Genomic DNA, 72,089 nt, shown 5'->3' with positions numbered 1-72,089 from the left:
AGCAAGATGGCTGCAATAATATTTTTTATACACCATCATACTATAAATAAAGTTAAAAATAATGCAAAACAAGCATTTCTGAAAACATGGCTAAATTGAACAAATGCTAAGCATGGGCAGGTTGACTATTCAATTTTATAATTCAATTTTTCTATTTTGGTATTGTTATATATTGCATTTTCTGATTTCAACTGCTACCCTGACCGATGAATCTTCTCAGATGCTTTTTACACAGCAAATCAGATTTTCATACTTTATTCTTTCATATTTCCATACATACTTTCATGCTTTAATCCAGTCCTTTTACAAACAAAGAAGTTGAGACTCAAAGAAAGCTCAGTTATTTAATGCAGAATCAAAAATTACTATATACAATGGTGATGTCAAAGCCCACCACTCCAAGCAGGGCCTGAGCCAGATGCATGTGTAACTAGGAAAATTTAACAAAGACAATCAAAATACAATAAAATGCAGATAACATTACACTTTAAAACTGTCAATATGCAAACTGCAGGGATGCTTTTGACACCTTACCCAATGCTCTTCCTCACTAAAAGACCATTATTATTAATTAAGCAAAAATTAAGAGACTCTATTTTTTTTCTTAGCTTTTTACTTAATTAGGGAGTGTGATTCCTAAGGTCAGACTGAGGAATTCTACTTCTCACTAATAGTCACACCATTGCTGCCCACCCCTCTTGGGTCAGGAGTCTCTGGTTCAGCCCTTTATCTCTACACATGACTAGTATTTGTCCTGGCTCAAGAAAGACATGCTGAACCTGAGTCAAATTTATCTTTAACTGTTTAATAGTTAATCTGGGTAGACACAGACAATGTCCTAAGAAAACTTGGTAGAATTAAGCAGGTAATGAGAGGATTTCATTCCAAGGTGCTTCAAAGGGCAGAAACAGCAAAATACCAAGTAGTAAGAGAAGCTAGAAATGGACCAGAAATCTAGAAGACCGTGGACGATAAGTAAATATTCAGTGTAAGCCCAAGGTTAGCTTCTACTTACCTTGGCAGGAAAAAATCAAGGTTGAATTAAATAAGGATTGAAAGCAGTTGAAATTTAGCCAAGCAGACACGATATTATACCCGGACATTCATAATTATTTTTAAAATCTCTAAATCACAATTTGAATGTGTTATACCTTATTAATCCTCAGAAATAGAATGATACAAATGCTATTCAAGAATTATGTTTATATAAATATTAAAGAGTATATCTATTAATACCTTTAAATAATTTTATGAAGAACATTATATCTATATTTAAAAGTAAAATTGTAATAAAGATATAAATGTTTAAAAGTCATAGTTGACAGGAATTGTGCTAAAAGCGCTGAAACTTATCCATATGAGTAAATAATCAATCCACAGTGTTTGCTTATTAAACAATGTGCTCAACAGTGGAGATAGGAAAACAATGAAACAGACCCTGCCCTCAAGAAGCTTGCATTCTATCGTGGAAAACAACATGCACACATCCAAGTAAATGGATAGATAAGAGATATATGCATATGGTCTGTGTATATATACATACACATATGTGAATTTGTTCAGAGGCATGAAGGTTGTCTGGGAAGAACAATTCAGGAGGCGAATAAGGCCAGGCCATAGAATGTGTGAAAGAGAAATAAATGACGTATAATAAGTCTGGAAGGATGGGGTGGCTCCTAATTGTGAAGGACTTTAAATGCTATACAGAAGTTGTTCTGGATCCTGGAGATGCTAGGAAGCGACTAGAGCTTCTTCAACAGGGCTGAGTTTGGTCCGAGCTGAGCCTTAGAAATATGGCCCCCCTGTCCCAGATGCATTAATGAGAGGAGACACTGACTTTAGGCAGGCAGACTAATGAGGAGGCTTTTGTCCTAGTCCAGATGAGAGACACGAGGGCCCTCACACATTAGGGAGAGCCTGCACTGTAAGAACCATTAAAGTAGTGTCTTAATTATCTTTGCATCTCCCCAGTACCTTGCCTGGTACCCCAAGGCGCTGTCGTTCCCTGGGTAACCGTTAACTCGAATTGTAGGCAAAAGAACCCAGGAGAAAATAACCACCACCTACAGAGCTGTCGTTGCAGACCTAAATTTTAAAATGATCATAAGCGTCATAGCAATGTGTACACTCAGAGAATCTTAGAATCTGGAGGTCATTCGAGCCAAACCCTTGCTTGACGCACACAGACGTCCACTTTGTAATGGAAAGGAACGGGGAATTGGGATTTGTTTAATGGTCCTATTACATCATCCATTTAGGAACCACCCCCCCCCCTTCCCCCCCCCCCTCCCCGAGGAGCTAATCTTTACCAATTCAGTTTAATATGGGCTCTAAAATTTATAAGTCTTAAAGAGTCGCCTAGTAGGGGAGAGAGACAATACATGATATTAGTCACATAATTAATAGTCAGAGGTGTCAAACTATATTATAAAAGAAGCATCAGACCCTCAGCCTTAATAGCCCACATGCTGCCCACAACACTACTCCCCAGTGCTACTGGAATTAGATTAAAATATAATTGGGAGATATTTAACCAAAATCTAAAATAATTTAATAATAATAATACTATATTATAATAATAAATTTAAAATACAATAAAATATAGATAATACTAATATGTGGGGCAGCTAATGGAGTAAAGTGAATAGAGCACTGGGCCTGGAGTCAGGAAAACTCATCTTCCTGAGTTTAGATCTGGCCTCAGACACTTATTAGCTATGTGATCCTATAGAGGTCACTTAACTCTGTTTGCCTCAGTTTCCTCATCTGTAAATTGAGCTGGAGAAGGAAATGGAAAGCCACTCCAGTATCTTTCCCAAGGAAACCCCAATTGAAATCCATCATCTATTCAAAATCACTATTCAAGAGCCTTATTTCCTGCTGATGTTCTTCAACCTTGACAGAATTATACATGTGACATCCAAGAAGGACATAAATATTTTTACTTAAATCAGACCATGTTCTCCCAGACTACTTCTTTCAAGTATAAAATTGTTTGTCTGTTATTCAAAGCCCTTAATAACCTAGTCCCCTCTTAATTTTCCAGTCTTCATACACATTAGTGCCCTCCAAATGCTCTTCAATCCAGGACACCAGCTTCCCTGCTACTCCTCAGTTAATACACAATCTTTTGGCTCTGGGAATTTTTACTCTACATTCTTCCACCTCATCTCACCCTACTAACTTCCCTGGATCTCTTAAGTCCCAATTAAAAATCCTGTCTTGTACAAGAAGTCTTTCCTAACTCCTCTGAATTCTAGTGTCTTATCTCTCTTAATTATTTTCCATTTATCCCATTTATTTGGACACATCTGTTTTCCCCTCACTAGACTGCGAGCTCCTCAAAGATGGGAACTCTTTTGCCTCTTTTTGTATCCCTAGTGTTTAGCAGTGTCTGACATTTAATAGGTGCTTAATAAATGTTTATTGACTGACTGACTGAATCTCCTTCCTCTTAGGGAGAAAGATGTGCTTTCCCTCACCATTCCCTTAGACACAGGGAGAGAGAAAGAACCTAGTAGAGAAAAAGTCAAGAGAAGCGAGAACATGATCCATAAGTATTCAGTAAACCAAGTCAAAGCAGAGATTCCAGTACAACCAAATCCAAGGTTTAAAAACATGGAGTTTGTAGCCCCATTCTAAAGGTGGAAAGTCATCATCCCAAAGTCCCAAGTATGCATTATGGAATGGAACAGCAGGCCCATGGACCTGGGATGGGTTTTCACCTCCCTTTGTACTGAACAATACAGTACCTAGCACAGAATTCTGAATCATTCTTGTTGACTTACAAGCATTCCCATTTCTGTTCCTTCTCAATTCTAAATCCCTTTCCCCAATCCTCTGTAATGCAGGCTACGTTCTTACCGGCCTATTCCAGGATTCTTTCACTCATCCATCCTAAACCAAGAGACTCTCCTGCCCTTCAGCTAATCCCAATCCTCTCTCCCAAGGTCCAAAGAAAAACTGTCTTTGTTAAAGAACCACCAGGAATAAGTTGCCAGTTCACAGTCATCAAAATCTGTCATTTATGCAAAACGTTGCAAAACTAAAAAGTCCAAGTTTCAGAAGCAGAAGTTTTCATCAACCAGCATTGTCCAGTTCTTATTTCTGAAAGCAATAAGCTGTCGAAAATCGTTTCCTTAGCTGAACTTTGTCTGGGATGAATAGACTTGGAAAGGTTTTACAGAGGAGAGAATTCCATTAATAATTAACAAGGGAGATGACCTGAGCATTCATCCATCAGAGACTGAATCTTGATGCAAAAAAGGAATTTATTTTAAATAACAGATAACTTTTAGTTACCATTTATAATGGTCTAACTTACAATTCTAAAATAAAAATAAATGCCGTAGCTCCCTAGAATCTATAGGCCAGAGTACTGTCTCTTTCTGCATTCCATCATCCCTAGAAAAATGTCTAGGAGTTTGCACAAAGATTTTTCTAAGCCCCTGATAATAGCAGAACCTAGGAGTAATTTTTGTTATTATGGATATTCCCCTCTTTCAGTCTCTCTCCAAAGCCCAGGGACAAATGAGACTAGCCGAGTTCTCCAGAATCTACTGTCTCACATCCCACTAGCCTTCAGAGAGCTACAAAACCCCACACAATAAAAATTAGGAGGCTAGAATCCCTTCTTCCTGTCCACCCCACTGGTCTCAGCTTCCTTCAGTCCATCAACAAGCATTTATTAAAGACCAGACCCTAAAGATACAAAGAAAACTTTCAAATAGTCTCAGTTCTCAGGGAGGTCACATTTTATCCAGAGAGACAACCCATGCATGTATACATATATACAAAATACATACAAAGTAGACACAAGTTAATTTTGAATGGGAAGGAATTAACGAATGATTCGACTAAGAAAAACTTCTTGAAGAACATAGGATTTGAGGTGAATCCTGAAAGAAGCTGAGAATTCCAAGAGGAGATGAGAGAGAGAATTTCAGGTATCAGGATACCTCTAAACAAAAGTCTAGAGGTGGGAAATGAAGCCCTGTAAGCGAGAAAGAGCAAATAGACTAGTATGATTAGATTAGAGAGTATATGAAGGGAAGTAATAGCTAGAGGGGTAGGAAGAACTCAAGTGATAAAGAACTTTAATTGCCAAACAGAGGAGTTTATATTTAATCTTAGAAATAATCAGGAAATCAGTGGAGTTTAATGAAGAAGAAAGCTGATCTTGTCAGATCTTCTCCTTAGAAAAACCCTTTTGGAAGCCATGTGGAAGATGGATCAGAATCAAAGGAAGCTTAAAACAGTGAGACCAATTCGATTATTGAAATGTCCATGTTACAGGTGATCAAGACATGAATGACAGTGATGGCCATGGTAGTAGATCCATGAAAGAGATATCATAGAAACAGAAATGACAAGGTAGTCAAAGACTGCTGGTTAGGTAAGGGACAGAGTATCAGGATCACAGATTTGGGTAACTGGAAGGACAGTAATGTCTTCAATAGGGAAATTTGAAAAAGAAGTAGGTTTGGAAGGGAGAAGATAATGATTCCTATTTTAGACATGTTGAGTTTGAGATGCCTACCAGTCTTCTCACTACCAAACTTCTTGCAAAAGAACATCAAGGTTGATATGCTTAAATTAGCATTTAACAAAATACAAAATCAAATTTGGTTGAAAATGTCCAAAAGGTAATTCAAGTAAGTCAGGAAAGAGACCAGACCTGGATATATAGAACTGATATATAGATATATAGCTATAATCTGCAACAAAATGATAATTGAACCCATGAAATTTAATGAAGTCATAAAATAAGAGAGCTCACAAAGAAAAAAAATAGCCATTGATAAGACTTGGGTACAGTGACTATGACATGAGCCAGCAATGGAGATTTAAAAAGGAATACTCAGATGAGTAGGGAAAAAACGAAGAGAGAAAACTGTCACAAAAACCCTGAGAGGAGAAAGCATTTCAGGGGTCAATTGTTTTAATGTAGCAGAGAGGATAAGAAAGATGAAAACTGAGATGAAACCATTAGAGTTGAGAATTAGAAGATTATTAGTTAATTCATTTTTGGGGAAATGTTCACATTTTTTCAATTACATGTAAAAATTATTTTTAACAATCGTTTTTTAAAATTTTTGAGTTCCAAATTCTTTCCATCTTTTCCCCACTCTCCTCTCTCTTTGAGAAAACAATTTGATGAGGATTTACATATACAATTATGCAAAATATATTCCCATATTAGCTATGGTGCAAAAGAAAATACAAATAAAAAACAAGAAAAATAAAGTGAAAACATATGCTTCAATATGTATTCAGAATCCACCACTTCTTTTACTAGAAGCAGATAGAATTTTTCATCATGAATCCTGTAGAACTATCTTGTGATCATTGTATATCAGGACTAGCTAAGTCATTCACAGCTGATCATCACACAATTGCTATTACTGGGTTCAATGTTCTCTGGTTCTGCTCACTTCACTTTGCATCGGTTCCTACATGTCTTCCTAGATTTTTCTGAAACCATCCTGTTCGTAATTTCTTATAACATGATATTATTTTATCACAATCATATAACAAAACTTGTTCATTTATTCTCCAAATTGGAAAGACGTTCCCACAATTTTCAATTCTTTGCCACCAAGAAGAGTTGCTCTAAATATTTATGTACATATAGATCCTTTCCCCCTTTTTAAAAATATCTCTTTGGAGTATTACTGGGTCATGGGGTTTGCACAGTTTGATAGTCCTTTGGGCATAGTTCCAAATTGCTCACCAGAAGTTAGATCAGTACATAACTTCACCAACAGTGAATTAGTTCCCCAATTTTTCCACATTTGCTACAATACCTGTATATTTTTTTTTGGTCATATTATCCTATCTGGTAAGTGAAAAATGATACCTCAGTGTTGTTTTAATTTATATTTGTCTACCCAATAGTGATTTAGAGCATTTCTTCCTATGGCTGGTTTTGATTTCTTGCTCTGAAAACTGCCTGTTCATATCCTTTAATCATTTATCAATTGAGGAAAGACTCATATTCTTATAAATTTGATGAGAACGAGGCCTTTGTCAAATAAATTTTACTACATTAATTTCAATTTCATTAATCTCTCCTGTGATTTTCAAGATTTCCATTTTGTTGTTTAATTGGGCATTTTTAGTTTTTGTTTTCCTAATTTTTTAGTTGCATGCCCAATTCATTGATCTGCTCTTTTTCTATTTTATGAAGGTCAGCACCGAATAACATAATTTTTTTGTATTCCATAAATTTTGGCATGTCTCATCAATCTTTTTAAAGTAATTATTTATTGTTTCTGTAATTTTTACCCACTTGTTCCTTGTGACTATTTAGTTGCCAATTAATTTTAACATATTTCCACAGTTCTTTATTGAATGTAATTTTTATTGCATTATTATCTGAAAAAGATGCTCTTTATATTTCTAATTTTCTGCATTTAATTTTTGACTGCTCTAGAGAGCAGATGAGTGGCTTTCAAGTGTGAAAAGAAAGGAAATAAAGACATTGAGAAATAAAAACACTTTGAACTGTGCCTGCACATCAAAGCTGATCCCATTCCCAGTGCTCATTATCACCCAGATCCCAAATGTCTCCACAGCACATCCATGACCAGCCTAATTACCTCCCACTTGCACAGTTGTTGTTGTTTTTATGTTGTCAGAATGTGCGCTCTTTGAAGGCAGACACTAAGTTTTTTTTTTTCTCTTTGTATCCCCAGCACTTGGCACATTGCCTGCCATGTAGTACTAAGCTCTTAATAAATGCTCATTGACTGAGGGAGTGGTCAATATCTTATTGCTGGAGACTGAGTGGGAGAGGAGGAGGGAGGGGCAGAGAGGAGGAGGAGGGAGGGGAGAGAGGGAGAGAGGAAAGGGGAGAGGGAGGCTGGGAAGGAGAAAGGGGGAGAAAAGAAAGGGGAGGGAAGAGGAGAGAGGGAGGGGGAGAGAAGGAGGAAGGGGAAGAAAGGAAGGGAGAGAGGGAAGAGGGAGGGAAAAAAAGAGAGAGACAGAGACAGACAGACAGTGTTAGAGAGAGAAGAGACAGAGACACACAAAGAGACAGAGACACACACAGACAGACAGAGAGACAGAGAGAGACACACACACAGACAGGCAGAGAGAGGTGAGAGACAGACAGACAGAAAGACCGACAGACGGACAGACAGATCGCCATCCCAGCGGGTCTGGGGTCTGAGCCCCAGACAGAACAAATCATCCACCCGGGACTCACCGAAGAGCATGTTTCCGAAGAGGAGACACAAGGTCACAATCATTACTATTTCTGGAAGGTGAAATCAGGTGAACATAAAATGTGACAAAAATATCGATCCTCGCGGAGCTCCGGGGAGTGCGCCCCGTGACAGCCGCAAGTAAGGGAGAAGCCGGGTGACCGGGAGCCCTCTGTCACGGAAGGCGTCAAAGCCCAGCAGCTCGTTCAACAGCCCTGACTCAGCCGGCGGCCTGCGGAAGGAAGCGGGGCCCGGGCTAAGCCGAGCCCGCCGACCCGGGGCAGGTGGGGCTGCACCCCCAAGTTCGCGCGTCTCATGGCTCCTGGGAGCTTTGTCCCAGCACAGGGGACTCAGGTGTCAAGGTCAAGGGACATGAACTCACCTGAATATAAGTCTAAGCCGAGTCAGCCGCTGCAGGATGCGGAGGGGGGAAGAGGCAGCCACACAGGGAAGATCAAAGAGAAGATGAGGGCCCAAAACACCAGAGGAGCATCTCGGAGAATCTGAAGGCCCCATTGATAATGAGCCTGAAGCTCATTATAGGAGAGTATGAGAGGAGAGGAAGTCTAGGCTCTGAGACAAGCTGTCCAAAAACTTATATAAAATAGATTTATTTGCTAAATAATAGATTAATTTTAAATAAATACATGTATTACATATAATATATATTGTTACCTATATTATCTATAAGACATCTCTTATAGATAATATAGGTAACAATATATATGTAACTATATATTATATACAATATAATGACACATTATATATAACTATATATCTTACATATAATATAGATAACAACATATATTATAGATAACTATATATATAAAACATAACTACATATATATAACTATACATATCATAGATAATATAGAAAATGACATATAGTATATATAACTACATATCTTACATATAATATAGATAACACATATTATAGATAACTATATATTATAGATAATATAGATAACTATATATAAAACATAACTACATATCTTATATATAACTATACATATTATAGATAATATAGAAAATGACATATATTACATATAACTACATATCTTACATATAATATAGATAACAACATATATATATAACTATATATTATAGATAATATAGATAACTATACATATTATAGATAATATAGAAAATGACATATATTGCATATAACTACATATCTTACATATAATATAGATAACAACATATATATAACTATATATTATAGATAATATAGATAACTATATAAAACATAACTACATATTTTATATATAACTATACATATTATAGATAATATAGAAAATGACATATTGCATATAACTACATATCTTACATATAATATAGATAACAACATATATATAACTATATATTATAGATAATATAGATAACTATATATATAAAACATAACTACATATCTTAAATATAACTATACATATTATAGATAATATAGAAAATGACATATATTACATATAACTACATATCTTACATATAATATAGATAACAACATATATATAACTATAGATATTATTGATTACTATCTTATATATAATATAGATAACTACATATATATAATAAAGATAACCATATATAACTTTTATATATTTATATAAATATACAATATATTTATAATTACTTATATAATTATATAAATGTTTAAGTATACATGCATGTATATGATCATTATTATAGTAGCTTACATTTGTAGAGCACTTTAAAGTTTACCAAACATTTCATAACTTCATAATACAAATTATTTCATTTGTTCCCCAGGCCAATGCTTGCATAGGTAAGGAAAATGAGGCTCCTTAAGTTGACTGACTGTCTTTCAGTGAACTCTTCTGCGCTCCTCCTGCCATGCTCACTAGTCCAACACTGGGATTTCCAGTGTCACATCAACGGATAGAAGCACTGGCAAGTCCCACAAAGCCTGGAAAGGTTTCGAGTATGGGACTGATAATTGATTAGATGTCTGTCATCAGAGAACTAATCGCTCCATAAGCACCAAGAATCCGAACATCAGAAAATTGGCTGCAAGGTGATAAACTGTGCCATATATGAAAGGTGTGTAACAATACCTCAAGTTGCTTTTTTCTCCAGGGGTGACTCCTGCAGGTTCAAGGTGATCTTCTCCTAAAATTACAGCTCACAAGCCTCCACCAGGATATTTGTTTACCTTTAAAAGAAAGCAAAAGAAAGCACCTCAATCCAAAGGCTTTACTGAAACGCCATTGTACTACAGTAACAAACAATCCCTCCATAAGTCTGGGGGACACTCTCCCACAAATAGGCCCAGGGTTGAAAGAAAAGCTGGCACACACACAGACAAGGCCTAAAAGGAGAGAATGTGAGTGATGGAGGCAATCCACATCACCCCAGTCTCTCCCTCACGCTGTTCTCAGCTTGCTGATCTTGTCTTCCCAGGTCTCTCCAAATCAGTACCTCAATTCCCAAATCCAGAACAGTCTCTCTTCTTGACTCAGAGCTGAGCTCTTTCCTTCCTTTTTTATTCTTTAAAAAAACGTATTTTTTTTTAATGTATTTCTTTTTAAAGGATCCCTCCAAGGATGTGGGGTCAACCAACAGCTAATTACTTTCAAATTTCATCAAGTTTGAAAAACCTCATTATCTGTTAGTAACCCTTACCTTCTATAATCAGTCAACTTGAGAGGAAAGCAATTGATTAGGAATACTAAGTATAATCTTGAGCCAGTAACTTCTCCTACATGGGCCTCAGTTTACTTCTCTGTAAAATGGGGATAGCCTCTAAGATTTCTTCCAAATCTAAATATATAAGCTTCTGAACTCAGAAAATTAAAATAACCCTTCTCTGCCCCCCAAATTGTTTGAGGGGTGTGTGTGTGTGTGTGTGTGTGTGGAATAGTCAGTGAATAAATTGGATAACATGTTAATTTGAGGTTGTAAATATTTCAATGAAACACAATTTGGAGACTGACCTAAGAGTCCAGGAAACCACCAAGCTCCATCTTATGTGAGTTTTCCATCCTTTCTGATTTTCTCGGGCTCTATACTGTCTCATAGTTGTTTATCTTCATTGAGAGAGGGAGTTTCCTTACCAAGATTTTGATACAGTGATAAAATCATAGATGGTTAGGTGGTACAGAGAATAGAGCATCGGGCTGGCAGTCAGACAAATTCATTTTCCCAAGTTCAAATGTGGCCCCAGACACTTAGTAGCTGTGTGATCCTGGGCAAGTCACTTAACCCTGATTGCCTCAGTTTTCTCATATGTAAAAATGAGCTGGAGAAGGAAATGGCAAACTACCTCACTTTGGCAAGAAATCCCCAAATGGGGTCGGAAAGAATTGGACATGACTGAAAAATGATTCAATAATATAGGTCCAGATCCCTTTGCCACCAAAAAGTAGTTGAATGCTCATAAAATAAGACAACAATTACAGAATCATAAAGTTAGAGCTAGATATCACTTCAGTATCTAACTGGTCCAACCCCTAATTTTATAGAGGAGAAAACTGAGGCTCAAAGAAATTGGGCTTCTTTGTGTAGTGGGCTTTCTTTTGTACAGCAATTTGGAACTATGGCCAAAGGGTTACCAAACTGTGCATACCTTTGACCTAGCATATGGTATATGGTATATGAATATAGAATATTATTGTTCCTGTAAGAAACAACCAGCAGGATGATTTCAGAGTCTCCTGGAGAGACTTATGTGAACTGATGCTGAGTGAAATGAGCAGAGATCATTATACACGGCAACAACAAGACTATAGATGATCAATTCTGATGGATGTGGCTCTCTTCAACAATGAGATAATTCAAACCAGTTCCAATGATCTTGTGCTGGAGAGAACCATCTACACCCATAGAGAGGACTGCAGGAACAACATAGCATTCTCACTCTTTTTGTTGTTGTATGCTTGCATTTTATTTTCTTTTTCATTTTTTCCTTTTTGATCTGATTTTTCTTGTGCAGCAAGATAATTGTATAAATATGTATGCATATGTTGGATTTAACACATATATTTAACATGTTTAACATACATTGGATTACTTGCCAACTGGGGGTGGGGGTGGGAAGAAGGAGGTGAAAATTTGGAACACAAGGTTTGCTAGGGTCAGTGTTGAAAAACTGTCCATGCATATGTTTTGAAAATAAAATGCTTCAAAAAATTAAAAAGAAAAAGAAAAAAAGAAAAGAAAAAGGAAAAAGAAAAGAAAACTCTTCAATAAAAAAAGAAAGTTGGGCTTGTCCAAGGTCACACAGGTAACACCTAAATGAAGATGCTCTTGCTTCAAATACAACCCACTTCCCACACTGATTTCTGCCTTTCCTTTGGGAACCCCCCCCCTCCCATGGGTGAGCTAGAGAGGAAGAGGAGGAAGGACACAGCGACTTCTGTAATGGGAAGGAAGACCTTAGGAAAAAGCTGACTCATGATGCCAGAATATAGAGATATATTTTAACCAAGGGGGAGACTGAGGAGCCCATAAGTAATATATTATGGGTTTAAAGTTGATTGAGGTTAGTGGGGAAGTAAGTAAAGTTATTTAAAGATTACTTGACTCAGACTGGAAGGGCTTTGGAAAAGTGACAGCCAAAAATCCTTTTAGAGAGCAAGCAGGAAGGGAAAAAAAGAATGAAAACAAGAACAGAGCTGGGAAAATAGAGCCCAAGTTGTGCCAAAAGAAATCAGAAATTGACTCCTTAATCCTCACAAGAAAACTGATAAGGTGTTGAACGTCCAGGAAGGGGGTGTGGAGGGAAGCTAGTCAGAGATTTTCCACAGATGTCAGGACAGCTGTTCTGGCTTCAAGCCAAAGGTAGGGATTGCACCTGGGACCCAAAGAGGAAAAGAACTTCTCCAGGGATCTACAAGGCTGAGAAAGTGAGCTTGGCCCAGGCGTGGGACTGGGAGGAGCACAATCCACAAAGAAAAAACAGTCTGCACCAGCAAAGGAAAAAGAGGGGCAATAATGAGAAATATCCAGTGCTTTCAACCCCAAACTCTTGGGGGAAAGAATACATATAATTTACACGAACTGTATGTTATTTGCACCAGAATTTGCACCTAACAATGAAAAGGGCTGCCTCATGATGATTTGGAGGTAGGAAGATATGAGTTCAAATTCTGTCCCTGACACTTAACAGCAAGGAAGTCATGCCATCTCCATAAGCCTTAGTTTCCTCATCTGTAAAATGAAGTTTATAATACCTCTAACATCTAGCTCACAGGATTTTGGCCACATAAACACATAGCAATATTAAACGGTAATATTTAAATGCCAGTTGTTATTGTCATGGTCATTATTTTAGTAAATTTCCTGATGGTCTTTTAGAGTAATGTTTTTTTATAGATGGTCATCTATCTAGAATGTTTCAGAGGGGAATTCTTGTATAGAGAAACAACTTAAACTAGATACCTTTAAGTCTCTGTAAGCTCTGACAACAAAGTTTCAATTCTATTTCATTTGTCCATCCTTATATAACTAGTGTTAAATATATATATATATATATATATGAATCCAAATTCAAAAGGGATATAGATTAGGGAACAATTATTCCTTAAGATTATTTTAAATAGCTTTCTCTCCAGCTGCCTTTTAAATAGAATTAGATTTTTAAAATATAGAGAAATATAATTTAACTACAACTTTTTTAAAACTACAACTTTTGTTTTTTTACAAACAACAAACCTGAGAATAAATTACTCTAATTCATATTTGGTCTGTAAAATCTTCATAAGGGACTATATTCATGTATTCATTCATTCAACTTTTCAGTGATCTAAGATTTCATCAACAACCAACAGTTATATAGTTGCCTTAAGATTTGCAAAGCACTTTAAATAGATTATCTTGTTACATTTCTGTTATTACTTCCATTTTATGGATGAGGAAACTGGATGTAAGAGAGGCTAAGTCATTTGTCCAGAATCATATAGCTAGTAAATATGGGAGTAGAAGTAGAATGCATGTCTTCTGGATTCTAAAATCAGGCCTTAGTGTCAATGTGAGTATTCCCTCCAATGAGGAGGTTGTAACAGAGGTCACATTCCTATGTGATTTAGGAGATGATCTTGGAGAGGGATTATGGCTAAAAAGAAAAAATCTATTTTCCTGAGCACAATTTGATGAAATGTGATCTGTTCTCAGACAAAAGATATTCAGCCCATGGCCAGGATTTTATTCAAAGTCTTTTCAATTGGGTAGGACCTCCAAGAATAGCCTTAGAGCAAATAGGGTCATCCCTATAGCCCAATAAGGTATCAAGGGAGGATTTTAGTGGAGGAATTAGTTTAGTAATGATTAAAATAGCAAATATCATTATGACCTAAAGCAATCAAATCTGAACTACAACGTGACAATTTTATATGTTCAAACCTCTAGAATGTGTATATTTGTGGGCCAGAAGTCAAAATCTTTGTTATGCCTTTCTCCCTCTACTCTCTTGGTGCTGAGAAAAGTGATTAAACTCATTTTATGGAAGAAAGGAAATGCCTTTTGGAGGAAAAAAAAAAAGGCTTACTCAACTTGGGAATTTCTAATGTGTTCTGAAAAGAAAACAAGAAAAGAAATCAGTTGATGACTGTATTGGTCAGAGGTGAGAAACAAGGATTCAGAGGCTCAGGGCAAGCAACAGTAACTGTGCCCGGGGGAAGAAGCATGAAAGCAGTTTGTTAAGATAAATTTAGTTGGAGGGAAGGAAAGACCTCGGAACACAAAAGCTACATTGGAGGGAAACAGACTCTGTAGCTTTTTCATATTTAAAAGTTTCTCTTGGTTTATTTGCTGGGGTGGGGTGATGGGGAAGTGGTACCCTGAATCCTATGGATTCTGTGGAGCTGCCACAGAGAAGATTTCTGTCACAGAAAGTAATGGGTTAAAACCAGACCAAGGAAAAGCTCATCCTGGAAAGATTGACAGAATAAGGCTTCTCCAACTGGTGAATTTTTTTTAAATAAAATTTTATTACAATCAACTGTTTTTACATCACCTACATTTGTCAGTGTACCCCCCTCCCCTCTCCCCTTCCTTTCCAGAGAGCCACCCACTATAATAAAAAAGGTATTCAGCAAAATGAACAAATATATTTAAAAAGTATGATATTAAATGCAGGATTCCATCCCCATAGACTGCTTTTTCTGTAAGGAAGATGACATCTAATATCTCTTCTTTATAATTATAATTAGAATGAAGGCTCCAACTCCAGTTGTCTTCCCGTTATACCTCACTGTCTTAGGGAATAGTATTGTAAATTCAAATCCAAAGAAGGGGGAGGAGATGGAGACCTGACTGGGAAAATCTGCCTTCAAGGCTCTGTCACTAGTGATGTCACCCAGGCTGAAGGATCTTTTGTAACATATATAAAAATTCCTGGGAACCCATGAATAAGTCATTTGATTTCCCTTGGCTGAGATCCCCACTTGTTAATCAATGTGCTCTGTCTCATGCTGAGCTGACAGTTCAGGTGAATAATTCAGGTTAAAAATTTAAGTCAGAAATTCTAAAGGAGGACAAATTTTCCATTCAATTTTCACTGATTTGATGAAACTGACAAAAGAAATGACAGAGTAATAAACTGGTACAATAAGTCAGCCAGAAATAGAAAGATCTCAAGCAGGACTAGAGTCTCAGCTCTGCTACATTTTTTTAAACTTGTGTCAACCTAAGATTTTTTAAAAAAAATTTTTCCTTTTTATTGATAACATTTGTTTTTTATATTGCCTGTATTTCTAAAGATAACTCTCCCTTTTCTTTTTCCTAAGGAGCTATCTCTTGAAAAGGAAGGGAGGAGGGAAGGAAGGAGGGAAAGAGGGAGGGGAGGAGGGAAGGAAGGAGGGAAGGAAGGAAGGAAGGAAGGAAGGAAGGAAGGAAGGAAGGAAGGAAGGAAGGAAGGAAGGAAGGAAGGAAGGAAGGAAGGAAGGAAAGAAAAGAGCAAAAAGAAAAATAAGGAGGGGAGGGAGTCTGAGAGTAAAGAAGGAAACAAGTATTTATATAATATCTATCATAACAGAGATGCTGTTAAGCACTTTACAATTATTATCCCACTTGATCCTTGTAATAGAGGCAGTTATTATTATCCCCATCTCAGTGACCTGCCCATTATCAGACATCTATTAAGAATATGAGACACACTTGATCCCAGTTCTTCCTGATTCCATACTTACCTCTGTGCTCCATGGCACCCTTAGCTTCCTGTATGCAAAGTTCCACAGTCATAGTCCCTCATCTCTGCCAAGAAAGAAGAGACATTTTCTTGTTTCTTCACATACAAACTTGATTATTATAATTCTCCAACATTCAGTTTATTATTTTGCTAGGGTTTTTTTTTTTTTTATTTTCCCGTCTCCATCGCCTACACCGTATTCCTAATTCTACTCTCTTTACTCCACATCAGGTCATATAAGCTTCCCAGCTTTTCTGAATTCTTCCCCTTCATTGTTTCCTACAACAATATCACATTATGTAGCCCATGGTCTGAGGCAACTATTCCAATCTCCTCTCATAACAACAGGTTGAATCTCCAGGGCAAGGCTGCTATATGCCCCTCGGGATTCTAGGAGCATCCCTGAGGACTTGGAGAGGGTGATTAAGGTTAGAGCTCACAATACCTAGCTTGTGTCCTTCCCTCATTGATAATGGAGCTCCAGATTTGAAATCAGGAAGATCTGAGTTCATTCCTATACTTGCATGGGCAAATCACATAGCCTTTCTGCCTGTTGCCTCATCTGTAAAATGGGGATAATTATAGGATCCCCTTCCCAGGATTATTGTAAGAATATGAAATAATACTTGTGAGGCACAAAAGTTAAAGCATTAATGCATTAATTCTAGCACCACATACATATTATATGTGTATATATGTATATATATACATATATATGTCAGCCAGATTTAATTAACTTTGAGAAATATAATATGTACATATATACACATACATATGTGTAGATGTATATACATACAAATAAGTTTGTGTGTATGGGATAGGGGGATTTGAGGGATTGACTCAAACTCCTCCCTTATAATGAGATCTGTATACAACGATTTGTTTAGTGGTTCCCTAATCAAATGATATTTGCTCTGTTGACAGTTTTTGGCTATCACAAGAAGCTCAGCTCTGCTGCTTCCAAATTGTATGGCTATAGGCCAAGGAGTTATTTAATGTCTCTGAGCCTCAATGTCCTTATCTATAAAATGGGGATTAAATGCTTACTGCTATCTTATGCAGTTGTTGGGAATATCCGATGAAAATAATATGTGTAATACATAACATGAATGTGAAATTCATTATCGATGGAAGTTATTAGACCATTCACTTCAGAAGCAAAACTATCTGAACATTTCAGATATGGCTATATGATTCAGGATTAAGGAATTAATCTCTATACCAAAGGCTTATGGACTAATCAGAAACCTCACAACTAGATATTGTGAACAGGATTGATTTTTTTTAAGAGAATCAGAAGGTATTAAACTAGGCAAACACTGAACAGCAGGACAAAAGAAAAAAATTATTTTTACTTCATATATATATATATATTTCTTGATATGAGTTGCCTGTGCACAATCATCGGCTGGTTGGGACAAAGGTCAAAACTAATACTGAAAAGTGAAAGGAAAGATAGCAGGAAGAAATTGTGACAGCCTCAACCCAATTTATTTAGGCAAGCTAAAAGAGAGGAAATGGCTAAAGATAAAACATTGGCAATATGACCCGTATATCATATTGCCCCAGTATGACCTCACAAAACAATGAAAACCAGGGTATGTGGAAACAAGCCAATAGAGAGCTGGGCAGTTCCAATAGACTTGGGATGGAAAATGTCAATCACAGCCAGAAAGAGAACTATGGAGACTGAATGTGAATTGAAGCATAATGTTTTCATCTTTTGGGTTTTTTCTTTAAGTTTGATTTTTTCTTACTCAACATGATAAATTGTTAATATGTTTAAAAGGATAGTACATATTTAACTATATCAGATTGTTTGCTCTCTTAGGGAGGAGGGAGGTGAGGGAGGGAGAGAGAAAATTTTGGAATACAAAGTGTTACAAAAATATATGTTGAAAACTATCTTTAAATGAATTTAGAAAAATAAAATACTATTGAGAAAAAGGAAGGAAGGAAGGAAGGAAGGAAGGAAGGAAGGAAGGAAGGAAGGAAGGAAGGAAGGAAGGAAGGAAGGAAGGAAGGAAGGAAGGAAGGAAGGAAGGCCCTGCCTTCTAGTCACTGCAGCACTTGGCTGCTTTCTAAGATCAAGTCAGAGAAAGCAGCAAGACCTAGTCAAATTGAGTCACAGGGGAGGAGAAAATCCGCTTTGTAGCCAACACAACTTTTAAGGCTAGATTTTCTTTTTCTACTTACATTTTTCAATAAATAAGCATTTATTTTCTCTCCCTCCTATCTGCTTTTATCACAAAAAACAAAAGAAAATGAAAAGCTAAAACAAATTTGCATAGCCCAGAAAACCCAATCATGACACTGACCAGGACCAAAAACATGCATCTTATCCTACATGTTAATCCATTACCTCTCTAGCAGAAGGTGGATAACAGGCTGCATCACTGGTCCTCTGAAATCATGGGGGTCATTTTACTCATTAGACTAATAAAGTTGTTTATTTACAAAGTTATTGTTATAAAAACTCTTTTGGTTCTGCTCATTTCACTCTGTAACAATTCCTACAAATCTTTCTGATTTTCTCCACAGTCATTCCTTTCATTTGTTATATAAAATAATAGTATTCCAAAGTATTATCTGTCCCCAAAATTTTAGCATTATTTTCATTTGCCATTATTTGATCACTCAGTCCCCAATTGATGGACATCCCCTTAAGTTTCCAGTTCTTTCCTACCACAAAAAAGCTACTAAATAAATATTTTTGCATTTATGATTCCTTTTCCTACTTCTTTGATTTCTTTGGGCCTAGAAGAGGTTTCTCTGGTTCAAGAGGGTTGGCAGTATAGTAACTTTAGGAACATAATTCCAATCTGCTTTCCATAATGACTGGACCAACACATACTTCCACCAGGACTTGCACTTGTGTAATTATTAGTGATATAGACCATTTTTCCATACAATTATTGAGAGCTTAGTTATTATTTTCTTCTCTTTGAGAATTATTTTTTCATATCCTTTGAACATTTACTAATTGGTGAATTGTTCATAGTCTTATAAATTTAAATAACCAACTTATGTACTGTAGAAACAAAACCTTTACCTCATTTCTCAAATATATTTAGGGAGAAGTGTTAAAATTTTAAAAATATGAATTATTCCCCAGTTGATAAATGGTCAAAGAATATGAACAGACAGTTTTCAGAAGAAGAAATCAAAGCTATTAATAGTCATATGAAAAATTCTCTAAATCACTATTGATTAGAAAAATGCAAATTAAAACAACTCTGTGGTACCAACTCACATCTATCAGATAATAAATGTGGGAGTGGATGTGGGAAAATAGAAATACTAATGCACTATTTGTGGAGTTGTGAACTGAACCAATGATTCTGAAGAACAATTTGTAATTATGTCCCAAAGGGTTATAAACTGTACATATCCTTTGGCCCAACAATAGCACTATTAAGTCTATATCCTAGTGAGTTCCAAAAAAAAGGGAAAAGGACTTATTTGTTGTAGAAATATTTATAGAAGTTCTTTTTTTAAAGAATTGGAATTTGAAAGGATTCCTGTCAATTGGAGAATAACTAAATAAGTTGTGGTATATTATTGTGATTGTAAATGAAAGAAAGAATTAAAAAATGATTTCAGAAAAACCTGAGAAGACATGCATGAACTGATGTAAATTGAAGTGAGGAAAACCAAGAGACCATTGTACACAGTAACAGCAATACTGTATGATGATCAGTTATGAATGATTTAGCTATTCTATGCAGTACAGTAATATAAAACAATTTCAAAGTATTCATGAAGAGAAATGCTACCCATCTCCAGATAAAAAATGATGGAGTATAAATGCAGATCAAAGCATAATACTTTTTTTCCTGAAGTCTTTTTTGTAGTCTGTTTTCTTTCACAATATGACTAATATGGAAATATATTTTGCATGATTGCATATGTATAACCTATATCAATTGTTTATCATCTCAAGGAGGAACAGTGAGAGGAAAAAAGTTTGAAACTCGATTTTTTAAAAACAAAATATTAAAAATCATTTAACATGCAATTGAAAAAATTATTTAAATTTTTAAAAAAATAAATAAGGCCTTTTTCGGATAAACTTGATGCAAAAAAACTTTCTACCAGTTAATTGTTTTCTTTATGATTTTAGATATGTTAGTTTTATTTGTGAAAAAAAATTTTTTTAATTTATGTGATCAAATATATTTTATCTTCTGTGATCCTCTCTTTTTCCTTGTTTGGATGTGAACTATTCTTTCCCTATCCAGAGATTTGAAAGGTTATTTTTGCCCCATTTTTCTAATTTGTTTATGATGTGACTTTTATCTATTTGGATATTATTTGGGGGGATGTGATTTATTTGCAAAATACTTCAAACAGAAAATTCTGAAAAAATGAAAAAGCTGAAGAAAATTATTAGCCCCCCCCCCCCCAAAAAAAAAGACAACCAAGAAAATATCAGTAACCATTGATCCATATGCCTACCTTCCCATCTCTTTAATAACTTTATGAAGTCTGAACACCACTGGGAAAAAAAACAGCTAATGCCAACCTCCAATATGCCTCCTTATAATTTTATTATAGCTATACCCTTGGAACTAAGCAAAATAAGTGTAATTCTTCTTCTTCTGACAGCCCATCAAAAACTTGAAGACAATTAGAGAGAGGGGGAAAGAGGAAGGAAAAGAGGGAGGGAAGGAGAGAGAGAGACAGAGAGGAAGAGAGGGAGGGAAAAGGAGAAAGAGAGGGAGGGAAGAAAGAGAAAGAGAAACAGAGACAGAGACAGAAAGAGACAGACAGAGAGACAGAGAAAGACAGACAGTGACAGCAAGAGAGGAGAGACAGAGACACAGAGACAGAGAGATAATGAGAGGAGAGACAGACACAGAAACAGAGACAGAAAGAGAGACAGAGACAGAGAGAGACAGAGAGACAGAGACAGAGACAAAGAGACAGAGACTGAGAGACAGCGAGAGAGAGACAGAAACAAAGACAGAGACAGAGACACAGAGACAGAGACAGACAAAGACAGAGAGACAGAGAGAGGAGAGACAGACAGAGAGACAGAGACAGAAAGACAGACAGAGACAGAGAGACAGCGAGAAAGAGAGAGGAGAGAGAGAGACAGAGAGAGAGAATTTAGGGCAATAGCAATCGCTTTTAAAGGCTGGAAAATTTCCGTAAACATGTGTTTGGCCCATCCAAGAGACCCTAGTGGAGTGAGCGCCATTATCAGCCCTATCTCGGGAGTCTCTCCAGAACGAGGGGAGAGAAGGCTCCCTGACATATGAATTGCAGTCATTGTACAAAGCAGCGCGCTGCCCAGGCGTCTACTTGAGCCTGGACCGCGTGTGGCCTCAGATAACCCCCGAGACCCAAACCTGGGCCGGGCCAGCTCTGCCTGCAGGGCCGGGAGCCCGGCTGCCCTTGCTCGCCGGAAGCCGCGGGTCGTTCCTCTGCTGACTCCTGAGCCTGGGAGCAGCTCGGGTTTTCTCCGGAGGGCGCTGGTCTCCGAGCCTGGGGGATCGGGTTCCCTGTCACTAAAAAAATGTATGAGCACACCGCCAGCAAAATGGGCATTTTTATTTTACTTGTATTCATAAATTATATTCAAATACAATTGAACAACTTATAATTGTGTGTATTATAAAACTTACACAGAAATAGTTTAAAAGGAACAGAGAAAAATAAAATATTATTTGATAAGGAGACCCTGGGGTATACTATGAGAGCTTAAGCAAAGTCACTTGGGTGCAGCTATGTGGAAGACTGATGAGAGTGGGGGCAGGGCAAGGAGAAAATAAGCATTTATTAAGCACCTACTATGTACCGTTCAAGGTGCTAAGCCTTCCACAAATATTATCTTATTTGATCGTCACAGCACCTCCAGGAGGTGGGTGCTATTGTTATTCTCATTTTACAGTTGAAGAAACCGAGGTCTAGGGACTTGCTCAGGATCACACAGCTTATAAATGTCTGAGACAACATTTGAACTCAGGTCTTTCTGACTTTCACTATGCTAGTTAAGTGCCTCGAAGGGCAAGATTTCAGCCAGGCAGCAGGAGGCCATGAGGGGCTAAACTGGGGTGGTGGCCTGGGAGGAAAAGCATCAGATGTAATGGGTATGGGAACTAGGAGAACTCTTATTTGTTTCTGGCGGCATTGCTAGGGACCAGTATTCGGAGGATTTAACTTCCTTGTAGATCCTGCTCAAGTAAACTCCCATATTCATAAAATGCAAAGTAATTCCTTGGTATCAGCACTTAATCATCCAAGCATGCAAAAGTTATCTCAACAAAACTGATCCGACTTGTAAAGGAAACATACCAGAAAATTGGCTGTCTAGTGACAGTCTAAATAAAACAGGAGGGAAAAAAATCACTAGTTTATCTTCACTGGATCCCTGCCCTATTAGGACACCCAAGAAGAATTCCAGATGGAGAATCTCTAAGTCATTCCCTAAAAATATAGAGGACATCCACATATACCCCAAATGGAACCTTGTGGCTGTTCTCTGGGCTTCCACCACCACCTCCTCCTCAAAAACCTAATCAGTAAATATTTATGAAGCACCTACTACATGACAAGCAATATATAAGTTCTGGGATTACAAAAAGGAGAATCCCTTCCAATTGCACATGTTTAACATATATCGGATTACTTGTTGTCTAAGGGAGGAGGGAAGTGAGAAGGAAGGGAGGGGAAAATATTTGGAATGCAAGGTTTTGCAAGGAGTGAATGTTGAGAACTGTCTTTGCGTGTATTTTGAAAAATAAAAAGATATTATTTTAAATTTTTAACAGAGAGAGACAGAGAGACAGAGACAGAGAGAGAGAAAGAAACAGAGAGAAAGAGAAAGAGAGACAGAGACAGAGAGACAGAGACAGAGAAAGAGACAGAGAGAGAGAGAGAAACAGAGAGAGAGACAGAGACAGAGACAGAGAGAAAGAAAGAGACAGAGAGAGAGAGAGAGAGAGAGAGAAAGAGAGGCAGAGAGAGAGACAGAGACAGAGAGAGAGAAACAGAGAGAAAGAGAGAGACAGAGACAGAGAACAGAGACAGAGAGACAGAGGCAGAGAGAGAGAGAGAGAGAGAGAGAGAGAGAGAGAGAAAGAACCGCTTCCCTCAAGAAACTTGAAATCTACAAGTGGAATTCCCAATGGGGCACCCTGTCTCTGATTTCAATGGTTTCAATATTACCTTGTAGACTCCCCCAAATTATAGCACAGAAGCCTGTGCTGGTAGGCTGACCTTTCCTAGTAAGCCAATAAATGCAACTGCCTTAAAGCAAAGGTATTTACTAAGATGACATAGTAAGAAAAAAGCTCAGGAAATCCCATTTTCTTCTCCCATAAACCTGGGACACATTCTCCTACAAATACATATAGGCTCCATGAACAGAAATTCGGAATACACTAATAATGAAATACAATTAATAATATCATAAAACACGCACACATATGTATTGCATGCATGTGTATGTGTATGTAGATAAATAGTATATTGTGAATCTGTGTATAATGTGTGTACACTGGCAGGAGGGCCAGGTCCCTTCTCTGATGGAGTTCTTGCACTGCTCCCCTTGGGCACAGCCTGTCTGGCTCTGCTCCCCTCTGCAGCTCGGCTGCCGGGCTCCCCCTACACAGAGCTGCTCCCCGACTCCCTCCCTGCCTCTCAAACTGTTTGTCAGCTATCTCTGGGGCCTGGCAGGCTTAGATTTCCAAAGGAGACTCGGGATTGCGCCAACGTGAATTCTAATTAAATCAATCTGTTCCCATTTTGCAAAGGAATGCAGATTGCATACGCTCCTTTAAACTAAGATGGTGCAGAGGACCGAAGGCAAGGCCTGGAGTCAGGAAGAACAGAGTCTAAATATGGCTTCAGACACTAAGTAGCTGTGCAGGTCAGTTAATCCTGCCTGCCTCAGTTTCCCCATATGTAAAAAGAGCTGGAGAAGGAAATGACAACATCGTTGCCAAGAAATCCCGAATGGAGTCATGAAGAATCGAATATGACTGAAAACTATCGAACAACAACATTAGTTTAACAGTTCCTTACCCAGCTGTTATCTCTTTAATTATATTCTAGGTTGGAAGGGGACAGTGGTCAAGCCCCCGCTTCCCCACACAAACACCTAAATTTGTATATGCTGTCTCCCTTGATAAGCTCTTTGAAGGCAGAGACTATTTCACTTTGTATGTGTATCTCAAAGGCTAGCACAGTGGTAGATATTTTTTAATAAATGTTTGTTAATGGACTGACTAATGTGTATTTTACTTACCTAACAGAGGTCTTAAAACAGCCAATGAAGAATGAAAAAGTATTCATTAAGCACCTATTATGCACCTAGCTCCAAGCTAAATGTCAGAGATAGATTAGAAAACTGAACTAACTTCTGCCCTCAAGGAGTTTACATTCTCTGGGGAGAAATAATATATTCTAGAGGGAGGTGCTCACAAAATAAGTTTTGTGGTAGCCACAAAGGAAGTTTGTTGAGTCACAGAGTGGAGATTGTCTTACTCTTTATAAAGAGTATAATATATAGTAAATAAATAGGAGTGTTAATTTGATGGAGCAATTAGGTGACAGAGTGCCATGTCTGGAGTCAGAAAGGCTCATCTTCCTGAGTTCAAATCTAGCTTCAGATACTTATTAGCTGTGTGACCCTAGGCAAGCCACTTAAACCTGTTTGCCTTCTTTCCCCCATATGTAAAATAAGCTGGAAAAGGAAATGGCAAACTGTACTTATATCTTGGCCAATTATTGTTATTGTTGAGTTGGAATTTGCCAAGAAAATCCCAAATGAGGTTACAAAGAGTCCAACACAACTGAAAAATCACTAAACAAATGATTTGATTGCTAGTTCCAGCACAAGAAGTTAAAAGTGAGAAGAAGGACGGGAGAAGGTTTCATGCACTTATCAATCAGGATTGCCCAACTTTAAGCCAGATATAGTAAACCAATAGGGAAAGTTGTATAAATATAAGGTGTTTTATTTATAAACAAGTGACTTATTATAATAATAGTAATTTATTATTATAACTGATTTCATTAGCCAACTGATAGTCTAGAGAAATATTCTGGGATAAGGTGGATGGCCCATTTTGACACTTTATTTGGAAAGAATTTCAAACCTTACAAAACACCTGGCTCAGGGCCATAGAGAACTCCACCCTAAAGAATTCTGGAAGTGGGTGGATGCCTGTGGAAGAAGGTGAGGGGTCGGATGAGAGTCAAAACAGCCCAGTGGTCCTTATGTTCCAACTATCCCCTCACCCTCTCCCCTAGATGGCAAGTAATCCAATGTATGTTAAACATGTTAAAATATATATTAAATCCAATATATGTATACATATTTATGCAATTATCTTGATGCACAAGAAAAATCAGATTAAAAAAAAAAAAAGAAAGAAAAAATGCAAGCAGCCAACAACAAAAAGAGTGAAAATGCTATGTTGTGATCCACGCTCAGTCCCCTCAGTCCTTTCTCTGGATGCAGATGACTCTCTCCATCACAAGACCATTGGAATTGGCCTGAGTCATCTCATTGTTGAGAAGAGCCTTCCAGCCACAATAACTTTGGAAAAGAGAATGAGGCTGACAACTTGATACCATGCTGTCTCACTCAAATCCAGTTCACAGGATAAGTCAAGCTATCATTGAACCAAGTGTACTTAGGAAATCCTTGTTGATTGATTGGGAAGTTGATTAAGTTCCAAGGTATTGCTGATTGGTGGCTGGTCCTGGTGTCCATAAGATAAGGCCTCAGATATTTACTAGATATGTGACTCCCTGCAGGTCAGTAAACCTTGGTTTGCCACCTTTTTCTGATCTGTAAAATGAGTTTGATAACAGTATCTCCTTCTCTTCTGAGAATCAAATGAGATAATAATTTTAAAATGCTTAGCACAGTGCCTGGCACATAGTAAGCACTATGTAAATTTTAGCTATTAATACTGATTGATCAAATGAAATAAAAAAGTGTTTTTCAAACTATAGTTATACAAATGTCAATGACTATTTTAATAATGTTTTGTTTTTCAAACTATAAAGTCCTATATAAATGTCAATTATTATTTTAATAATGTTTTATTTTTTTCCAATTGCATGGGAAAATGATTTTTAACATTTTTTTAACTTTGAGTTATAAATTCTTTGCCTCCTTTCCATCTTGAAACAATAATTTGATATAGGGTATACATGCGCAATCATGCAAATTTTATTTTCAGATTAGTCTAAATGTCAGTTACTATTATCACCATTAGGAAGAAATGTGATAAGGCATTTTGAGGTAGTGGGTCTTGGATTCAGAAAGTCCCAGGGGGGTTCCTGCCCTGCCTTTGTCACAATCGATTTCCAATTCAATTCAATAAACATTTATTAAGTATTTAGTTAGTATGTGTCAGACACTGTGCTAAAAACAGATACAAAAAAGGCAAAAATTAATCCCTGTCCTCAAGAAGTTTACAATCTAAAGAGAGAGATAACAAGGGAACAAATCTATACAAAGCAAGGAATATACAGGATAAAAGGGAAATAATAGCAGGAAGGTCCTGGAATGAAGAAGGGTTGAGGAAGGCTTCCTGTAGGAGGTGGGATTTTAAATGGGATTTAAAGGATGCCAGGGAAGTCACCAGTCAGTCAGAGTACAAGAGGGAGAGTGTTCCAAGTTTAGGAAAGTCGGTGAAAATGCCTGGAACCAAGAGATACAAAGTCTTGTTTGTGGAGCAGCCAGCAGACCAGAGCTCCTGGAATGTCCCAACGCCCCAAGCAACTTTCTAAAGAGATTGTAAATTGCAGACCAGAAGCTAATCTGATAAAATCACAGGTTTAGACTCACACCAAGCATTTATTAATCACCTTCTATTTGCCTGCCACAATGGTAGGCCTTGGGGATACAACAGACAAAAATGGAACAATCTCTGCCAGTAAGAAGCTTATACTTTCTATTCTTTCTAGATCAGAGGTTCCTAACCTGGGATATGAGAACTTTCTAAAAAATATTTTGATAACTTTATTTCAAAATGGTTGATGACTTTTATGTTTTACTTTACACATTTAAAAACATTACTCTGAAAAAGCTGCACCAGACTCTAAAGAGTTGCAGAGACAGTTCCAGGATGCAATAAGGGTCCACAAGACACAGAAAGCTTAAGGACCTTTTCTCTAGAAAGTCTCCCTAATTAATACTCATTGGAGTTATCAAGACTAAATGGCCCACACTATAGGTCAGCCATATTAACCAATATTGTTTTAGACTATTTAAAAATTTAAAAATAAAAATGTTGAGTTGGTGAAACTAGAAAAAAATATGGAAATACTTAGACTTATAAAGGATGAAGTTCTTCAGAGAACTTCAGAGAAGCAGGACAAGCAAGCATAGCACAGTTCTTTTATAGATCTATATGTGTATGCGTGTATGATTATAGAGATCTATATATGTGTGTGTATGTGTGCATATGTTTTGTGTATATCTACACTTTGTGGTTTGTGTCTATACTTAATCATAGACTTCTTGGGGGAGGTGGAAGCAAAAGAGGAAAAAAGAAGCAAGTAAAAAAGCACAAAGAACAAAAGAAAACTTACAAGGAAGCAAAGAAAAGACAGACACAAGGTGAACTATTTATTATATAGGCTTTCTTGAAATGGAAATTTATTGCTTCATATTTTGAATCTTATGTTCTGCTATGCACATGGCAATAAAAAAGGGAATTACCAAAGAAAAACAAAAAATTAAGTGGCCAACATTCTGGTAAAGCCCAATTATTGGGCATGTTCCAGCAGAGATTAAATCTGCATTAGCTGATTTGACTAATCCATTGAACCTCACAAAGCAAAAGTTGCAGTTGACCAACAGTTTTGGCTATGAATAGTATATCATGAATCAGGAAGAGGTTTGTCCTAGACAAAAATAAGAACTAACATTGATATACCATTTTAAGGCTTGCAGGGAATGGTATGTATTATCATCTCATTGGATCTAGCTAACCTTTATGACCCTCTCCAACTCTGAAACTCTGTGATTCTATGAAATTCCAAAGATTGTAGCCCCCTAACTGAGAGGGCTTTCATGTATTTAGAGAACTTTGCCTTCTCCAAAGTCCATGGGAAAACTATTAAAAAAGTCACAACAGAATAAGAATGACAATAATATTAATTATGTTAAAAAAAAAAAAAAAAGAGTCAGCTAGGATGCTCATAAGAGTAGTCATTAGAGAAATTAATTATGCAGTGTTTTAGTGATCACAAACTTCTCCCTGAAACAAAAATCCAAGTTTTTAACACCGTTATTTTCCCAGTAATGCTATATGTCTACAATTCATGGAATGTCACTTAATCTTTGAAGAATTCCAACTGCCAGTCACCTAACGAGCAATGGAGAAATGCATGCTAGGTATGAATGGAATGTCACATATTAGTGCTCTCAAATTCATCAAAGTGAGTAGAAAAGGGGATGACTCAGTAATGTAGAGAGCAGCAGGACATGGAAGGCTCTATGTAAGGATGCTGACATCTTAGAGGTCTCCAAAAATACCATACGAGACCATATTTCCCCCATGCTGGCAGCTTCCCCTTAAATGAGATCTGACTTTTGGAGTCTCCCTTGGTGTGTTGTCCTGAGATTTATGTCCTTCCCCCTCTGGACATAACCTTGGTGAGTTCCTTATGCCTAACCCCAAAGCATAAAATTCCTATATGTGTGTTAAAAGTAGCATTTTTGTGGTAGCAAAAAAATGGGAAACAAAGTAGATGCCTGACAAATGAAGATTGACTAAATAAACTATGCTACATAGATGCAATGGAATATCTCTGTACTTTAAGAAATAAGGGATACTGCGAATGCAGAGAAAACGGAAAAATTTACATGAACTGATGCAAAATAAAATCAAAAGGGCCAAGAAAGCAACATACACAGAGACTACAACAAAATAAATGGAAAGACCAACAGCCAGAAATGTAAAGTAAAGTCAAAAGGGACAAGAAAGCAACACACACAGTGACTACAACAAAATAAATGGAAAGACCATCAGCCAGAAATGCAAAGTGAAGTCAGAAGGGCCAAGAAAGCAACATACGCAGTGACTACAACAAAATAAATGGAAAGATTATCATCCAGAAATGCAAAGTAATGTCAAAAGGGCCAAGACAGCAACACACACAGTGACTACAATAAAGTAAATGGAAAGACCATCAATTGAAAATGAATATTATGAAATTATAAAAAATAAGACTTGTGAAGATTGAGTTAGCACCCTGGATACCTTAGAATCAGCCGGAGTCAGGATAAACAAAAGTCCTTGGTCTTTATTCTTGGTCTTTAGGGGTAGAAGTGAATTGGATGGACGCAGGATCTCCATGACCTCCTTATTCCTTATCTACCACCAAAGTGACTTTGGTTTGTCTTACTCCACCCCCTAATCCTTCCCACAATTTTCTGTATATACCAAAAGATTGAACCAGCACAGAATAGTGAGAAGGGCCATTTTCCAAGCATGTGCTAATAGAGTATTGTCCAATCAGTAATTAGCCCTAAGTGCTCGGTTGTCCGACCTCAATGCATCAACTCAGAGTTTCAGCCCTTTACAAAAACTGGCTTCAAAAAAGAGATGAGAAGATGTAAATGTATTACACATGCACTAGTTTGCAGAGGCGGAGGGTCCACAAGTGTGGGGCAGAGCACATATTATCAAATGTTTTCAATGTATTGAGATCAGTTTGGCTGATTTTTTTCACTTCTTTCTCTTTATTAAAGAACATTCTTTTGTTAGAAGAGATAGCTTTCTGAAAAAACTAAGAGGAAGGAATAGAGAGTCGCATCTAGGTGATAAAAAAAAGTAACAATCAAGTCTAAAAAAATTTTTTTTTAGTTTTAGCTGCAAGCTAGAGGGAGGGACTTTAAAAAGTCAAGTTGCTATAATGAGATGAGATAATAATAGCTATAGCTATAGATGTAGGTATAGCTATTAGTAGATATGTAAATGTAGATATAGATGTAGGTATAGATATAAATATAGATTGTAGATGTAGGTATAGCGATAGATAAGATTGAGTATAGATAGAGATAGATGTAGAAGTAGATATAGATAGATATAAGTGGTTATAGATATAGTTATAGATGGAGGAGTTATATCCATTTGATATCAAAAAGAAGCCCATTAGCTAGACTCTAACGCACTGGCTAGGTCCTCTATGAAGGGCTAATGAATGGGAGGACACTAACAAGATCCACAATGGAGCAGGATAAGAAGATAAAAATAGGTGGTCATTTCCATGAATCTACAGATCCATCAAAGTTAATCAAGTGAAGCAGAAAAGAGAACTGAGTACATAGATCCACAGCCACCAGCAGGGATTCATTATATTCAATTTAGCTGCTCTTAGAAATTAGACCATTAGAAACAGTGCAGCTTCCTGCCGGTAAACATGGTAACTTTTTCTGAATCAGAGTGAGTTACAGACTTCGAGCCAGGTGCCAAAATCAATGAAGATATGTTTGGATTAAGTCAAGAGTCTTTATCTGCTGCCAAGCCAATCTAGCGCCCCTTGCCCATGAGGTGCCCGGCTTGTGGGACACTTCTGCCCATGACAAGACCCCTGCAGTGGGCACAGCCAAAGTCAGCAAGGGGGTGAACTGTACAGCTCCTTGGTGAATTCAGTCCCTCATTCTGGTGATGGGAAAAGCCTGTCTGAATTTGTATAAAATCTAAATCAAAGATTAAAGAGAAGGGTGCAGTGTGATTACTTTCAAGTACATCGTGTAATTTCCATTAAATTGTTATAAAATACCGCCTAATGGAGATCCTTTGGGAGGTAATTAAATGAATGTACAGAGGTTTGGGGTTCCAGGTAAGAGGGGAGAGCTCATGTGACGCTTGAGGCAACACCCCCTACCCCAAGATTACAGGTCTTACACTAATACCTCTTATTAAAGCAAAAATGAGCTGGTAAAGAAGAAAAAAACCCCACCATTGAAACATATTATGGGAACAGGGAAGACTGGGGTTCATCTTCAGAGGAGGACAATTTAGTTAAAAAAAGCTTCTGCTCCCAAAGAGTAGTGTGAAATGGCTCCCTGCCCAGAGAGAATTTATAGAAGAACTCAAAAAAGAATTTAAAAATCAAATGAGACACTTGGAGAAAAAAATTTTAAAAATAAAAATAAAAACCATCCAAGAAAAACAAGAAGCTTATGGGGAAAAAAAAAAGCTAACTAGCTAGAAAAGGAGGTAGAGAGTCTCAAAAACAAAAATAATTCTTTGAAAATTAGAACTGGGCAAGAAAACTGGCCAGAAAAGCTATGAGAGACCAAGAAATAGCAAAACAGATTATAAAGAATGACAAAATAGAACCAAATGTGAAACATCTTTTTTAAAAATGACAGATCTGGAGAACAGATCAAGAAGAATAAAATATAAGAATAATTGGACTGCCTAAAAGTTGTGATCAAAAAAAAAAAAAAAAAAAAAAAGGACCTTGACACAATAATAGGAGAAATAATCCAAGAAAATTGTCCTGGAGTGATAGAACATGAGGGGAAAGTAGAAATAGAAAAAAAATCATCCATCACCACCTCAGTGAGGTCCTTTGTGGAAAACACTTAGGAACAATATTGCCAAATTTCAAAATCTCCAGATCAAAAAGAACATTTTGCAAGAAACAAGAAAAGAAAAACAATGAAGCTATAATTAGAATTGTTCAGGATTTATCAGCAGCCACAATAAAAAGACTGCAGGTCCTGGAATCATATCTATGAACAATCAAAAGAAGTAGGCCTGAGGCCAAAAATATCATATCCTGCAAAATTATCTATAATACTGAATGAGAAAAAATGAACATTCAATGAACTTGCAAATTTTCAGGACTTTCTATGAAACAAATCCAAACTTAATAGAAGATTTAACATATAAGAGCCAGTACTAAAAATATATTTCAAGGAACTTAACATGGACAAATTCCTTATGGTTTTTTAACATGGGAACTATATAGCATATGTTTAAGATTTATATCAACAATAGGGCAGCTCAAAAGTAAGACTGGGGCAGAGTTAAGGTAAATAATAATTATGTCATACAAATGAGATGCAGAGGAAGAATAGACACAAAGGCATTAGAAAGAAGAAGGTTCATAGCTCTGGAAAAACTACATGCTTTAGGAATGGGTTCAATAGGCAATATTACCCCTCCAAAATCTATAAAGAAAGGAGGAAGGAATGAGCGGACAGGGAAGCAAAGGATGCTAGAAGAATGGTGGGAGGGTGATTAAGTAATAGTAAGTAAGGTAGGAGCAGAATTAAAGCAAAGAGTCAGCAGGGATAAGAAAGATATGTGTATCTGTGGGGGTATGTGTGTATGTATGTATCTACATATGTGTATATAAATATAGTCTTTCTTAACTATAGCCTGCTTGGGAGTGGGGGGAATGAAAAGGGGCAAAAAGAATAAAGCAAATAAGATGCACAGCAGAGAACAAAAGAACAGTTTATAAGGAAATAAAGAAAAGATGGACACTCATGAAAATAATTTCTTCTACTGATATATATATATATATATATATATACACACATACATACATATATACATATATATATATATATATAGAGAGAGAGAGAGAGAGTGAGATTCTTGAACTGATATTGTTGTTATATATTTTGAATCCTTCCTGATATTCTGCTGGGCACGTGACAATGTTCTTGTTTGTTTTGTTTCATTTTGTTTTGTATTCCTTTTGAGTTTTTTTTTCTTATTTTGTTTCTCTAAATAAAATAAATTGGGGGGGGGGGGAACACAATCCCCACTCTGAAGGAAGTAACTTACAAACAACTATATACAAACAAGAAATATACAGGATAAATTGGAAATAATCAGAAAAAGGATGGTACTAGCATTAGGGGGACCTAGGAAAGGCTTCTTACAGAAGGAATTTGAAGGAAAATAGAACTGCAGATGAGGAGGGGGTGATGTAGCCAGTCTCACTCTCAAGATGCTGCTACATATATCTTTTCAGACTCCTCTATGCCTATTATATACTATGTGCTAATATTGAAATGTTATAAATGCACCCATTTTAATATATACTATGCAAATTTTACTTTTACAAATATTATCTCATTTGATCCTTAATAGATGATTTTAGGAAAGCAAAAATGAATTTTTTCAGTATATTCCAGGTACTTCATTGCATAGAGAAGAAAATGCTAGAGTTGAAGTGAGAAAAAAAAAATCTAAATTTATATCCTCTCCAAGTTATTAATTAGATATGTGACTTTGGGCTAGTCATCTCCATCTCAGTTTCCTCTTCTGTAAAATGGGGATACTGGTGGCACAGTTTATATTTACTAAGCACTGACTATGTGCCAGACACTGGATTAATCACTATAATAAATATTATTTAATAATAATAAATTAATTAATATTTATATTAATAATAATAAACAATAATTAAAAAGATAGTTTTTGCCCTCAAGGATTCTACAGTCTAATGAAGGAAGACAACACAGAAAAGGAAGCTACAAAGGAAGGAGGGCATGCCAGAGTTCCCTGGAACAAGGACTGGCAGAGTCAAAACCAAGCTGATGGCAAATGAAAAGGCAGCTGGGATTCTGAATCCTTTCTAAAGGAAGATTATGGGAGGAGTTTGGGGCTTTGTCATACAGACTTCCAAAGAAGGATTGAGGATATTAATAAGATATAAGTATGGAAGTTGAAGCAATCTCTCTGATGATAAGTTTTCTAGTGATTAATTAGGGGAGGAGAGTGAAAGAAGGAATGATGATCATGATGATGGTGATGATGATGATGATGATGATGATGATAGTGATGGTGATGATGATGGCGACAGTGATGGTAATGATGGTGATAGAACCAATCATGGTGGTGAAGTCAGAACCAAATAAAGAGAAAAATGAAGTCCTTCCTTCATTTAAAGATCAAACACAGAGCTCTTTGCTACCCTCAAAATGATACATAAATGCTAACTATTATTATTGTTGTTGTTGTTATTTCTCTTATCAGAAAACTGAAATCAAATCCGAGATCTCCTCCACATGGCCTTTCACTCCACAGGCACAGATCTCAACTGCTCCACACCTTTTCATACTATGCAGACCTCCATCTTGCCCTTTAATTAAGCATCCAGAGAGGAGCCATCCAAAATGCTGGAAGCTTTCCTCGGGGTCTTTAAATATCTCCATGCAACATCTGAGCTGTTCATCCATTGTTTATCATTCTTCCTGCATGACCAGCCCACCTCCTTTTCAGACAGTACATGTCCTTAATTATCTCTTTTACGTCACTTGTTAGATGCAAGTCATCACTGGTGAAAGGCCGCAGCCTATTTATACACATTAGTAATCATGGCAGCCCGCTGTTATTAATAGCTGACATTTATGTGGTGCTCTCACAGTCATTATCTTGGGATCATAGGATTACATAGAATTAAAGCTGAAAGCAGCCTTGGGGAATATCGACTTCAAACCCCTGTGTTACAGCCGAGGAAACTGAGGAGTAAATAGTGGGTGGAAGATGCTCTTTCATCTCATTTTACAGATGGGGAAACTGAAGCTTAGATTAAGTTCGTACAGATGGTAAGCAGCAGGATTTGACCCTCACAATCTAGTGCCTTTTCTACTCCACCTAAGACAGGTAGAACAAGTACAACTCCCCTTATTTCATTGGGAGGCAGTGCTGCATTATGGATAGAGCATTTAGGATCAGGAATCTGTGCATTCAGATCCTACTGGTCAGTTGGGTGGCCACAGCCATCACTCGGGGCCTTCCCCCATCACAAAATGGGAATATAACCTCAGGTAGCTGTTGTGACTCATGTGGTGATGTGTATAAGGCTGTGTAAATGTTTATTCTTGTTTTACTGATGACAAAATGTGGACCCAAACAGACCATGGCTAGCAGGAAGAGCACTGAATTTGGAGGCAGATCTCCTGCACCCCAGTCTCAGGAGTGGGTAAGATCTGTTCTAGGTGACCTCAGTGACCTTAAGCAGATCCCTTCTGCTCTCTGGGCCTCAGCTTTCTACTCTGTAAAATTATGAAGTTGTACTAGATTACCTCCGACAAGTTCTAAACCCATGATCCCAATTTGCCTCCAACACTTTCTGCCTGTGTGGCTATGGATGAGTCATCTCCACCTTATCTGTGAGATAAGGAGAGAGAGAGAGAGAGAGAGAGAGAGAGAGAGAGAGAGAGAGAGAGAGAGAGGAGAGAGACAGATAAATCTATTCAGCTGCCAAAATCTGTCTATTCTATCTCCCTAATATCTCTCCAATTTATCCCCATAGCTTCACTCCATTTACAATCACCATTTTAGTCTAAGTTCTGATGACCTCTCACCTGACAATCTCCCTTCTCTAATCTCCCCTCCATGCAGGTGTCAAAGTGATATTCCTAAAGCACAGGTCTGGTGGTCTAACACCCCTAGTACCTCCAAGATCAAATGCAAACTCCCCAATTTGATGATGAAAGTTCTTCACATCCCATCCCTATCTGCCTTTCCAACCCTTTTAAAAATTATCAACTTTATGCATTCCTCCATCCAGCCAAACCCGCTTTTTTCTCACAGATGAGCCCCCATCTTGTTCCTTTGTACAGGTTGTCCCCCACGCCTGGAATGGACTCCTTCTAGTTTCCCTTAAAGCTCCACTCAAATGTCTCAGCTGCTAGAGCTAGAGGCACACACACACACACACACACTCCATTATATATATTTTGTACAGACTCAGACCTATACGTCTAGTTTCCTAGAGCAGGTAAGCTCCTTGAGGGCAGGCCCACTTTTTTCTCTTTGTATCTCTGGAATATAGTAAGTGCTCAGGGTTCTGATGGGTTCCAAACCCAGCCACTTTCGACCCTGTTCTGGAAGGGGGCTTTACGGGAAAGCACAGGCCTTCTCTGCCCTAGGTCAGCCTGGGCTGTGGCCCTGCATATTTTCCCAGAGTGGACAGCTAATGTCACTCCTCTCCCAGCAGCCCCAGCTGCTCATCTTCCTCTCCAATCATGCAGTTCCTGGGAACCCTTCAATAGGGGGGTGTCTCTGGTGGGCTGACACAGTTAATACCATTTTCTAGGAAAACAATAACAAGAAAAAATTCAGTATCTTCTCTCTGTGTCCACAAGAACATCTGAAGAGATTTTCTGACCAATATTCCCTCCTCGTGGTTTACAGGCCGCAGCAAACAACTACCAATTAACCTGATTGTGTGGCTTTTGAGAAGAGGAAAGACAGGTCCAAGAGGGAGAAATCAATGTGTGCTAACAAAGGTTTATAATAAAAGGGCCTTTTATCTCTTGATTCCTGACTGAGGAAGTTATCTGTTTATTGTTTCATGGGCCCTGTGGCAAAGGGCCATAACCTCTGAGAAACAAGCAAAAAGTTTCAGAGAATAAATACTCACTTTCTAGAGTGCATCAAATGAAAGACTTACAATCTCAACACATATATGTGTGTGTTTACCTTGATTCTCCTGAGCTGGAGCAGAGGGTGGCCAAGAATCATGTTTATATATATGGTTCTGTTAAAGACACCAAAGCCAGAATCAAGCAACAAAAAAGATTTCTCCCATATATTTCCACAGTGCCTCTGGTTACAATATTACCACCAGAGGAAGAAGAAATTTTCAGGGAATATATAATGATAAAAATATATATATATGTAATTGTTAGTAGACTTGTGAACTGATCCAAGCTTTCTGGAGATAACTCATGGAACCATGTCCCAAAGGCTACAAAACTATGCATACCCTTTCACTCAGCAATATCACTATTCTAAATTCTATCTAAATACTCTAAATACTATTATCTCTAAACGCCAAAGAGATCAAAGAAAAGAAAAAGGATCTATATGTGCAAAAGTATTTATGGCAGTTCTTTTTGTGGTGGAAAAAATTGGAAATGGAGAGGTCCATCAACTGGGGAATGGCTGAAAAAATTTGTGGTATATGATTATGATAGATGTAAGAATTCAGCTTTCTTTTATTAAGCCAGGCATTAAAGAGATTTGCAAAAATATGTAAAACAATGCACTTTTCATTTTTTTGAATTGGAAAATATAGTTTTATTCAAAATATGATTTATGTTAAGAGGTTATGAGTATTATTTTTTCTTTTCTTTTTTATTAAAGTTTTTTATTTTCAAAACATATGCATGAATAATTGCAAAACCTTGTGTTCCAAATTTTCCCCCTCCCTTCCCCTACCCCTTCTCCTAGATGGCAAGTAATCCAATATATGTTACACATGTGCAATTCTTCTATACATAGTTCCACAATTATCATGATGCACAAGAAAAATCATATCAAAAAGGAAAAAAATGAGAAAAAAAAACAAAATGAAAGCAAATAAAAAGAGTGAAAATGCTATGTTGTTTCTACACTCAGTTCCCACATTCCTCTCTCTGGATGTAGATGGCTATTATCATCACAAGATCATTGGAACTGGCCTGAATCATCTCATTGTTGAAAAGAGCCACATCCATCAGAACTGATCTTCATTGTTGCCATGTATAATGATCTCCTGGTTCTGCTCACTTCACTTAGCATTAATTCATGTAAGTCTCTCCAGGCCTCTCTTGAAATCAGAGTGTGGAACACAACATAGCATTCTCACTCTCTGTTGTTTGCTTACATTTTGTTTTCTTTCTCAGTTTTTCTTTTTCTTCCTTCTTGGTCTTATTTTTCTTGGGCAGCAAGATAACTATATAAATATGTATGCATACATCGGATTTAAGATGTATTTTAATATATTTAACATGGATTGGACTACCTGTCAGCTAGGGGAGGGGAGTGGGGGAAAGGAGGAGAAAATTTGGAACAAAAGGTTTTGCAAGGGTCAATGTTGGAAAAACTACCCATACATATGTTTTGTAAATAAAAAGCTTTAATAAAAAAAGAGCAATAATATTCCATAATGTTCACATACCATAACTTATTCAGCCATTCTCCAACTGATGGGCATCCACTCAGTTTTGTTTCTTGCCACTACAAAAAAGGCTGACACAAATATTTTTGCACATGTGGGTCCCTTTCCCTCCTTTAAGATCTCTTTAGGGTACAAGCCCAATAGAAACACTGCTGGATCAAAGGGTATGCACATTTTTATAGCTCTTCGGCAACAGTTCCAAATTGCTCTTCAGAATGATTAAATCAGTTTGTAACTCCCCCAACAATGTATTAGTTTTCCAGCTTTCCCACATTCTCTCCAACATTCGTCATTATTTTTTCTTGTTATCTTACCCAATATGAGAAGGTAATGGTACCTCAGAGTTGTCTTAATTTGCATTTCTCTGATCAACAGTGATTTTTAGAGCATCTTTTCATATGACTAGAAATGATTTCAATTTCTTCATCTGAAAATTGTTTGTTCATATCCTTTGACCATTTATCAGTTGGAAAATGGCTTGAATTCTTATAAATTTGAGTCAACTCTATATATATATTAGAAATAAGACCTTTATCAGAATCCTTGAATGTAAAAATTTTTCCCAGTTTATTGCTTCCCTTCTAATTTTGTCCACATTGTTTTTGTTTGTACAAAAACTTTTTAACTTAATATATTATCCATCTTGTATTCAATAATATACTCCAATTCTTTGTCCACTAATTCCTTCTTTCTCCACAGATCTAAGAGATAAACTATCTTTTGTTCTTTTAATTTGCTTATAATATCAATGAGCATTATTTTAAATAAACACTTTAAAAACTTTTGACTTTTATTTATTAATAGGATTATCATCCTTGTAAACAAAAACTCTTTGGAATCCTCAATAATTTTAAGAGTGTAAAGGGATGCTGAGAGTAAAAAAATTAAGAATTTCTACCCTATATTAATGAAATCACAGATCCCTTGACACCTCATTAGCATATTGTGATTAGATTGTGATTAGATTTCTATGACTGCTTAACAGGAGGTAAAAGAAGAAAAATCACATCCCTCCATTATATATATTTTATTCCTCATCTTCTCTCTCCTATTAAGCAGGTCAATTCAATGAAAAATTTGGGCCTCATCTTAGTGCTTTAGAAAGCATGGCATAGTGGAAAGATCACTAGAGTAAGAAAATCTGTCTTTAAGCCCTAACTCTGCTACTAACTCCTGATTAACTACTAACTACTACTAACCTTAGGGGGGAAAAAACTCAACCTCTGAATTCTAGTTTGTTCTATAAAATGAACGGGTTGAATTAGATCAGATGTTTCCATTTTTTTTGGTTGTTATTCAGTCATTTCAATCATGTTCAACTCTTCATGACCCCATTTGAGATTTCTTTGGCAAAAATACCAGTGGTTTGCCATTTCTTTTTCCAGCTCATTTTACAGAATAGGAAAATGAGGCAAACAGGGTAAAGTGACTTGCCCAGGGTCACACAGCTAGTATGTGTCTGACTGCAGACCTGGAGCTCTATCCACTGCAGCACCTAACTTGGTTCCCAATTTAGTGATTTACAGAGGATTCAAGACAAAGACCCAAGATGGTGCTAAAAATTCTTTATTACCTTAAACAATTGCCTGATTGTATTAAAATGAATTTTTCCCCTGTGACAACATGTGAAGTTTGAAGCATCATGTTTGTTTCCCAAGCAAATTGAAATCCATCATGACCACATGAACAATAATGTCTCCATGTAACGACTCCTTCAACGTATGGCTGTTTCTAAGTGTTTGCAGTTTCTCAACAAATGATCAACATGTTTCCAAACCACCACAAGAGTCTGACATTTCAGCCTAAATGGATTCCCCAAAAATGGATCGCCCAAGCATATCTCCTCCCTTGTATTCTGTACTCTGCTTTACCAGAGCAGCTCCCTCTTTCCCCTCTGTTACCCTGTAATCATACCTCATCAGCTGTGTAATCATGCGGTTTAAATGTTCTTACGGCACAAATGCCGGGCCATTTAAAATCCATGATCCCTGAGATTTCTCATGAAAAGCCATCTTGAAAACATCATGGATCATCACAAACATTCTGCAAGAAAGAATCTTTTATGCTGCTTCTCACTGCAGTATTCAAGCTCTTTTTCCAATTCAAACTTATCCTCTGTTTATGTTATTCTTCTGTGTGGCAGATTTTAAAATGAACTGGCTAACAACACTGATCAGTCACTAAATAGAGTTTCTTTGTGCTAGTGGTCAAAGAAAATCATATCTGAAGTGATTCTTTGCTTACAAGAGTTACTTTACATATAAACATTGCTTTAAAATGAAGTAATATATGTTACTGAACTTTAAGTACATTTCTCATTTAATAGTTGTTAGTGGAAAAGTATTTCAAAACATTAAGTAGCTATTTGCTTTTGTCAAATATTTACATGTATACAAAATATGAAAAATAATTTTTCTTAAGATTCTCCTATTTTTCATTATTTATGTGTGAGCATGTCTGTTATTGTTTTCAATTAATACAAAAATAAACTTAAAGCAGAACCAGATTTGAGACTAATTTTAGCCAAATATTGCAAACATTTGTTCAAATATTTATAACTTACTCATTAAAAATATTTGTATTCTGAAAAAAGTTATAAAAATAAATTGATAATATGTAGTCTTGCAGCTATTAGTGACTATATGAAGTTTTGCTGGATTACTTTTTTAAGAATGTTCCACGTAAAATATTTGTGATGGTTTTATAATTAAATTTAAAATTAATTATAAATAAAAATTTTAAATTATAAATAATTTATAATTAAAGAGGAAGGAAAAGGGAAGGGAACAAGTATTTATTAAATACTTAGCTAGGCACTGTGCTGAGCACTTTACAAATATCTCACACTTTGTTATTTTAACTTATAATTATATTTTAAATTCATTGTAGAATGCAAGTTCATATTTATAAATATATTTATATTTATTATTTATACAATACATAATTATATATTTTATATTTACAAATATGTGAACTTTAATTTGGAGCTTGAGGGGACAAAAGTAATTATTGTAAGCACTTAAATCTAAAAGAATATTAGAAGTAGTATATTCAATTTCTTTTTCATAAAATGTGTTCATAAAACTTGTTTTGTTGTTGTTAAAAGGTGTTCACAAGACGAAAAGCATTGGGAACCATTGAACTACATGATATCTTCTAACTTTGACTCCTAAGATGCATTATATCAATGCCTGTAGCTGAGAATTAGAAAAGCTTGTGTAAATCTCAGCTGGCAGAGTCCTGTGTGTGAAATGTAAAAATAGCCAATGGCTACTAAACCTCATAATCCAGTCATCTACCTTTTCCCCTGATGTTTTTATTTAATATGGGGGAAAAGGGGAGGGGGTGGAACTTGAGAGTATCTCTCTATCCTGGTTCTAGTTTTTTCCCTTGTTATTGTTTTGCTTTGCACTCTGTTTATTGATGAAAAAAGAATTCACCCAGTGTTATTCAACAGCCAACAGTAAAAGTAATTGGAATATGATTATACTAACATGGCCCTCTTCATCTATCAACTCTTCTAGTTCCATCAAAAAGTATCACAAGGGGACAAAGATAAGGGAATCAATGAGGCTTGGAGCTGCATCTGTATTTGGTAAAACAGGGATATGATCAGGAGATGATTCACAAGGGATTGGAAAATGATATTTACACTTGGGATTTCCTTGAGTTTCAGATTTCAGGGAATTCAACAGAAAGTTATATCCACAATTCACTGCTACATTCTCCCCTCATGGAATTTCAATGGGAATCCAAAAGCTCTTCAAGGAAGAGACAGAGAAGAAAATAGCTGAGTGAAAGGAAGCTATTTAGTTATAGGATTAACTGCTGACTGATTCTCTTTCTCCAATTCCCTTATTCAAATGTGTCAGAGGTATTTTTTGTTACCTCTTGACTCTATGAAGATATGGAATGGTAAACTGTAAATAAATCAACCTGCACATATTAAGAACCTACTATTTGCCAGGTATAATTTTCTATACTTTTATCTTTCATTCTTACCACATGATAATTCAATAATACTGTTGCAAGTATTGTTGCATTAGAGACAAGATTTACATAAACTGAAGAAAATTGAAATAAGTAGGACCAAGAAAAAATATGCACAATGACTGTAACAATCACAAAACCTTTTTAAAAAAGAATGTTAAGAAATTACAAAAAACAAGTTTGGGCCCCCCCAAAAAAAGATGCAAAGAGTCCACTCTTGCTCCTTTGCAAAGGTAAGAAGTCTATGGATATTTTAAAAATTGCTATTTTTTCAGGATTTTTAAAAAGATCTTGCTGATTTCTTTTTCTTGCTCACATTTTTCTCTTTTTTTCTTAATTCTTTTTTTTTTTTTTTTATGAAATGCAGGTTGCTTGAATTCAGAGACCAATTTGCTTCCCCCACCCCCAAGATCATCCAGAGACTGTGTCCAGAGGCTTAAGTATCTGATAAAGGAGACAATCAGAGATCAATATTGACATAGGGAACTTATTACTGGAGCAGGTACGCAGACAGTAACTGAGAAAAGGTTACCAGCTATGGAGAATCCTGTTGAGCTAGTGATCAGGTAGGAAGCGACAATTTCCATCACCAGCTCCCCCACTTTTCTTTGATTATAATCTGGGAAAAGGGACAATGTATCACTTCTTTCCCACTTCCTCTTTTGTCTTGGGTCCTGAGACAAGATACTGACATGGCCTTCTATTGTCCCTTTCCATAAACTGATAGGGTGTGTATTTCAAGAATCCTTCTATTACACCTATTACACAGGCAGGAGGCTTAGGAGATGACTGGAGGTGAATGTCTCTCTGTAGGAGTTCTTGATCCATTTCCTTTCATTTCACATATTACACAATAAATATGATCCCACTGTTTTTCCTTGAATTCATGACTATGGGAGGTGGTGAAATGAAACAGAGGTGTCTAGATAGGGTGGGGATTATTCATCTATGTACAAACCATATATAATGACTTTCTGATATTTGGGAAGTCATCTAAATCCTCCTGTAGATTACTTCCAGCCTCAGAACCAAATTGCTTAGCACCAGAGCTGAAGGTAAAAGATTTAGCTTCAGAGGGGGTTGAGGGGGAGGCATCTAAGTGTTTGCAGGTTGAGTACCCTCTGGTGGCCTGCGGGGGATATTACAAGCCTTATAGGAAAGTTAGCCCACCCATGAAGCCATAAAGAGAATGACAAAAGCCACTGAGCCGGTGGCTTGAGTAGATAATTAACCAGTACATGGTTCAGAAATTGCACTACCTTGCTGAGTAATGAATATAGTGACTCATTGCCTTCCTGCAGGCTTAATGAGCAGGTAAAATGAGCAGATCTGTAATATTCAAGTATCACATATTAAAAGTTTTAATAAAATAACCCATGTTCTGGTTATATCTCCCTCTTTGCCCCCAAAGGTGATTAGCACCTTATTTAAAATGGCAAAATACTTCCCTTCTTTAGCTCAGTGGATTGCTGGGTGTGAAAATGGAGGAAAATGATAAAAATGCTAAGCATACTAAATACCTCCATTTCACTCCACAGCTTTTAAAATGGAATCAAACTAAAAGCATCAAATCTAAAAGCATCAAAAGTCCTCCTCAACTAAGGCTAATATGAAACAAAGCTAGTTTGACTTGTTAGAAGATTTTCTTTATTTTGAGCCTAAATCTGTACTATAATCCTCTATAGAGCAAGCAAAAAAAAAGTTATTCATCCAAGCAACAACAAAAAAGGACTATTAATAGAATTCAATTCAAAAGTCATCTATTAAAATGATATGAACAAGGCATTAAGATATTCTCTATGGAATTAGAAGCAAAAAGAAAAAAAATTCTGTCCTCAAGGAACTTCCATTCTTCTAAGGAGAAATAATGTATATAGATAGATAGATAGATAGATAGATAAGTTCAAAATAAATACTATAGAATTTTGAATGGGCAAGAAAAACATCAGGAAGTGGAGGAATTAGAAAAAAGCCTCATGTAAAAGGAAATTAGCATTTAAACTGAGTTTCAAAAAAAAAAAAAATCTTAAGGTTCCAAGTAGTAGCTTGTGCAAGAAACAGAATCAGGAGACTGAATAGGAACACCCTCCCCCCCAAAAAAATAAATTTAAAAACTCTCTAAATTGAAAGGGATTTGTGAAGTCATTTAGTCCCATATTATGTCTGAACCAGAATCACTTCTATAGCCTCCCCCACAAGGAGTTACCCAATCTTTTGTCTATGGACTTCCAACGACAAGGGAACTACTACCTCCCATAGCAGCCTATTCCTTTGGGGACTTGTTAGAAAATTTTTCCTTATTTTGAGCCTAAATTTGTCTGTACTTTAATCCTCATGGAGCAAGCAAAAAAAAAGTCATTCATCCAAACACCGATTCTCCATTATTTGGTGATTACAATGTCTAGCCTCTGTCCCTTTGTTCTGCTTTTCTCCAGATTGAACATTCCCAGTTTCTTCATCCAATCCTTACACTGAATGGTCTCTATTTCCTTTAGCATCTAACATCCTCCTCAGACCCAATCCACTTGCTAAAAGAGGGTACCAAGAGCTGAATATACTACTCACAAAGTGTTAATAGTGAACACTAGGATGATCAATTCCTTCTTCTTGTGTTCTGAATTTTTATTAATGCAGCTTTTGATCATGATAGCCTTTTTTGGTTCCCAGGTTACACTATATACTCAAACCTGTAGTCTACTAACACCCCAAACTTTTTTACATGGGAAATATTGTCTCTCATGAGTTGCTGATAACAAGAACCAAGCTTTTGCCATTACTCTATCACTACTTCTAGTTTATCTTCTTGGAAAATACCTAATACCCCACTGGCTCCATTTTGTACACAAAGGATTCTTAGTGGTTATCAACAGAAATCTGTCATGGTAAAGGCCTATTCAATGAGCACATAAAGGCAAGGATAGAAAAAGAAAAACATTCTTTAAAATAATGGGTCTACATTGGCAAATGTAAATGACAATAAAAAAGGGGAGATTCTCAGTACCTAACAAATATTATGTAGAAGGGCAGACGTATTTTTTCCCTGTTGAGTATAAATTGAGTTAACTACAACAAGTTTTACAACAAACAAAACAAAAAAAGCAGAAAACCTAGGAGATAACAAGCCACCTTGTCCCCAAGCACTCTCTATTAAAATCTTACTGTCTACCATTCCCATAGGAGGCCATTAGAGGCTCATGCACAATTCAAGCATGTTATTCTGACAAAAATCAGCATTATTCAGTGTAGAACTTAGAATACTGCTTTACTATGTGCATCCCAAAAGTGCAATGCACTTTACAGATTATTTTGAAAATAGATATGAAATAAGATAGTAGCTTAGGTTTTTTTTGTTGTTGTTATTTTGGTTTTTTGCTTTGGGGGGGTATTTTTTTAAATGGATATTAAAGCGGAGGAATAGGTCTTTTTGTCATTACATTATCCTTAAGTCAGAAAAGCTATATTCAGTTACTAGCTGTGTGACCTTCAGCAAATAATCTCATCTCTCTGAGACCTGCCTCATCTGGAAAATGAAGCTATTCATGGATGGTCTGTCCTGCTTAACTAGCTATCGTAAGGAGCAAATGAAACAATCTTTGTCAAGCACTTTGTAACCATAAATCTCTATCTTATACCCATATATGTAAAGGACATGTGATTCTAGTGTTGAAAATTTCCATAATAGGAACAGTAGCTGCTAAAAGCATATGTGATCCATCATTAACTTAGTAGGTAAATCTTAGGGAGTTGCCTGAAGCACAAAGAGTTAAGTGACTTGTTTCCTGAGTTTAGTGCACCATCCATAATACCATACCACCTCAAAACACTTTAGAACACAATTCTTATGTTATCATTTTTAGCACTTAAGATCCATGCTTCTTGGTTGTGATGCTAAAAATACCATCTATTATTTAAAGATTGTAATTATCATCTGAAGGGAAATTGGAACTTGAGTCAAAGTTCCATAATTTAGTTTTGGCTTACCAACAGAGGACAATCTTATTCCCAGCCTAAAAATAATAAAGGTGTATCTCATTATAGTAATAGGCATTTATGGTTTCTCCATTTTATGCAAGGGGCTTTAGATACTCAGCTATAGCTTGAAAAGCTAATATTCTAAAAGGACAAATGATTATCTCATGCAGTGATTTTTATTTCACTGGTCGCCACTCCTGAGAATAGAGGCATTTCTAATACAGAAAGTCCCAAATCTCTGTTATTCAACAATCTTCCAACAATTTGTCTATCCCCTGGCTCTGATGGAATACACCATCAAGCTGGTACGTCCCCTATGCTATGGATAGCAAACTCCCTGTTCCCTAGATACAGAAGTACTGTCTGTGCCAAAGCAAAATCTCCTTTGTTTGGCTTCCTCTCACCATATTCTTTTTTTTTTTTTTTTATTAAAGCTTTTTATTTTTTAAAACATATGCATGGACAATTCTTCAACATTAGCATTTACAAAACCCTATGTTCCAATTTTCCCTTCCTTTCCCCACGCCCTCCCCTAGATGGCAAGTAGTTCAATATATGTTAAACATGGTAAAAAAAAAATGCATGTTAAATCCATGTATCATATTTATACAATTATCATGCTGCACAAGAAAAAAAGAGAAGCAAATCAAAATGCAAGCAAGCAACAACAAAAAAAGTGAAAATGCTATGTTATGAACCACGTTCAGTTCCCACTGTCCTCTCTCTGGGTGTAGATGCTCTCATCATCACTGGACAACTGGAACTGGTCTGAATTATCTCAGTGTTGAAGAGAGTCACATCCATCAGAAGTGATCATTGTATAGTCTTCTTGTTGCCATGCACAATGATCTCCTGGTTCTGCTCATTTCACTCAGCATTAGTTCATGTGAGTCTTTCCAGGACTCTCTGAAATCATCCTGCTGGTCCTTTCTTACACAACAATAATATTCCCTAATATTCATATACCATAACATTCAATTTATTCAGCCATTCTCCAGCTGATGGGCATCCACTCAAGTTTACAGTTTCTGGTCACTACAAAGAGGGCTGCCACAAACATTTTTGCACCTATGGGTCCCTTTCCCTCCTTTAAAATCTCTTAGGGATATAAGCCCAGTAGTAACACTGTTGGATCAAAGGGTACAATTTGATAACATTTTGAGGATAGTTACAAACTGCTCTCTAGAATGGTTGGATCCACTCATAGTTCCACCAACAATGTATCAAAGTCCCATTTTCCCCACAAGTCCTCCAGCATTCATCATTATCTTTTCCTGTCATCTTCACCAATCTGAGAGTTTTCTCACCATATTCTTAAGCCCATCCAATACAACTGTAACCGTAGTCAGGTCCTGTTCTCTTCTACCCCCCACTGTGCCCTCTAAAATTCCTGTTAGTAAGTGATAAGAATATAGGGGTTGAACTTGTGATTTCACTAGAAGAGATGAAAAAACTACCTCCACCAATGCATATAGGTACCTTCTTGGTAACAATCTTGAGAGTGGCCAAGGGCAGTGAAAGGCTTAAAAGTGACCAGCCCAGAAGTCACACGGCAACTGTTAGAAGAACACTTGCACCTGAGTTTTCCTGGCTTTGAGATTTCACCTGAAATGTGATTCCCATCACATAAGGGAAGACTGTCCAACAATAAGCCGGAGGATGCTCACATGCCGAATTCTCCTTTTGTGCCTATGGGGGCCCTTCTTGATGGTGGTCCTGTGGTCGGGAGCTCTGAATGCTACATCCCTTCATGTCTCTTTTCTGGCCTTTCTGGAAACCTGAATTACTCCGGAAGACATCTCATCCTCAGCTACCTCTGAGACATGGGGTCAGGAGGAATTAGCTTAATTTTTGCTGCTTATGCGTCAGAGGGTAGGAGAAAAGGAGCGGGCAGCCTCTCTGTAATTCCTCAAGAGTCCTCCCCATCATCCCTCTTTGGACTCTTGCTATTGCCAACCCTTTTAACAATACCTCTTGTTTATATAGCACTTTTATTACAAAGAATTTTACCTATCTTATCTCAGTGGATTCATGCTACCTGATCCTTTGATCTCATTTCAAAGCCCCAGCCTCCCAAGGCCAACATTTCCACTTGACTTCAGTTGCCTACAAGGCCAGTTACCCCGGGACCTCATCACCCCAAGATCTAGCACCACTTTGAAATTCTCCTGTCTGCTCATAATCTGTCCTTCCCTCTCTCATCCAGCCCAAGCTTCTTGGAGGAGGGACTATCTCCTCTTTGTATCCCCAGGGCCTTGACACATAACCAGGTACTTTACCTCCCAGCCTGATCTCCTGGTCCATCTCTCTTGCTCTGATCTCACTTTCCTTACCCCAGTAACTAGTCCTTTACCCTCGAATCTCTTGGCTCGTTGTTCTGCCATCATTCACGTCTTCTCAGTCTTTATCTCTGGATCACATCAACTTCAGATCACCTGGAGGAACTCACAAAATTGTCTCCTCCTGAGCCTGTTAGAATCCATGTATTCAAGAAATAACTGGATCTTCACTGCTGATAGGAACCTAACTGGCAGCTCTGAAGCAGGGGTCCCAGACCTTCTCCCCTTCCTCTTCTGCTAAGAAAATGGGGGCCACCTTTCCCCTGCTTCACACAAAACTCTCATATATATCACTCCTCTTCCTGAATTCTTTTTCTTGGTCCCTTCTCCTTAGTAAGCCTAACCCCTCTAACCATATCCTTGATGCTTCCCTTCCTATTCTTTCAAGAAGCTTGTCCCAACCAATCTTTCCCCATCTACTGTGTTGCCTTATAAACATGGTCAGTTCCCCCAACATTCTGGAAAAAATTCACTTTCACTGGGCCCTATTATTCCACTAAGGTATCCTCCATCTTTTCTCCTTTTCCCTATCAAACTCCCCCAAAGAATTAGCTACATTCTGCCTCCACGGTCTCACCATCCCTTCATTATGGTTTCCATTTATTGGAGAGTTCTGGAACCAGCTCCTTCAGGTTTGAAAAGCCATTGTTAAATTTTCAGTGTGAGATTTACACCTCAGAATTCATCAAATGCTACAAATTAGAGCTTTGTTAATTCTGTTGATTATACTTAAGTGATGGAGAAAATGCCTAACATGAAAATTAAATTCATCAGGGGTTGTTTGCTAAACATTTATCAACACAATCCTAATGATCAACCTGTTTGACTGAACTGCTTAATCCCACAGTCTCTTTTAAGACCTCATCCTTTTTCGACTTTTAACTTTCCCATCTCCTAGACACTCCTCTCCCTGTTCTTCTAAATGTCCAACCAGTCTTATAATTCATATCACGTTCCTCTTGGATGTCCCACAAGACTTTGTCCCAAGTCCTCTTCTCTCTTCTCTCTTCTCTCCATATACTCTCTCCTTGGTGATTTCATCTGCTCTCCCAAGGGGTCAATTATCATTTCTATACAGAGGACTCCATCTATTCAGGCCCAATTTTTCTCCACTTCAGCCTTGTATTTCCATTTGGCTGCTAAACACCTCCACTTAGACGTTCCAATAGCATCTCAAAATCAACAAATCTAAAATGGAATTTATCTTTACTATCAGACTTTCCCTGCTCAATTTTTTTTCATTTCTTCTGAGAATACTGCATCCTCCCTATCACTAGGCTCATAATTTCACAATCATTCGAAATGGACTCTTTCCTCTCTCTACCCATCCAACTTGAAAGTATTTGCCAATTCTATTTGATCCTACCTCTGTGATATTTTTTGGTCTGCTCTGTTCTCTGTAGATGCTCCAACCCTAGTTTCACACTCTAATCACCATTCCCTTGGATTATTGTCTCCCCTAATTGGTCTTCCTGCTCTTGAATAAACCCTCAGCATAGCTACCAAAATAATCATCATAAAGCATAGGTGTCAGCATGTCATTCCCTAGCTTGGAAAGTTCCAATGACTCCCTGATTCCCACTTGCCCCCCGGAGTACCTCCCCTAGCCCTAAAATGACCTTGTATTTATTTTGTAGGCCTCATGCATATACTTATACATGTACATGCAATTTCCCTGGATAATCTCCTTGAGAATAGGGGCTATTCACTTTTTTGTCTCTGTTTCCCCAATGTCTGGCACATTGTGCTTCACAAATGTTTAATAAAATAATTTAATAGACTGATCTAGGATAATATGCAAAATCCCCAGCCTAGTATTTATGGCACTGCAGAATTCATCTCCAGCTTATCTTTACAGCATTGTTTCACATTAATCTTCGCCAAAATGTATTCCAAATAAAGTGAACTACTAGTTTTTCCTCTGAACTCAGTCTGCCATCTTCCACACCCATACTGAAGCAAGCCATCCCCAGTGCCTGTGTAGCAATCAGGGGCTTGTCTGAGTATAGGTTGCACTTCAAGGCTCAATGCCTCTAAACCTGTTCTACCCACCCCTCATATTATATAGTTTGTGTATACATAGTCCTTATAGTTTATTCCCTGACAACAGGGACCATCTCATGTGTCCCCAGTACTTAGCACACTGCCAGGACATAGTGATCTCTTGAATGTTTATTAACTAAATAACCAAAATTTAATCCCACCCTAACATTTCAGGTGCTATGGAAATGTAAAGAAATAATTGTTGACTAATGCTTCAAAGAGAAGTTCTTCAGCTGGGCTTTAATAAAAGGAAGAATTTGGTTACTTGCAACAGGAGCGAAAGAGGGAAAGGATGAGCACCTCACATGTGGTGATACTGACCTGCTTTGAGCAGGAGATTTATGCTAGAGAATAGTATACTATCAAATGAATAGTTAAAGTATAGTCTGATTATTAGGGCCTTAAAAATTAAGCAAGAGAGTTTGATCTTGGGGCCCTAGATTTAGAGTTGTAAGAAACTTCAGCGCTCTCATGCAAATTTGCTTTATAGCTGAGGAAAATGTGGCCCAAAGAGGTAAATTGGCTTGCTCCCAGATTACAGAGGCTAGAAACTGAATCCAGTACCTCTGACTACAAATTCATTTCCAGAAAGAAACTCGAATTTATAAGAAATGGAGAACAATGACAGATATGGCACTTGAAAGATACGAAATAGTTGCTTTAACAAAATTAAAGTCACAGCAGGCTAATCTCATTTCATTCTTTGACAGAGTTACTCGGCAGGTAGAGCAAGAGAACATTAGGATATTTAAATTTCAACAAAATTTTTGACAACTAATACCTTTGTGGACAAAATGGAAATGTGAGCCAAATACAATCAGGTGTATTCACAACTGGGAAATCGGCAAATATAAAATTCAAAGATTATTAATTTACATAGCAAGGCCAATCTGGAAGGGTATCACCAGTGATTTGCTGGCAGGGGTCTATCCTTCACCCCAAATTATTCCATATTTTTATCAATGCCTGGGATGATGATGTAGATGACATTCATGAAGAATGAAATGAACAGCTATAAAAGCTAACAAGTTAGCTGACAGCTAATAGGTTAGACAGGGGTCCCAAGAAATTGACAAGCTCAAATAATGGACCAAAATCCAACAAGGCAGCAGATCCAGTTAGTCAGCTATTTAGTATGAAGACTGCAAATGAAAGGGAGACCCATCCCCTTCTATGGGAGCCCATCCCACTTCAGGATAACTTGAAATGCTAGGGAGTTTTGGCACAAAGTCAAGCACTTATCCCTGAAACACTAGTAGAAGAATAATCCTTCAAGATGACATCAAACCATTAATAGTTACATGTTTAGTCTAGTGATTTAAATAGTCCCAAATGCATCTAACTATACTATTACCTAGTTCATATCTCATCTTTCTCAGATAAACTATCTATGGAATTCTCCTTGATGTAGTAACCTACTACAAAAAATGAAAATGGAGTTAGTCTGGCAAGACCCCCTTTTTGATGAAGTCATTCATGCTGACCCATTTTAATTTTTTGGTACTGCTTTGTTTTCAAGATTAAGTATCCCTATTTCACTCCAGGTAAAGATCTAGCAGCCATTCCAAAGCCTGATCCCAGATCTGACTTGACAGCTTTCACATTCATCTTTTTGACCTGACCTAGTTCACCCCTTCTTAGGCAGCCTGGCAGCCCTCCAGTCTTAGAGGATTCACTGTATTGGGGCCAGGCCAGTTTGGATACTCAGAGGCAGAGCCATACTATAGTTCAGAACTCCTGAACTCTACCTACCTTCGCCGCAGCAGGGACTCCCAGTATGCCCCACCACATCTATTTAGTAACCATTCTTTTAATAAGAACTTTTAGATTTTTGCCAAGAACCTACATTAAGCTATCCTGCAGTAGCTCAGTAATTTACAGACTCTATTCTGTTTTGTGTTGTTTTTAATAGAGACAAGATTTCTCATGTCTTTCCATTCTTTCAGAGATCATTGCCAATGGCTGAACAATCACCTCTGTCTCTTCAGGATATTGAGATATAGTTCATGAATATATTACACAGTTAAGTTTCAAAAAAATTAAACTGGTAAAAGATGGAGGGATGGATGTAAAGGGAATGAAAAGGGAGATATGGTTAAACGGCAGCTCATGCTAAAATAAGAGCTCAGCTACACATTGACCTGGTGATTTTAAGAGACTATCAGCTCAAGACGAGCCCAGGAAAATAATGAAGTAGCTATAAGATTTAATGTGATCTTGGGCTGGATTAGAAGTATCCAGAACAAAAAAGGTAACAGTATTGCTATTGTCTATGCTGCTGTGACCATATCTGGTATATCTTGTTTAGGTCTCAGAAGCACTCTGAAAGGGTAATCAAGATAGAAAAGAAACTCAAAAGCATATTAAAGATTAGTTGAAGGAACTGGGAATATTTAATCTGAAATAGAAAAGATTTAAGGATATATAATCATCTTTCAATATTTCGCGGAGAAATCGTATCATAGAGAAAAGAGATAAGACATTGTTTGGTTCCAGAGGGTAGAACTATAATTGGGATGTAGAGTAGGGAGACCAGGTTGTCTCAATTCAGGCCCTTGTTACAAGGAGGTGATTTCAGCTTGATGTAAGGGTAAAGGGAGGCAAGTGGGAGAAGCTAAAAAACCTTTGTTTCCCTTGAAACTGCAACTTTATGCCTCAGGTAGGCCCCATCCATAAAACCTAAAAGGGTAGGAGGAAGGGAGGGGTTAATGAAGACCTCACATCTTTCTGGGCCACCAGAAAGAGGATGTGGAAAGTCTCAAATTCAGAGATATAGGATGGAATGATAGAAGGCTCTCTAAGCTGGAGCCATTCTTTAAGTCCACTCACTCTGCTCCAAGTCCAATGAGCTATAAGTAGTCAGAGGTCCCTGCTAGAAATGACATCAAATGGAAAGGCTTCAGAGGAAGGACCAAATATAAAAAAGCATTATGAATGACAACCAAAAAAAAATCAGGACTTGGTGACTAAGAGGAAAAACTCATTTGACTCAAAGTTTTTAAATGTAGGAACTAAGAGAATTTCTAGAAAGTAGGGTCACTGTTAAAACTAAGGAAATTAATAAAAGGGTCTTGTTTAAGGAGGGGAGGAGAAAAATGAATTATGTTGTATCTGAGATCAAGTGAGGACATCCAGTGGATATCCCATAGGCAACATGAATTTAGAACCTAGGCTGGAGATAGAAGTCTGAATATCATCAGCCCAGAAGTAACTGCTGGAGCCACAAGTGGATACATTTACCAATGGGGTGAATGCAGAGAATATCTAGGAAAGTTGTCAAAGAGAATTAGGAAAATGTAGGATGACAAGCCAAGATATGAGGATTTCAAGTAGGCAGGAACTGCCCAAAATACCAGTCTACCATAGAAGTCAAGAAGGATGGAGAGACACTAGTTTTGGTAAAAAGAAAAGGCACTGGCAATAGTTGAGTGTGGAAACCAAATTACAGTTGTTTAAAAAAGGAGAGAAAGTTAATATGGATAGTGTGATACATTATAGCTATACTGCCACGAGTAAGTTATTTAATCTATGTTCCAAGTAACCCTAAGTTGGGGAGTACCTAACTATCAATGAAATACCCATCAAATCACAGGTATGATCCCTCACCACTGCTATCCCCCCAAAAAGGGCTAAGAAGTAGAGGTGGAGAACATGTATACTACCACTTCCTACTTCATTCAGCTTCTCTGAGAAAGTACTATATAAACCACAAAGGACTAAGTAAGTAAATTTACCTTTATTACTCCATATGGACAAGAGGTTTGGCCAGAGAAAGGAGGTACTAAGTGAAATCAGTCAGCTAGTATTTATTAAACGTCTATGTTCTGAGCACCATGCTAAGTACTGGGGATACAAAGACAAAACCCAAGGTTTGTTGGGGGATGTGCTTTTAAAGTGGAAGCATGGCAATAGGGCTACTGGATAGTCATTTGGGGTCAGAAAGACCTTAGGTTTGGGCCTCCCTCAGATATTTTCTAGCTCTGTGAGCAATGACAATAACTTAACTGCTGTCTGCCTCAGTTTCTTCAATTGTAAAAATCATGAGCGCACCATTCTGTTATAAATCTTAAATGTATTAATTTGTAATGTAAGAATTTATGTTAAAGATCAAATGGAACTAGATCATGAAGAGAAGAGACATTAAAGATGAGAGGAAGAGGTGTAAAGTTTGGGAGATATTAGAAAGGGATGATAATTACTTCTGATACTAAAGGCAAGTCTAAAGGAAGGTTGTAGGGATAAAGATGGAATTGTATATTCAAATTCATGCCAATGATCTCCATTTTCTCAGTAAAGATCTCTTTTAAAGTGTTAAAGAGGATGATAGTGGCTAATTTACTTGCTGAGATAAGAGGTGAACTAGTGGTTTGATGTCTAGGAGCTTAGAAAAATGTTGGTATCCCTGAGATAAATGGGAAACAAATGGAGCTAAATTTTTTTAGTGGGAAGACAGATTGTACATAATGAATGCAAGTAGGAAAACACTGGGTTTCAGATAAGTCAGGTATGAAAACGTAAATTTAGGTGTCATGAGTCCATTGATATTTTAAGCCTTCAGAATACAAAACCTCTCCAATATCTGCAATTTAGTATCATTGCAACAGTATTGAGGCAACACCATCTCCATCTTTATAGATGAAATTAAAACAAAGTTTAAGCCAAGTTTATTAGTTTATTAAGGTCAGTTGCCCAAATGTGTTGAAGTTCAGAAAAATATTTCTCATAGAACGAAGATTCCAATACTTTTCGGTTTGGGGTAAAAATTTAAATTTGATTTTCATTACATTTGATAGTAAAAGCTAACTGCAAAGTTCCCAAGATTGGTTTACTTGTTCTGAAACTCAGTATAACAATGGTAATTTTTTTTTTTTTGCTCAAGCTATTCCCCATGCCAAGGAAGGCACTTTCTCTTCACATCTGCCTTTCAGAATACTCGGTTCCCTTTATTCCCTTCTTCCTTTTTCATCCCAGTTAAAGTGACCTTTGGGCTCTTTTACTCATATAATACTCTTTTTCCTATCATATCTTTGCATTGGGCTTTCCTGAATGCATTCATTCCCTCTACTTCGTTGGTTCCTGCTGTTCAAAACTCAAAGCATTCTTGTTCTAAACAAGTTTTTCTGATCTTCCAAGACTGCTAATGCCGTCTCTCCCAAACTGCGTTGTGTTTTAAACTACTTTGCCTTTATTCTCATATTTATTCTGCATACTTATCAGCTAGGAAGACCTGAATTCAAATCCTCATAGCCTCAGAAACCAGCTGATCGACCTTGGGCAAGCCACTTACCCTCTTTGCTTCAGTTGCCTCTATGGGAGGTGGCATCTGCTAATACTTACGTGTCTCCTTCCTTAGTACCCCGTCAGCTCCTTGAACAAGTCAGTCATTTCATGTTTTCCATTGTACCTCCATTCCCAGCACAGCACCAGACACATAAGTGATTAATAAATGCTTGTTGTTGGGTGACCTACTTCAACCCAACTTCTAAGAAAGTCTTAATTCCCTAGATGTTAGTGTTCTCTCCTTCCCCATTAATTACACATATCTACTTAAATGCTTTTCCCCAACAGAATGTAAACTTCCTGAGAGTAGGAAGCATTTCTTTTGTTCTCTTATCCCAATGGATGAGATCCAACAAGAGCAGGCACTTGATAAAATGCTTGGAGAATCAATCCATCCATGAGCACATTTTGGACTTTTTATCACACAAAGGAAATGTACAGCATCATTTTTGTAACTATATTTGATAATATTTCCTGAGTTTTGAGGTGTTTTTTTTTAATACTGGAATTCCAGACTTTTGGGCCTAGGCTAAGCCAACGTCCCTTGGTCAAGGATCCCAACCTAGAGATGTTGCCTTGAATTCATGTATCTGAAGTTGACTCATTTGGATTTTCAAACCCGATTTTCCCAATCCATGGTTTAGAATTGTATCTATAGACCAAAAGTGGGAAAAATAAACCATTTACAAGAGAAATGCTTTGCATTTTAATCAAAAATTTCCTCTTTCCTGGAAAAAGTGGGATCCCTGAGAAACTGCGATTTCTGGAACTGCTTTGGTTCATCGGTGAAGGGTTAGATTAAAGGGGATCAGAGAGTGGGCAAAGGGCTCCCCTCTCCCGCCGGCGTCCGGACAAAAGGATGCGGCTCCTGGCCCGCGTCTCTGACGGTGGGGGCCCCTAGGACCGCTTCTGGTGCCCGGTCCGCGGGGAGGGCTCGGGCCGCTCTCAGCACCGGGAGTAGCGGGGACCCGCCCGCTCTCCCACAAACGCCGGCCCTTCATTCCTGCCACCGCGGGCGCTGGGGGCGGGGAGGGACTCCCGCTCGCTTCCAACACACCGTGCCCGGGGCAGCCGGTCCTTTGTAAAGGCCGGGGGCGAGGGCGACGCGGCGCTCGCGAGGCCGCCGGCCTCTCCATCACGGGAGGGGGAGGGGGGAGGCTGGAGCCGCCGGGCCAGCGCGGCCTCCGATAGGGTGGGGGTGGGGACAGCACCCCGCCCCGGGAGTCCGCCGCGCGGCCGCCACCCTCGGACAATAGGCTCCCCGGGTCTCTTCCCCGCCGGGGTTCCCGAGCACGCGGCGTGCACGGCCCCCGCCCGCAGTCGGCGCTGCGGGGCCTGGGGCTCTTGGAGATCGGCTGCGCCTCCAGACCCGGAGCAAGGGGAGCGGGCGAGCCTTCCCCGGGGAGGGCTGGGGGGGAGACAGGCCTTTGCCGCCGTGATCGCCGCGGTGCCCCCCTCCCGACCCACGGGAAAGCGAGCCGTTGTGTAATGCGGGTGGGCCGCGGGAACAATGAGGCAGCGGAGGAGAAGGGGAAGGCCGCCTCCTTCGGCTTCTCCCGATTTACGCACAGCTCCCAGCCCCCTCCCCGCCGCCTCCGCCCGCACCCAGCTCGCCGGCTCCCTTACGCCACTTACTTGACCTAAAAGATTTAGTGAATAAGGCTTGGCGCACTGCGGCTGTGCTGCGCCTCAACCCAGCTTGGTGCCTTGGCCCCGCCCCGGGGCCCGCCGCGGATTGGCGGTGCGGAGCAGATCGGTCGCTGATTGGGCAGCGGGCGGGCCGTTCGGGGCGGCTCCGGCGGGTTCGGCTGCCCCGGAGTGATAAGTTCGGCTGCAGACTAGCCGCCGCGCCAGCAGCGAGTTGGAGCTCTATGGAGGTGGCGGCGGGTACCGGGTGGTGGCTGCAGCAGCGACTCCCCTGAGCTGAGACCTTCACCCAGTCCCCGGCTCCTTCCCCCTTCCCTCCCCCTTTTTTGTTTTCCGTTCCCCTCCCCCTTCCCCCCGTCCCCGACGACCGGATCCTGAGGAGGCAGCTGCGGCGGCGGCTGCTGAGGCCTCGGTGAAGGTGAGGAGATGAGCGGAGCCGCGGCGGCCGCCGTGGAGCGGCGCGCTCTAAGATGGCCGCCGTCCTCCGGCTCCTTCTCGAGCGGCACAAAATGGCGGCGGCAGGCGGCGGCGGCCATGGCGGCGGCCGGGCCGGGCCGGTCTCCCGCGGCGGGCCCCCCGCGCCGCCGAGCGCCCTCAGGAGGGCCCTGAGGAGAGAGGCCCGGGACGGTGGGGCTGCGTCAGGCCGCCGGGCGGCCGCTGGCCGGGGGCGCCGGCGAGGGCGGGGGAGAGGAAGGAGCCGGGGAGCGAGGCCGGCTCCCGGGTCACCCCGGGCGGCAGTGGCTGCGGCGGCGGCCGAGGCCTCGCGTCGCGGTTTCGCATTGCGGCGGCCGCGGCGGCCCCGGGGCGGGGCCGGCTTGCGGGCGAGCGGGCGGCGGCGCCGGCTGCGCGGCCGAGCCTGGCTCCGGGGCCGGTTACCGGCTCGGCCGTTCGAAAGGCGCGTGCGCGCGGGCAGAGGCCGAGCTCGAGGCGGCGGAGCAGCACAGGAGCCCTTGGTGCCGGCCCCGGCGGGGAGGAGGTGCGGGCTTCGGAGCGCCCCGAGCCCGCCGCCGGGGGAATTGGGGAGGGGGTGGGGAGGGGCGAGACCTTCCTGTCCGGAGAACAAAGAGCGGCTGGGCCGTGGGCGCTGCCTCGGGCCTGGGCCGGACGGAGGGAACCAAACAAAAGCCGGGCCCCTGGGACCCCCCGCGTCTTTTGTTCGCCGGGGCCGGGCCTGAGGCCGCTCGGTCACCCCCCCTCCCCCCTCCGTGATTAATTAGACTCGCGGGGGGAGGGGGGGGCCAGCAGCGAGCCGCCGTCCGGTCTGTTCCCGAGGAGAGGGCTCCCGCCCGAGTGGGGCGGCCGCGGTCCCGGGGGGCGGTGGTTACTCTGGTCTAAGGACGCGGCTCCGCTGGTCGAGCTCCAGCCTCTTTGAGAAGCCAAGGTACCTGGGCGGCCGCCCCGATCCCCCGGAGGGAGGGGGCGGGCTGGGGCGGGGGAGAAACGATGTGGACTCGGCTCCTCCCCCCGCGGCCGGGTCCCCTTTGTGGGAGATCTGCATTGCAGCAGAGCCGGGGCCGCCGCGCCCGGGCCTGGCCGAACCCGGGGACCGTTGCAGGGGGAGGGGGCTCTGCGGGCCGCCCGCGGGGGGGCTGCTCCTGACCTCGTCTCCTTGTGCATTTCTCCTTAGGTTTTCACTTCTCCCCCCTCCCCCCACCCCTCCCCACCCCCATCCATTAATATTATTCTTTTGAAGACTCTTCGTTGTCAAGCCGCCAAAGTGGAGAGTGCGATTGCAGAAGGGGGTGCTTCTCGTTTCAGGTGAGGAAGGCGGGGAGCCAAAGCCGCGGCCAAACCCTCCCCCGAAAGTGGCTTCCAAAGGTTGCGCGCCTTGGACTGCGCCTATACAGCAGGGCTCCTTCCTTTCCTTGCCCTTCCCTTTAACGAGATGATGTATAATGGGGTGGAGAAATTAATGCTGAACAAGGTTTTTTAAAAGCGGGCAGTGGCCATCTTTTACCCTAAACAGGGATGCGGGGTAATCCAGGAACTTGCTGTACCTTCCAAGTGGAAATTTCCAAAATTACATAGCGTTACTACTGGCCCTTAAAGCCCTTGCTGTATTAAAAAGGTGGGGGGTTTATAGTAAAAAGTGACATTGGCTAAAATGAGGCTTTGTTTTTGAAAATAGTGCTTCTTCGGGCGGAGGAGGAAGTAGGGGTGCACCTCAGCACTATCCCAAGACTGCCAGCAACAGGTACTTTGATTTACGTCCCTAAAGCAGTGAGAGTAGTAACATTCCATCTTGAAGGATTTTTGTGTTTTCTAGTGCAGTGCAGAGATCGTCCTCCCTATCCTTCTCCATAATTGTTGCACATTGGGTATTGGGAACTCCTAAGGAAACACTGCTTTGTGAATTCTCCAGTGCAAAATTTTGCTTAAAAGGCTTATGTCCTTCATTAATTAGTTTCACTTGCCTTTTGTATTTCTTGGGGGGAGTTGAAGGGGAATTAGCCCTCAGAACTGTATAGCGTTTTTCTCATTTGGTAGTCTTCCTTAGTCATAAAAGTCTGAATACTGATGGTCTGGTGCCCTCATTTGTGAAAAGAAGTCTTAGATCCAGAGAGATTAGCATTCTGAGGAGCAATTTAGGAGCTATCATAGAATGTGCTTACATTTCTTGGTATTTTTTTTGACCTTTTATTTATATACATAAACTGGTGTATATATTGGGAGAAGGGTACTAAACTGAGTTGTTTTGTTTTCCCCTCAAGGGATTGTTGAGCTAGTGAATGTAGTATGTTTAGATATCTTTGAACTAATAGGAATCTTGGCCTTTACTTTTGTCTTCCACTTTTTTAAACAGCGAGTTCCTGGGGAAAACCCCAGGGCAAAACGCTCAGAAATGGATCCCTGCACGAAGCACTAGACGAGATGACAACTCCGCAGCAAACAACTCCGCAAACGAAAAAGAACGACATGACGCAATCTTCAGGAAAGTAAGAGGGTAAGGAAAAGACTTTCTGATTTTTAACAAAAAAATGGCTTACAGACTATTATGTGTAAATGGTATTGCCTGGAATGACAATTAGTATTTGCAGCAAAAGAAGAAAAAGTAAATAATTGATACATTTACCTTTAAAGTTCAGTGCATTATACTGAGGAGCAAATACATAAATACTTGGTAACTTGGAATGTGGTGAAATATACTACTTGAATAATTAAACTCGGTAGGTTTAAAAATATGATATGTAATCTTTGTTGGCCTTTTCTGAAGTCCTGGCAGATTTGTCTTTTTTATTCATAAGTCTCCTCCCAACCTCTAGGGATTTTCAGACAGCAAGGACCCCCTTGTGTTGCTGTATATGCACAGAACTTAATTATAAAACCTTGTATAACCTAACAATCTTGACAACTTTGAGTTGAGCTTTAAGAAAACTTTAGATAAGAATATAGTTAATTTCTTAAAGGCTCATAAATTTATAGAAAATATTCTGATATTTGGACTAGTGACAAGGAAAATCACTTAAATGTTTGTTTTTTCCCCAGCATACTAAATAAGCTTACTCCTGAAAAGTTTGACAAGCTATGCCTTGAGCTCCTCAATGTGGGTGTAGAGTCTAAACTCATCTTAAAAGGAGTCATACTGCTGGTAAGTTAAACTAAGAAGAGTATTAAGAACTTTTCTCTTAGAGCCATTAATTATCTTAATAGCTTAAATTTGGTGAATTTTTTTTTTATTCTTAAAACACGTGTCCGAATTTGTAATGCTAAAATTACTCTTGAAGATACATATACTTTGAGATTTTGTGATTGCAAAATGCTCTAAACTCTCAAGTAACTTAAATTCTTGGAGAAGAGGGCAGGGCATATTAATGCAAGTGAATACAGAGTAATGACAGAAAAGATAAAGCAAAGAAATCGTCTTTTGGAATATTTGAAGAAGAAAGTACTAGGATAGGGATGCAGGAAGAAAGACTTGGAGAGGTAACACCTGAATCAACATTATTCCCTTGCTCTCTACTATGTGTGTGAAGAGACACATCTAGCAACCAAAGCAGCTGGTTTCTTTTCCAGTCAAATAGAAAGTAATTACTTTCAAAAACACTTGTAGGTGTAATGCAAATGGCAGACACGGTGTAGTGATCAGATTTACTTAGTGTGGTTTGTTTTTTTATTTTATTTTTTTAAACCTCCATTTTCTTGAGTTATATAATAATTAAGCCAGATATCAAACAATGTTTATTAAAGTAGTAAATTTTTGTTGGTAGATTGTGGACAAAGCCCTTGAAGAGCCAAAGTATAGCTCACTGTATGCTCAACTATGTCTGCGACTGGCAGAAGATGCACCAAACTTTGATGGCCCAGCAGCTGAGGGTCAACCAGGACAGAAGCAAAGCACAGTAAGGGTTTGTTCATTTTTCTTTCTTTTTTGCTTGCCAAAAAGTTTACATATTTATATTTGCTATTCGTTTGCTTTTAGAGTATTTCATTAGTGTTTCTTCTTTCCAATAGACATTCAGACGCCTCCTAATTTCCAAACTACAAGATGAATTTGAAAACCGAACCAGAAATGTTGATAGTAAGATTTTGTCTTGTTTTTCTATTCCCTGATCTCTATCCCATACACTACCCAACCCCTCAGTACTCTTTTTGTTAATGAACTTGAACACTGAAACTTTGGTTTTGGTACTTTCTAGTCTATGACAAACGTGACAACCCCCTCCTTCCTGAGGAGGAGGAACAGAGAGCCATTGCTAAGATCAAGATGTTGGGGAACATCAAATTCATTGGAGAACTTGGCAAGCTTGATCTTATTCATGAATCTATCCTTCATAAGTGCATCAAAACAGTAAGTGTTCTGGTATTCATTTTTCCTTTAAAAGCTCAAATTAATGATGTAGGGGAGAGCCATTTTCATACCATCTACCTTGATGTGAGATAAATTTCTAGCTAAGCAATAAGCTTAATGGTTACAAAAAGCCATCTGCCCAGTGTGGCCATTTTTGGAAGCTGGAAATGCCTTAGCTGATAACTAACTTTTCATGGTGTCTGAAACTTGTGTTGTCTTATGGTGGCTGCTACAAAGAATTTAATGAATTCTTTTTTGTCATATTACAGCTTTTGGAAAAGAAGAAGAGAGTACAACTCAAAGATATGGGAGAGGATTTGGAGTGCCTCTGTCAGATAATGAGGACAGTGGGGCCTAGGTTAGATCATGAAAGAGCCAAGGTATTGTCATTCAGTCTTTATCAATCTTCTTTTATCCCCTTTATCAAACATATAGTTGGTTATGATGACATAGGCCATTCCAATGTATATTTAAATGACTTTGGTTATAATTATAATTTTTAGTGTGAATTAGTAACTAGAACACTTATTTAAATCTTATCCTAATTACTATATTTTTTGTCTTTTGTTCAGTCCTTAATGGATCAGTATTTTGCCCGAATGTGTTCCTTAATGCTAAGTAAGGAATTGCCAGCAAGGATTCGTTTCCTGCTGCAGGTAAGATTTTTGTTCATAAGTAACTATTGCTCTGATTGTCATTCTCACCAAATAAAACAAATTTTTTTTTTTTAATATAATTAAAGGATACTGTGGAGTTGCGAGAACACAATTGGGTTCCTCGCAAAGCTTTTCTTGACAATGGACCAAAGACGATCAATCAAATCCGTCAAGATGCAGTAAAAGTAAGGGATTTTTTTGGTGATGTTTGAGATACAGTTGGAATTTTGCTAATTAGCATCTTGATTTCATGATTTATATTTGCCTTTAGAGCACTGAACCTCATTTTGCATTTTCTTGTTTTGTACTAGGGACAAGTAGATCAGGGAATAATTTTAAGATAGTAACTCAACGTAAATTATGGTTACGTTATTGACTTTTGACTACTTTGGGGTTCTATGTAGCTACAAATAATAATAGATTCTTTTTTGGTGTTTTGAAGGATCTAGGAGTTTTTATTCCTGCTCCTATGGCTCAAGGGATGAGAAGTGACTTTTTCCTGGAGGGACCGTTTATGCCACCCAGGATGAAACTCGACAGGGACCCACTTGGAGGACTTGCTGATATGTTTGGACAAATGCCAGGTAACTGAAATGCATGAAAAATTAAAGTTTCACTGTGGGAAAGTTTTTAAAGATATAGAATCCTTATTAGTTAATAATTTTTCTTTTTAAGGTAGCGGAATTGGTACTGGTCCAGGAGTTATCCAGGATAGATTTTCACCCACCATGGGACGTCATCGATCAAATCAACTCTTTAATGGCCATGGGGGTCATATCATGCCTCCTACACAATCCCAGTTTGGAGAGATGGGAGGCAAGTTTATGAAAAGCCAGGTAAGAAAGCATTTTAAAGTGTTTCACATTGTATCTGCTCTAAAGAAACAGACTTCTAAAAACTTAAATTTCTAATAAAAATTGGGGAAATGCCCAAACCTTGTAAAACCATACATAATCTTCTCTCCATTCAGATTGTGCCAGTTTAGTGGGCCTGGAAACAGCTGGCTTCATTCTTAGTCCCAGTTAGGTTAGATGGTACATTTTTTTATTCTCCTTGTCATTCACATTCTTTGGGCATATCCGGCTAGGCTTTTTTCATGACTTGACTGTTCTCTGATTCTTATTACCATAATTTGTGGACTCCTTTATCTAGATTTTATTTCTTTCCTTCTGAAATAGGGGCTAAGCCAGCTCTACCATAACCAGAGTCAGGGACTCTTATCCCAGCTGCAAGGACAGTCGAAGGATATGCCACCTCGGTTTTCTAAGAAAGGACAGCTTAATGCAGATGAGGTACTTTGCCTGTGTTGCTCATAACCATAGTTTGTGGATTCAAAATAATATTGCCCAATGATTATAGCAAGACGCGTTATTATGAGGACTTAATGCTGGAATTCTTCACCTCTTTTTTTTTTTTCCTATACTTTTCTTTTTCTCTTTTTCTTTCTTTGGATGTCCAGCGTCCTGTGAACAAGATTATGAGATATGAGGGCAACTCAAACTTTTTCTATTGTTTTTCCTCAAATGCTAGAGGAAGGAAAATATTAGACATGGTATATATTCCCTGTAAATAAGCTATCTTTTAATTTAGGCCTAGTTAAGTTGGTGGGATATGTATTCAGTTGTGACCCTAGGAAAATGTAGTGACGTTTATTATTATAAATGTCAATCCCACCTTTTAAGCACTTGTGTTAAAGATCTTTACCTAGATTTTGCTGTGCCTGATTTGGGAAAGGTGGAACTTGTAAAGATTTCTGTCTAGGTGATTCTTAGAAGTTTTATGATGTTATAAGAAAGATTAATATTTTCATTTACAGATTAGTCTGAGGCCTGCTCAATCTTTCCTAATGAATAAAAATCAAGTGCCAAAGCTTCAGCCCCAGATAACTATGATTCCTCCCAGTGCACAGCCACCACGCACTCAAACACCACCTCTGGGACAGGTAAAGAGTTCTATGATGACATTAGAACACTGGGCGTGTCTTCCTCCTCCCCTCCCCCCCCCCTTCTCTGCTCCTCTTCTTCCATACTTCCTATTGTGTTATTTCACTTATCTCTATGGAGAACAAATGCAATTTCTTTTAGTGGTAAAGTCAGAACTGACTTTTCAACAGGACCATAGGACTAAATAAAAGCTCATTGTATTGTATATATGTTGTAAAGACTGTTTTTAAATGTTTTTCATTGCTATTTTTAGACTCCTCAGCTTGGCCTCAAAACTAATCCACCACTTATTCAAGAAAAGCCTGCTAAGATCAGTAAAAAGCCTCCACCATCAAAAGAAGAACTACTCAAATTAACTGTAAGTTATCTTTAAAATAGTTCTGGAATTCTTTTCTTATTTTATGGCACATATCTAGGAAAGGCATTCACATGTTTATTGGTTGTGTTTCTCCCTTACAGGAAGCTGTGGTGACAGAGTATCTGAATAGTGGGAATGCAAATGATGCTGTCAATGGAGTACGGGAAATGAGAGCCCCCAAACACTTTCTCCCAGAGATGTTAAGCAAAGTAATCATCCAATCACTAGACAGGACTGATGAAGACAAAGAAAAAGCAAGTGCTTTGATCAGTTTACTCAAACAGGAAGGAATAGCCACTAGTGACAACTTTATGCAGGTATGGGAGCATTGTATCTTGTGTTGAAATAACCTGTCACTAATCTTGAGAGCTGTTGAGCTGAAATTCATGGATTTTGTTTTCCTTTCCCCCCCCCTTCCCCAGGCTTTCCTGAATGTATTGGATCAGTGCCCAAAACTTGAGGTAGACATCCCTTTGGTGAAGTCCTATTTAGCGCAGTTTGCAGCCCGGGCCATCATTTCAGAGTTGGTGAGCATTTCAGAGCTAGCTCAACCACTGGAAAGCGGCACCCACTTCCCTCTCTTCTTACTTTGCCTTCAACAATTAGCTAAATTGCAAGATCGTGAATGGTTAACAGAACTCTTCCAACAAAGCAAAGTCAATATGCAGAAAATGCTTCCAGGTAAGAAGGTGCTGGGTTTGTTTGTATTAACATCCAATTCTATTTGAGGAACTCAAAAAGTGATATGAGATGAAAGCTGGCCTAAGCTGGGAAAGACGTATGTTAGGGATCTGCCTTTCATACCAAACTGTTGAGGCAGAGGATTTATTTACCCTCTTAATGCTCTAGCAAGCTTTCTAAGAATTGCAGAGAAGGAATCTGAACAATACTGGTAGCTGAAGCTTCCTCAGATGGGTATTGCCCTTAACAGTAAAATCACGTCTTGTCACATACAGTTAACACAAGCTCTTTGAGTATTTATTTGTAAATAGAAGTGACCCAAGTACATTTCCAGTTATTTCTCAATCCTACTTTCTAGGAAGGTAGTAGGACTTCTAGTGATTCTTTACTTATTTACTTCTTTTTTTTTTTTTTGTCTAAAATGCAGTTAACAAAAATAAGAATTCAATATTCAATGCTGTGAAGTCGCTGCTCTAGAGTGCAATGTTTGTGTCATTTAGTTAAACCTTGCTTGATTTTCAAAATTAGTTCTTTTTCCTTAGTAGGATTTAATCTTTTTACTTGCAGAAATCGATCAGAATAAGGATCGAATGTTGGAGATTTTGGAGGGAAAGGGACTTAGTTTCTTGTTCCCACTTCTCAAATTGGAGAAGGAACTGTTGAAGCAAATAAAGTTGGATCCATCCCCTCAAACCATATATAAATGGATTAAAGACAACATTTCTCCCAAACTTCATGTAGACAAGGGATTTGTGAACATTTTAATGACTAGGTAAGATGTTCTAAACTTTAAATTTAAATTGAGAAAACACTGGAGACATTTGATCATAGAAATGTCTTTAATGTCTTTAAAAACTGACTAAAAACCCATAGTTGAAGTCCAACTTGTTTTCTTTTGTCCAGCTTCTTGCAGTATATCTCTAGTGAAGTAAGCCCACCCAATGAGGAAACAGATTCTTCCTCTGCTCCTTCCAAAGAGCAGTTGGAGCAGGAAAAACAGCTGCTTCTCTCTTTCAAGCCAGTAATGCAGAAGTTCCTTCATGATCACGTCGACCTACAAGTTAGTGCCCTGTATGCTCTTCAGGTGCACTGCTACAATAACAACTTTCCAAAAGGTGAGTCAGTATTTCATTTAATAGAGGTTTGTGAGCCTTTAGGTTCTAAGAAAGTTAGGGTTTTAATACCATAAATATTGGTTGCTTAGTTCTTGAACAGTACTTGATGGTAGGTTTTGATTTTCTTTCTAGGCATGTTACTGCGCTTCTTTGTTCATTTCTATGATATGGAAATAATTGAAGAGGAAGCTTTCCTGGCATGGAAAGAGGATATAACCCAAGAGTTTCCAGGGAAGGGCAAGGCTTTATTCCAGGTAAATTCTCTCACGTTAGTTGATAATGTTGATGGGCTTTTCAAAATTTATCATACTATTTATCTACAGCTATTGAACATCACTGGTGCTAGAGAAATCAGTCTTTAAAGATAATTAGGGGTTAGATGTAATACAACAGAGTAAACCCATTGAGAATAAGACCTTGGCACCATTAAAAGTGGCTCACAGATAGCACCAGAAGAAAGGGTTTGGAAATTTGCCAGTCACAGTATGAAAAGGATTATTTGGCAGATTTGTCCACCTAGCTATTGCTAATAGGCAATTAGAAATAAGCTTTCAAGTGAAGCCACCTACAGGTTGGGAAAGGTATAGGAATTCTCACTAAAGATTAAATTTATGATTTTGTGCATGGGATGTGCCTGTTCATTGTACCACCAGTAAGTTATATAATGGGAAACAATTATTAGGATTTAGAACTAAAACTGGCACCTTAATTAAAATTTTCACATATAAATGAACAAATCAAAGCTGAAATGTAAGTAAATTATTTAAAAGTCCCATAGCAAATAAAACTTTAGCGATTCAGTCTATTACACCAGAGATAGTGCCTTAGACTAATATAATCATGAGCAGGTCCAAAGAAAATGTCTTTGTTCTTCAGACTGATTAGAGGAATATCACAGTTACTCCTTAGCAGCTGAGCAACAGGTCTTTTTAATATGTTTACATTTGGGGTGACTTAAATTTATAAAATGCCTTTTGGTTTGGGGGAAACCTGGTTTCCAGTCCCAGGTGTTTCTTGTCTAAGATCTTATCCTAATTGTGGCACTGTGGCATAGGTCACCCAACGTTCCCTTTCTAAGGTGGAATCTGGTACTCATGGATATGGCTCTGGGGTGAAATTTTACGAAGCTCACCCCACTCAACAGCAGGAATAAAACAGGATTTTTAGATTGCTAAAGATTTCCAGAAAAGGATTCTATGGTGTAGAATATTAAAAAGCTATTCATGTAATTTACAGGTCAACCAATGGCTCACCTGGCTGGAAACTGCTGAAGAAGAAGAATCAGAGGAAGAAGCTGACTAAAGACCAGCCAAAGCCTTAAAATTGTGCAAACATACTGTTGCTAGGATGTAACTGCGTTTGACCTAACCACTGCGAAAATTCATTCCGCTGTCATGTTTTCACAATATCTAAAGCAGAAGCGTGTCAATAGGATGTTCTTCTGCCTAAGGTTTTTTGTAGTGTAACGTCTTAATCATAGTCTACCATCAAATATCTTAGAGTATCCTTAATGTTTAGATAGTGTATTAGCAGCATGCAATAATTACATCCTGAGTTCTCAAGCAGAGGCAGTCTGTTGCAAGGACCTTCTTGGCTGCCAGTTATCATAGGCTGTTTTAAGTTAGAAAACTGAATAGCAACACTGAATACTGTAGAGATGCACTTTGCTCAGTGTAATACTTGAGTCGTTGCAATATTTGATTATCCATTTGGTTGTTACAGAGGATTCTTAACTGTAATCGATGGTTGTTGCCGTAATAGTATATTGCCTGTATTTCTACCTCTAGTAATGGGCTTTATGTGCTAGATTTTAATATCCTTGAGCCTGGGCAAGTGCATAAGTCTTTTTTAAAAGAAACATGGTTTACTTGCACAAAACTGATCAGTTTTGAGAGATCGTTAATGCCCTTGAAGAGAAGTGGTTTTTGTGGGTGTGAAACAAAAAATGGTGAGAATTTGAATTGGTCCCTCTTATTATAGTATTGAAATTAAGTCTACTTAATTTATCAAGTCATGTTCATGCCCTGATTTTATATACTTGTATCTATCAATAAACATTGTGATACTTGAGGGGATGTGTATGTGTATACTTTGAATTAATGCCTCAATCTGAGGAGGATCTTCGGCCATTTTATAGAAATGAATTTTGAGCTCCTGAATCTTAATATCCTGGGTCCTACTAAGTGTTCTTTCCACTTGACTCTCCTTCCTCAATAGTTTTGTTGAATCATAGGTATATGGGAAAAATCCTTTCGGGGGGGGAAAAACCCCTAGGAAATTTTGCCATTTTAGAAGATTCCTTTGCACTTAAGGTGGTAATAGATTAATGACCTCAAACCTCTAATTTTGGGTTTCTCCAGCATAACACATATTGTTTGTCACTTTAAAGACTGAAGAATTTTCTCTTAAAATGGAGCAGTTCATCAGGCAACGAATAGAGTAATGGAATGTATCACAGGAACAGGGTTTTGATCAGTTCTGTGATGTTTGACGTGTTTCCCAGATGTTTTCAGAGGCAGATGAATAGATGTTGGTCTTGTGAACTAATTCAGTTCTTGAAGGAGATTCAGACTCACTGATCACAGACACCACCTTCAAATTGATTTCATAGGTCTTAGCCAAGTGATCACCCGTTTAATTCTGGCAGCTTTGGATTAGGAGTTGGAATTTGCTTTTGTGTAGCTTTGTTTGGTCTAAGATATAATGGAGAAGTAAAAGGATTTAGGATGAAGAAATGACTTGGTTTTGGATTCAAAGAAATTTGTAAGACAATATAGACATAAACAATCCCAAATAGTTTTTGTAGCAATGAAAAGTCTGTTATTTCAACTTACAGAAAGTTATCTTGATGGATTAGAGTTGGAGACAGGGAAACTGGAGGCCCACAGTTTACTTGGGGCAGCAAGGAATGACAGTCCTGATTAAGTTTGTGGAGGATTTTGCAAAGGAAGGGTAATGTTACTTGGCTACTGTATAAATACATCCTGTATCCAGAATGGAGGCTGATTGCTCTTAGAAAGTGAACGACATTTTTCATTCTTTTTTTGGTTTTCCTACCCCAGCAATTTTTCAAAACAGGATAAAAAATACCTGATCTGATCAGTGTCTAAAATGAGACAAGGAAAGAATGGTTAAGCATTTGAAATTAAGCAATGCGTGCTGGGGGAAAAAACTGCTTAACCTCTTAAACAATGATGTGGATCTACAGGTGCTGTTGGAAGAGATGCAATGGAAGTAAAGAATGGTGTGTTCCTGCTGAATGATGCTGAGCTGATTGAATTGACAAGTGCGATCAAGAAATAAGGCAAAATGGATGATTGCTCAATTCTCGTTATTCAAATGATTGGGAAGGAAACTCGGGGCAGCTAGAGAGATGGGCATAGATGAGTGTAATGTGGAGGTTTTTTAAGGGAGGGAGTGGGGAAACAGGCGAGTGTGGGACTGTGGAATCTATATAATTATGTTTTATCATAATGTAAACTAAGCCATCCCCCCAGGAGAATATTTAGAACAGGAATTGCTACTAGATTTTTTACAAATTGCTACTAGATTTTTTGCAAGTTGTTTAATTCATTAAACTACATTTATCAGTACATTAGGTAAGTATAAGGCATACTTGAACTTAAAACAGCCTGCAGATTTTCATTGGGGTTTAAATGGTTCCTGGGCCACCAAAGCATGTTTATTTCCATCTCTTAGGTCTGCATGATGCAAGATTGTCTTTTAGTGTTTCATCTCTTATTTAAGAATTTCTATAATTTTAGGACAATCCTGCTTCTCAAACTTAATGTGACATCGAGTTCATCCCCTAAATGGAGACAAAGACTTATAGGTCCACTAGATAAGGTATTTTAAAATCTTTTGATCAATCTTGCACAGTTTTGATATATGCCCAAGAACTGGGAAGACAACACATAAAATGGCATAACATAAAAACCAAATGCTTTGGGTATGGATATATGTCTCACTGTTCTTCTAACTTGAAGAACCTAAATCACATAATGCCCTGCCAGTTCCCTTGAAGATCCTTAAGACTTGGGGATGTTTTGCAACAGTAAGTTTGTCAACTTAGTGTTTATGTTTTAACCATATTTGCAACTGAAATAATTTTCATTGTAGTGTAGTATTAGTACAAAGTTTCTCTTAAACTGTAACTGGATGTGGGCCACATGAAATGATCTGTAAATGTTTGTTTTATATAACTATGTACCCAGTCAGGCAAAAAGATGTCACAAATGGGGAAAAAGTTTAAGAAGCCCTGTTCTGGAGCCATTTTAATCATACCAGTAATTACTGTAGTATTGTGCTCATTAGGAACTATTATATTGATAGTATAGAGTATATCTGCTCTTTAAAAACAAAAGAAAAATGAAATACAGGTATAGCATGATATCTACCACTCAACTGATAAAATATGAAAAGTGGGAAAATTTGTTCACTCCGATTTCATCACTATCAGACTTCTATGTTTATTCTATGTCAGTAGAAACACTGCTATAAGATGGAAGTCATATCAAAATTACTGTTTGGCCCGCATAATTTGTACACCATGATAGCTATCAGACTACAAAGAGCAGTGGTGCTGACGTTTACAAGGCAAAATTAAATGAACCAGTAATCATAAAACACATGACTTTAGTTGTCTAGAATTGCACTACTGAGACTTGATGGAATGAAATCTGTGACTGAAAGATTATCTTCGTCTCCCTTTCCATTCACCCAGTAGTGCTATTTCTTTGAATAACTAAATGAACCTAGCGGTGAGAAGATCGATCAAGGACTAAAATGTGGGAAACTAGGCCTCTAAAAAACATCAGCAAAGTTTAGAGATGGACAACTACAACCTCTAAACTTCACAGCTCAGGAATCCTCAGAGGGACCCCCAAGTCCAAAGACGGACAAGTTGGGGTCAGTGAGGTCACAGGTAGCCTAGGAGGCCAAGTAGATCTAGTGAGCATGAGTGACCTGAACCCAACAGTGCCCAAAGAAGCCACAAAGCCCATGGCTGTAAGAACCCAGCTCAAGAAGA

The 72,089-nt window shown here is 38.4% G+C and overlaps 1 protein-coding gene and 1 non-coding gene across 2 annotated transcripts; both read left to right on the top strand.

Annotated features, from left to right (window-relative positions):
- Window positions 1–57,798: 57,798 nt before the first annotated feature.
- On the top strand, window positions 57,799–69,130 carry EIF4G2 (eukaryotic translation initiation factor 4 gamma 2; the record flags this gene model as incomplete). Its single annotated transcript, XM_031943843.1, has 22 exons — window positions 57,799–57,936; window positions 59,212–59,276; window positions 59,647–59,712; window positions 60,322–60,462; window positions 61,005–61,107; window positions 61,727–61,858; window positions 61,971–62,037; window positions 62,156–62,307; window positions 62,577–62,687; window positions 62,880–62,963; window positions 63,050–63,148; window positions 63,406–63,547; window positions 63,639–63,799; window positions 64,142–64,255; window positions 64,780–64,905; window positions 65,160–65,264; window positions 65,366–65,581; window positions 65,687–65,945; window positions 66,513–66,717; window positions 66,849–67,060; window positions 67,193–67,314; window positions 68,297–69,130. Coding segments are annotated over 22 exons (2,886 nt in total), but the record flags the coding sequence as incomplete, so codon positions are not given.
- LOC111721441 lies at window positions 64,306–64,457 on the top strand. The gene has a single exon (XR_002770635.1). It is a non-coding gene; the product is annotated as a small nucleolar RNA SNORD97 (small nucleolar RNA).
- Window positions 69,131–72,089: the final 2,959 nt, after the last annotated feature.

This window comes from Sarcophilus harrisii, chromosome 6 (assembly GCF_902635505.1).
Source record: "Sarcophilus harrisii chromosome 6, mSarHar1.11, whole genome shotgun sequence".
NCBI lineage: Eukaryota > Metazoa > Chordata > Mammalia > Dasyuromorphia > Dasyuridae > Sarcophilus > Sarcophilus harrisii.
This window is presented reverse-complemented; position numbering and strand designations above follow the sequence as displayed.